Here is a 63,738-nt window from a genome sequence, read left to right on the forward strand (position 1 = left end):
AAGACGCAAGTTTGTGAGAGGTAGAGATGAGAGACCGGAGAGGCGAGTCTGTGGAGAATGGAGATTGAAGAGATTCGAGCTGAGAGAGCTGAGAGATCGAGAGTGAGAGTGTGAGACTTAATTTCAGCTTTCAGGCATATGTGTTTCAGCGTATCAAGATTCACCAATTTAGGCATTAGTTAAGCTAAGCTCTTACCTTTTTTTATTTTTTTTTTCTGACCCCCTAAAATGACATTGTTTTAGGGGTTAAAAATTTAAAAATATATCAACCCACCCAATCTGCCTGACTCATAGGGTTGGGCAGGTTGATCTAGGTTAACACTGGGTCGCTTGGGTTAACCTAGTTCAGATAGCTCCAATTCATCAGTAAAACCAGACTGGAAAGGCGGTTGGGTCACCAGTTCGATTCGATTTTCAATACCATGGTGTAAGGTGTATGTTTATTTTTTTTTTAAAAGGAAAAGGGTGTGATTTATGCTTAGGGCCCACACCATTTTAAATTCCCACACACTCCTTCTTTATTTCCTTCTCCTTTCTTCGGCTTTGATGTATTCAACAAAGGAGCAAAAAATAAAGAAAATAGAGTGTGAGCAAGATAGGAAGTGGTTTGATTGAATGCTTCATAATAGAATATTTTAGGTAAGGTTTGGAGCTTTTTAAAACTATATAAATATTCTAAAAAAAATTTCATCATCTATTCTCTCTAGCTTTTGATTTTGTGATGGTGAAAGAGGGATGAATTTATGATGAATAAATGTGATTGTTGAAGTTGTTAGAAATATAATAAATGTTCTAAAGTATAAATTTATTGATGAAATTTGAATTTGAGACTTATGAGTTAAACTCTAAATTCCTATGAATAGATTTTTGTTAAATCTAAAATATATATGATTTATAAAGTTTAGATAATTATTTAGGATGAGAAATAGATTATTATGGCTATAGAATGATGATTCTAAGCTTGAGACTAAATTTATAATTTTTGAGTATTTTTAGGTGTGAATTTATGAAATAAAATGAAAAATTTTGATGAAAGAAATTGGTTTAGAGGTTGATTTTAGCTTATTAGATGAAAGAAATTGGTTTAGAGGTTGATTTTAGCTTATTAGTATTTATTGATAATTAAAGAGAAATTAAAAATTTACTTGATAGTACTAACTCTATATTTGTATTAATAATGAGATTAAAAATTTGTTGTATTATCTAATTCTATTATTAGAGTTATTTTATTAGTTTCAATAATTGAAACTAATATTTATAAACAATATATCATTTGTAGATTGTGTTGTTGGTAAAAATTGTGGTGGAAGGGAAATTTTAAAAAAAATTTATTAAAAAACTATTAGGTAACCATGCTTTAATTTATGATTAGTGTTGCCTCCTATTATTTGTGTGATTATTGAGGAAATTTGTGAATTGTTGCTAGGAAATTATTTGTTTGTTTATGAAAAAATAGAATGGTAAATATATATTTTAAATATTTTTGCCGTGGGATGTTATGTTGTGATATCATTGAAAATGAGAAAATTTTGAAGATTATAATGTATAATAACAATGATGATATGTAATTATTTGATTATTGTGAGAGGTGTTAGGAGATTTATTGTATTTTTGTACCATGTGGTACGCCCTTATTAGAGGCCCAATAGGTTTACCTTTGGTTGTGTAATTTAGCATCAAGTGAGAGCTACAGCTGAGGTTAAGTAAGGAGATAAGGATAGATGTTTATCATACATTACAATATCTCTTTCAATTTGTTAGAATTAAAAATTGTACTTCCCTACTTAGTAAGCACACATTTAAATATTGTATACATTATCATAAATTGACATTGGTTTTTAAGACTTTGAGTCTCGTTACGTGATTAACAATTTTTAGGAGAAAAGCAAGTGTGTGGCATCTGGAGAAGCCCCTGAGACTTAGTAGTGTGGAACCACTTCCTCTTCTGGGTTTGGGTTTATGATTTTTATAAGTATTATTATTATGTTAGGGCTTTTGTTATTTATTGAACATATAGATTCATGGTTGTGATCATGTCTCTTTAAATAGTTTATGCATGTTATTTGTTTTGGAATGACTATAAATATTAATGTTGAGAAATATTTTTGTATTTATGAGATATTAATGATATTGATAATGTTGGATGTTTGAAAAAGACGTGATGATTAGGCCATGTATTTTGGCTTGTTTTGTTGAGTTTGACCAATTGGTCTATCCATGGTTGTTGGCTTTGGTTTGTAATTGTAGGAAGCATAAGGGTGAGAAAATGATATTTTGGCCTAAATGGCATGTGAAAGGATACTTTTATAATTGTGTTGTGTTGTATAAACCAAAGCCAGATGCTAGATGAATTTATGTTGATTTTCTCTATATAAATTGTGTTAAGTGCTGTAACCCAACTATGGTTGTAGATGATGTGTATGAGTAGTAACAAAACTTGTTTTATGTTATTTGAAAAGGTTATAAGATTTTGAAATGTGTAACTATTTTATTTTTCCTATTATATTTTGTGTATCATGTCTTCAATTTTAAATGGGATCATGTGGGCCTTTACACTTGTTTTTATTTTATAAAACTTGGGATTCCAAATTTGGAAATGATAATTTAAGGAGTTTAATTCATTTACCATGACAGTACTTATTTATCTAGCTTAATTATTTCTACCACGATAGAACCTTTTATACCATAGTAGTCATTTTAAAAGGTAGAATGTTTTATACTATCTTTTATCCTTTTCTACCATGGTAGTATTTCAAGTTAAAGAATTATTTCAAAATAATAATAAAAAAAGATTAGTTATCTTTTGTTTACCATGATATATTCTTTTCTACCATGGTTAAACTAATAAATTGAAATAAAATTTTGAAGGTGTTATACACATAAGTCTTTAAGGTTAAAAGTCTCATCCACACAAGGATAAGAAATGTCCATGCGTATTTGACACATGTTTGTATGCATTCATAATTCACATTGTTTCATCCATGCTTGGACTATAAATGTCCCGTGCATGTTTGATCATTTTATGTGCATATAGGACCTAAAGAATTTCATTCAAGCTTGAACCATAACTAGATCTTGCTTGAGTTAAAGCATTAGAAGTAAGACATAGCACTATAGTTTGTTCACACTTGGACATCTTTATGTTCACGCTTGATTGGTAGGTCAATGTTAGAGCTTAAGGTTTTTCGCACTCTATATAGTGTTTTATTATGTTCCAAATGTGTTTTTCTTGGTTATTGTACATTTTTATAATTTTTGAAACTCACCTTAATAAGTTACACACTTCTCGCACTAGTGAGTAGATTAACTCACCTAGGCGAGTTAGCTCATATGACTCCCATCTACCTAGATACTTCACCTCTTCAGCAAACCCAAGCCCAGGGTCATTATTATATTATAGGGAGACCTTAAATTGGTTTCTTTTCATCTAATTATAGGTTTATAGTCTAAGCTCCATTTATTGAGATGTTACAGCCTAATATATTATACCTTGGCTCTTGGCTTTGGTTGAGATTTGGGAGACTTAAAAAGAGTATGAAAGAGTGTTTTGGAAACTCAATAATTTATGGTGTCAATTGACTAGTGTAAGTTTGGAACTATACTCCAATATTTAAAATGCTTTATATTTTTATTATAAATTTCTAAATAGCTGGTAGATCTATTTGAATTCGTGTAGCTTTTATTACTATGGTAAATTCTTTTCTACCATGGTAGTTAATGTTTATAAAAGGTTTTATTATAGGAAAAGTTTCTTCCTACCATGTTATGTTTTTAAATAATAATGTCTTTTTAATTATCATGATAGACTATTTTCTATGATGGTAAAGGTTTCAATATTAGTTTTATTCTTTCTATTTGGTAATCCTTTTCTTTACCTGATAATGTTTGGAAAACTATCTTTCATTTTTATTACTGTAGTAGATATTTTTCTATCATGGTAAAGGTTTCAAAATTTGAGTTTTTAATAATAATATTGTTTTAAATAAAATAATTTAGTGTATAAAAAAGGGATGTTTCACAATCAAGGGTGATATTAAGGACTAAGGGTTTAGGTAACCTATACTTACACCCATACCTATATGAGATTTAGGAAAAGCCAACCCTAAATCAGTTATCGTGGCTACCCATGTGTGTTAGTAATATCCACGTGAAAAATAATATCTCTAACTCCTTTTAAGGCAACCTCCTGCCTAATATGTGATCATGCAACTATAGCCAATGCATTCACAAGGCATAATAATAACATAGCATAATCCAATTACCATAATCCATTCTTAATTATTATCACAGTATTCAAATCCTCATTCAATAAATAATTAACACATTAATTTATTTCTAATTCATATAAACAAACCATATTTGCATTTTAGTTTTTAAGCAATAAATGAAGTTAAAGCAATAGAACACTTTTATCAAGTTTACAAACAACCTAATTAACTTAACAAGCAATTAGCACAAGGTAGATCTTCTGATTACCTCAAACTTTTAAGAACTCAAAAGTTACCCTTATATCCACTTGCTTCTTGAGTTAGAGTGTGTGCTCAAACAATGCCTACAAAATTAATCTACAATTAACAACCATAATCAATATAAACACCGCTTCTAACTCCTAAATTCACATTATTAACTCCCGTTAGCTTAAATAACAGTTAATACATTACCCATACTCAAAATCTTGATTAACGTGGCTAAGGTTAGTCTAAAATTGTAGTATCTGCCTTGAGATTACTAAACTATACTCGCTTAGCACATATAAAAGTAATTAAGAATCCTGTAAACCCTTAAATTATCCATTTCATAAATACTAAGCACATATAAAAGTAATTAAGAATCCGTAAACCCTTAAATTATCTCAATTCATAATACTAAAAATGAAAAATAATTCTTCAGAAATAGTTGGGATCCCAAAAGTCTTAAAAAACATGTCAAATCCTAAAAATAATATTATGCATAAAGGAAGTGTTTAGGAATGCATAAACACTACACAAAAAAACAAAGGCAAAATAGTCATTTTCACCTAATTAAAGCTGTATATACTGAGGCTTTTGACATACCATGTCCGATGAGAGTGATTTAAGCACTTACATAAAGATTTTTATAAGGACAAAAGTTCACCCTAATTTTGACATTTCTTTTGAAAATTGGATATCTGAATGCAAATTGACCACTTTTTAATCACTTTTCCACATCCGCCAAATCACCACTTTGTGTCATTAGCTACCACTAAGGCCTTGTCATATTCAACGGGACATAATTCACACCTAATTGATAAATTGTAATAGCAATCAAGAAATCATAATACAATTTGGCCTTCCAACCACCCTGACTCACATTAAAATATGGCCATTTTGCACATATATATTATATATACATATCTACTTCTTAGCTAAAATTTTCACATCATAAGATTATCAAAACACATAATCTTGCACTTGTATTAGTATCTTAGCCCTTACTATCACATTTAACATATTTTCACATCTCAATACTAGATAACATACACAATCAATCATACCAGTGCAAACAAAAAATAACATGTATGCATTCTTAAGGAAACTAATAAAACATCAATATAAATAATAATAAATTCATCACACAATTAGATAGAGCAATATGGTAGTCCTACTACTCCTTCCCTAGTCTTTCCCTCTGCTACCACTAGTGTCTAAACCCATAAAATGGTAGCCATAGGGTGAGACAGGGTCTAATTAACTAAAATAATCTAAAGTTATTTACTAACCAGTAAAACCATAAATAAGTAGATAAAACATTACATATTTACAAGTAATATATAAACATATAATTATATCATAAATATCACATACATAATTATATAATCCAATCAAACCTCTGCATCTACCTCTAACTAAATTTATAGGCTATATACTGGACTATTCTATATAAATTAATCCGAGCTCACCTTTCATGGTAGAACTACCTAGTTAAAGGTGTTCTGTCCTACTTTTGGACTAAGGATTCCCTCTATCACATATGCAATTAGGGTGTAATTACTCCAATGATGCATTTCACATATGCTAAGAAGCATAATCTCTCTCCAACACTGTACCCTTTCAAGTGCAAAGGAGAGTATGTGCTGCACTTGGAGTCCCAAGATATCGACATTGTCATAAGGACTTTTACTACACTACTCCACCTAGGCCGAGCTCCCACCATTTATCATGATCATGACTTTTTACACACAATATAATATCATATATCCATATATGTATAAAATAGTTCACATTTAGCATATTAGCCTTTTTTAAAAAAAACTTTCTATAGTAAATTGAATTTATCAATCCAATCTTCTTCTTCAAATTCAAAATCACAATTTTCAAAAATCATGCCAATATACAATATCATGTTACAAATTTTTACTTATAAATAGTTAAACTAGATAATAAACAGTATGAATTATCTAGTTACCTCAACCTTTTTATTCTAAAAAGGGTTATTAGTGGTACTTTTGCTTTCTTCACTAACATTTCTCAAGATAAATACTTGAGCCACGTCAATCTACATAATTAAGCATATATGTTAATTTTAAATTAAACACAAAGTACTTATTAGCACAAATTGAACTAACTTAAGCTTCTAATTCTATCCATTAAGCAACTTAAGTCTCATTCACCTTTCATAAGCTTTTTATAAGCTTCTATTAGCTTTCCTATTACTCATTGGATTTCACACTTTTAGACCTCCCAATTAGAGTTAAATTGAGCCTATAACTTTAAAGTTCAATTATTAAACCACTAAACTAGTTACAAATCCTTAATTTAACTTTCAAGAGTCCTTTCATGACTATTGAATCAAACAACAACCCCCAAAGCTCCCTAATTCATTTCTCTATATCTTAAACTAAGAGAAATTAGGGTTGAATAAAAGAGTAAGAAGGTATAAAGTTTACCTACCTGCTAAGTAACAAGCCACAACTATCTCTCAGGTGGCCATAATTTCTTGCCCCTTGTGGAGATCTCTCTCTCTCCCTCTTCTCTCTCTCATGCTTTTTTCCCTTCTTTCCTCTCTATTTCATGAATTGATTGTGTGCTTAAAAGTCAAAATTGTGACCTATGTGCCGTGGTACATTGTGCTTATATATCACAACGTGTAGCTTAGGTGAGGTAATTCTTACTTTAGCTTACACACTTCACTCATGATCATAATTCTTATCTCCACTTAATTCTAATTATGATCATCCAACAACCCAAAAATGTCAATTCATTATCCAAAACTACTACTGTACAATTAATTTACTAATACACTAATTTACACTTAATTAGTATAAGTTTCTTGATTAAAGATTTTAGGATGTTACAAAAGCCCCTAAGCCCAGCTTACAGTGTTGGATCATGTATTTTGATGATTACAAAATTAAGAGAAGAGATATTGGGCTATGTATGCAGATATAAAGAATCATGAATGAAGACAAAACCTCGAGAGCATAAATAATCAAGAGAAGATGAAGAAGTTTTAAAATAAGTAATTTAAATTATCTTAGATTCAATGTGAAAACTTAGAGATCTTAATTACTTTTCTCAAATGAATGCATCATATGTCTCTTTTTAATATGCATTAAGATTTATCTAAGTGTATTAAAGCTTGCAAAAATTGTCCCTTTGCATATGGTTTTTCATAGAAAAAATTTACATTAGTTAAGAGGTAGAATCATGTGTGATTCTGCAAGTCATTCATGAGTTCTTGCATATTAGGCAAACTAACTGCTAAAACCACGCGAGTGTGAAGAAGTTCTTTACACGTGATTAAGCATTTGTGTTATATGTTACCTTATGCTTTATCTCTGCATGTAAAACCACGTGTGAAAGGTTTTAGTGTTTTATGCAAGTTTTAGTACCTGTGCTTTATTGCATTACAACTAAGTGCAAAAACCACACGTGAGACTGATCGTAGCCACATGTGATTTGGCACTTGTTGAACAATCATACTTTATGTGAAAGGTTTTAGTGTTTATGCAAGTTTTAGTACCTGTGCTTTATTGCATTACAACTAAGTGCAAAACCACACGTGAGACTGATCGTAGCCACATGTGATTGGCACTTGTTGAACAATCCATACTTTATTTTGTTGAGTCTTAAATCCTCTTAAGTCAAGCTAGAATTGTTACATGTATGATCATTAATTCAAAAATTCATATCTCTTGATCATGCAAATTTTGCTTGAGTTATGCTTTATTCCACACATGAATATGCATCAGACAAGTTTTGCTTTAGTGTTTGCAATATCACTTGATATGTTTCTTGTTCTACGTGTGAATTATACATTGACAAGTTCTTGCTTTAGTGCTTGCAAATCATGCGTGATATGTGTTTCTAGTCCCATGTGAGTTTTGATCATATTGAATGGCTTGGCATTTTATCAACCATTTCATGTGTGAGAGAGTAAGGGTTTCACACGTGATTTGTCACACAAAAATAAATGATAGTCTTGATGTGCAAAACCATGAGTGGTGCACTCTCAAGTTTTAGTACTTTATTATTTTAGTATATTTCATAAGTGCAAAATCACGCAAGGAAAGCAAATGATAGGTACTATGTATGATTAACCACACAAAATTGAATGATTATTCATGAGTAGTAAATCATACAAGAGAGCAATGAGGGTACCACATTGTGATTAAGCATACAGAAACTAAATGATCTTTTAGAAGTGCAAAACCAGTGTGTGAAAAGACAAGGTGTTCACGCGTGATCTGTCACATTTAGTTTTGTTGAAAACTTCCCTAGTGCAAAAAACATGTTGATTTACCAGTCACTCATAAGAAAATACACCAACGGATAGAACCGCTATTTCAATGGTCTGTCAACTTTTTAAAAACTATATAAGTAATTCATTTTAAACCAGAATAGAGACTAATGATCTTTGAGCAAACAAATTATCATTTGTGCATTTAAAGAATTTTCAAATTGTGATTTTTACTGATTGCATTCATTCATTATTCTTTTTGAAAAGAATTGTAAAAAGCTCTCAACGGTTTATAAGCTTTTATTTGTATTCTCATCTACTCTTTAAGAGAGTTTTCTAAAAAAAGCTTTTTTTTATCATCTCAAAAAATCTTGAAAAGGATTTTTCAAGTGTTGTAACATCTTGCCAGATTACAGCAAGATGTGATAAGTACTCAAGAGAAGATTAGTCTTGAGATTTATACTGTGGTGGCAAGCACTATTGAAGCTGTGATTTAGTTATTAAAAATCTCAAGTGTGATCTTGAAGACTGCAATAGGCTAAGTTTGGGCTAAACTAGTATAAATCTCTGTGTGTCATCTTCTTCCTTCACTCTTACCTCTTTACTCCTTCAAGTTTTAAAATATTTTAGTGTCACCTAATTCATCCCTTTTTAGGTGCCAAGCCTATCTAACATACAGCCCTATTACAATCTTCAAAACTAGAATTAGAATGTTAATATAACTCCTATTATTCCTATTAGGAGCAATTGGCTTGGACCCATAACTATATGGTCTAAAATCACCATAGAAGAGAGGGAAGATGATTACTTTACTTGTTGTGGAAACTTAAACCTATCTAGAATGGCTTAAATGCTTGCCTTAGTAGACTAAGACCTTCCCTTCGCCCTTCTCTCTTCCTCTTCTCTTCTGTAGTTTGTGAATTGCAAACTGATTCTTTTAAATTTTTGACCATTTAATGCGGCGTATGGTAGATCCATCATGGTTGATGGCATAGTCAGGCCTAGTCTAACATGCTCCCTCCATAGAAACAGGACTATGTCTCTATGGATTTCATTATAGGATTGCCATGTATTCAGGCAACCATGATGCTATCTAGGAATTATGGACAAATTAACCAAGTCTACTTATTTTCTAGCTGTCAAAGTTGATTATACTCTAGAAAAGCTTGTAGAAGGTTATATTCAAGAGATTGTAAGATTACCTGGGGTATAGAAAGAGATTGTGTCCAATCGCCATCTGAGGTTCACATCAAACTTTTAAAAAGCATTGCATAAGGCCATTGGTATGGAACTGAAGTTCAATGCAACTTATCACCCTTAAACCGATGGTCAAACAAAGAGGACTATTCAAACTCTAGAAGACATGCTACAAGCTGTGTGCCATCGAGTGGAGTGGTAGTTAGGATAAGTACTTGCCTTTGGAAAAATTCTCTTATAACAACCAATTTCCATATGAGCATTAAATGGCTCCGTATGAGGCCTTATACGACACGAAATATAGATCACCTCTTTATTAGACCAAGTTGAATGAGAGAAGCATAATGGTCCTGATTTGGCAGATCAAACCATTGAGAAGATTGAGACTATCTATTAGATGTTGTTGACTGGCCAGAGTTGATAGAAGAAGCGCTATGCAGATAAGAGAAGGAGACTATTAGAGTTCATAGTGGGTGACCACATGTTCCTAAAGGTCACACTTCTTATGACTGGAATTGGGATTCTATTCATGCAAAGAAGTTGACTCCTAGGTTATTGGGCCATTCGAAATTCTTTGAGAGAATTGGGCCTTTGACATACCAAATTGCTTTACCTCCTCACTTATTGGGTGTGCACGACGTATTCCATGTTGTGTTCTCAACTAAAGGAAATATCAATTTAACCCTTCACATATGATTGAGTTTAGGATGTAGAGTTACATAAGAATCTGACATATCAGGCCAAGCTAGAGAAAATTATTGATGTTAAGGAGAAATAACTGAGAAACAATACAATTCAGCTTGTGAAGGTCATATGGAAAAGGATGATTCCCGATAATGCTATGTGAGAAATTGAGGAGAAAATGAAGCATCAATACCCTCAATTGTTTTCTCGAGGTATGTTTTACTTTTTGTTAAGTTGATCAATTTTAGGGACAAATTCTTAAAAGGAGGGGAGAGTTGTAACATTCCAAAAATTTAACCTTTGACAATTAAGTAGTTAAGTGTCATTAATAGGATTTACATGGTGTGTAGTCAAAGGAGAATAATAAGTGTTTTTAGTTGAAATTTAGGTATATATTGGGGTCTAAAGTGAATTTGATCACTTGGGGATCAAAAAGTAGAGAAAAACAAGTAGAAAGCATATGTGCTATATGACACAGTGCTTGCGTAGTACGTCGTAACTCACAGGCCAAAAGGTGAGAGACTGTCTTCTTTGTACCATATGTTGTGGTATGTAGGGATAGGCGCCATGGCGTTATAGTACAAGTTTTATATAAATAAGTTGTGAACTGATGCAAAAAAAAACAGAAGGGAAAGAAAGGAAAAATGAAGGAACTCATTTTTGCTCTGCTAGGGCATGATCTAGGGGAGGATTTAAGAAGATTTGAAGCTTCAAAGGTAAGATTCCTAAACCCTTTTTCTCCTTTTTTCTTTCACTTTTCTCAAAGATTTGAGTTAAGGTTGAATGAGGATGATGATTTTTAGTCCTATAGATTATGGGTTGAACCTATTAACTCAATGAAGTTTATGGGAGTTGTTTAGAGTATTTAAACCTAATATTAATGATTTTAGTGCTTGTTGGATGAGTGAGTTTCAATAAATGTCCAACAATGGACATTGAATTTGTAGTTATAATGGTTGTTAAGGTATTAATAGCAATGTAAGTATTCAATAAGCATATAATGTTAAAGATAGTTAATAAAGCCAATGGGTAGGCCCAAACTTATACAAAGTGGGCATTGGACAAAAGCTAGAAGTGGAAGATGAGAGTTGATATGTGGGTGTTTTAGAAATGTTGATGAGTTAAAGAATTAATAATTGTAGACTGAGCTCTTTAGACACCAAGTTGGCCAAGGAAATTCAACTTGGAAGCTTAGAATATTGAAGGGTAAACTTTAACCTATTAAAGGTCTAAGGTAATCGAGAAAACCTTGCTATGGGTAGTTATTTGTTAATTGTAATATAAGGTGAATATGTGTTTAACATGCAAACTATGACTTATGAGTGGGTGTAACATGTAATGAAATTTGGTGTTTACATAATTGCTTTGATGTGTATTAAACATGTGAAAAATGATTGTGAAATAATTTGCATTTTTATAATGTGGTTTGGATGAGTGATTAATAATGAGATTGATAAGATGAATATATGAGTTTGAAAATGAAAATGCTAGGTTTTATGTGGTGTAAGTGAAAATAAGAATTGATGCTCACTTGGGTAACACATGGTCATAAGCCTATTGTGTTGATTTTGATATTGAATAATTGAAATTGTAGAAATTGAGGGAGCATCGTCTATGGCATGTTTCAATGAGCAGGAGTTCGCCTAGGGATTGGAAGTAGAGGAAAATCTATATGGTATTTAGGCTGCTCTCCGGTGCACAGAGGTATAGCCTTGTTCCACATTTTGTTAAGAAATTGTCCCATAGTTTGTCAAGAAACTAAAACTTAACTATCTCTACCAGTTTATTGAGGAAATTAGCTTAGGGCATACGACACGCTAGAGATCACACAATTGGTGAGCTTGGGTAGTCCAATTATCCACGGACGAAACCCTATTTAGTATTATAAACCCATAGTTTCAGTTGGAGGAAATAAGAAGGGTTTAAGGTTAGTTAATTATTGCCTATATAATTTATGACGTATCCCATGATTATGATGTGGCAAGTCACATGCATATCGGGTCATGGTCATAAGCCTAAGTGTTCTTGTGACAATACCTATTGTATGTGAGATAAAGTGATTTAAATCAGTAATAATAAGTTATGATGTGTGTGTAAGCATGTTTAAGAACTTGGTTTCTATGCATGTGTTTGATTTACAATTTATATATAACTACATAAGGTTGTTTTATCTTAGTTATTGTGTAGCCAGACTCACCTTTTTCATTTAACATTTTACAAGCTCTAGCTCTAGTGCACAGAGAGAGAGGGCTTAAGAGGCTAGGAATTAGTTTCATTCCTATTGTATGCCTTTAGATTATGTTTATTTTGTGTAATGAAATATTATTGCCAATTTTATGTTGCATTTGTTTACACTTGCACTAATTGGTTGTTTTAAGTATCTAGATTGTATTTTGGGCCCTCAGTGATTATGTATGTTAAGTTATATGTGTTAATAGGCGAAAATATTGGTGTAAGTGTAGGAATGTTGTTTTGTTCATGAATCAAATGATTTTTGAGGCAATGCAAATAGATTACCTCCCCCTTCTATTTTGGTAAGAAAGGGGTTGAGAAGTGATTTTGTGTTTATATTGTTAACTGAGTGTGAATGACACATTATGCTAACAATCTTAGGTCTAGTGGACGTAGTCCAGGTGTTAGGAAAGGCTTTTGGCACTTTTTTTGAGTTTTGAACACCCTTTATTATGAAAAGTTGTGAAAGTGATAAAAATGAGTTTGTGTGTCCCAATTCCTGGTGTCACTTGTTTTAAAAGTAAAACCCATGCTACCAACTAGTTTATGAAAAGAGCTTTTTATAGACATTTAGATCATGTCATTTGGAAGTTAGAAAGAGAATCAGAATGCATCGAAAGTTCCCTGATTCTGTTTGTTAAATGGCAGCAGAATTTGCTCTCATTTATACGCAACACGCCGCGACGTATAGGCACTTGAGCTGCAACTCATGGCACAATGAGTAAACACGCCGTAAAGCGACATGCACAAACTACGATGCACTACCCTGTTTTGCAGTAAGTAAGTTGTTCTCCAATTGTTTTCATTCTTTTTCACTCTTCTCAGTTATCCCATGCTTCTATAACTTGTTTTACTCTAATATAAGAGTTTATGATTGATTTAAAACTCATTTTGATTATGAAATCTTAGGATCCCTTATTTTGAAACTAAAAAATTGGTAATCTCCTAAATGGGTTAATCCTTTGATTACTATGAGTTTGTTTAGTCAATTTGTTTAGTAATGAGGGATTTTACACTACCCAAGCTCACTAATTGTGAGGTGTGACCCGGCCAAATATCACATGACTTACTCTCGAACTACAGCTTTGTCTACTCTCAAATCTCTAGGGTGTCGTATACCCTAAGCTATTCTCCTTAATAAACTGGTGGAGAAAGTTAGGTTCTAATCTCTTGAAAAACTATGGGACAATTCCTGGACAAACTATAGGATAAGGCTATACCCTCGTGCACCAAAGGGCAACTAAATACCATATGGATTTTCTATACTCCCAATCCCTAGACAAACTCCTACCCACTGATCATGCCATACACGATGCTCACTTATTTTCAGATTCTCATTTATTAATTATCATGATCCACACATTGGGCTCACAACCATGCACTATCTAAGTGAGTATCTAATTCAATTTCACAACAATCCATTTCACCCTCTTGCACTCATCTATATTCATATCCATTATCAACCACTCATTAAAACACATTGTAAAGAGAAATTCTTTTTAAACATCACCTTGCCACTTCAAAACTCATTTCATAATTACTTTTACATGTTTAACACACATCAAGCAAATTAAGTGGACACAAAGTTTCATTGCATGTTACCCACATTCACAAAACTATGATTTGCATGATAAACATATATTCACATTATATTAGCAATTAATATATAACTATCCAAAGTGGGGTTCCCTCGGTTATCTCAAACCTTTGAGAGATCAAAAAGTTTTCCCCCTTAATTTTTAAGCTCCAAACTTTATTTTCCAAGGTAAAACGGTGTCCCACAAATTTGTTGGATTCATCAACATGGTTAAACACATACTATTCAACTTTTTTCTCCCCTTTCTAAACTTTCAATACCCATATTGTATAAGTTTTGGCCTACTACCCATTTGAGTTCATTAACTTTCTTTAGTCTCCATTAACATTAATGAGTCATTAAACCTCCATTAAAGGCATCACACTCTTCCAACAAGCCCTCATTAATGTCATTTTCGCATAATAATGGACACAAACTACTAAAGGTGCCAAAACTCAATATATTTAGGGTTAGAACTCTAACATACTCCGATTAACTCTATTTGAGTCAATGGATTTGAATCTATAACTTATATTGATTGAAAATCATCTTTTACTATCAAACCTTAACCATAAATCCTCGTAAATGTGGAAGAGAAGGGATGAATGGGTTTAGGGTACTTACCTTAAGTAATTAGGAGTTTCAAAACTGTCTCCAATCCTCCCCTAATCATGCCCTAGCAAATAAAAAATGAGCTCCTCGTTTTCCTTTTCTTCTCTTTTACTTTTCACATTAGTTTGTGAGTTATAGTTTGTAGAAAATGGTCATGTGTCATGGCGGACGTTGAATGCACCACAACGCATTGGCATAGAGAGGTCCCTTCTTGCATCAATTGTGGATGTGCGTCATAACAGATGAACTCTATGCTACGGTATGTGGCCTACTAATACTTCCCTTTTATTTCTTCTCTTTCCAATGTCCAGTTGGCCTAACTTCACACTAGACCCATAATTAGGGTTGAAATACAAAAAATATGATCATTAGACCGCCTTAGCCACACACCACATCACTCACTAATTTACATAATTAAGCTTAGTTAATCCAAGGATTAAAATCTAGGACTTACAAAAACTATTGTTAATTCTCACGATTCTATTATTTCCTTAATATTTTGGAGAAACCATAACCACTCTTCAAGTGCCCATATGCCACAAGAAACATTTCATTATCTACATCGTATACACATATTGATAGTTTCTTTTATATGGTATACCCAAGTGACAATAATCTATATAAAGTATAATTAGAACCTTCCATGAAACATTTTATGCTATATCTATATACAACGAACAAACATTAAATCTAATGCATGGCCCAGCTATCCATTTTGCAATTATGGTTGGATTACTTTCAATAACTTTTGACACACACCAGGGAATTAACATATACTTCTCTAGTCCTCTTATAAGTTATCTGTACCAATCCTATCAATACTAATGCAAAAAGTAAAAGAATAAACATGTGTAAAAATTCAAATATACCCTTATATAACAAATTCAAAAGTTGAGTTATATTACTTTTTTCTCTCAAAAAGGGTAATTTTGAAAATACTTTTCAAATATTATCTAAAAAGCCACACCGTAACTTATAAATTGGATCAAATAGACCTTCTAGATGTACCTTACAAATGGGACCACAAGAGTGGGACTCATTTAGATGACTATGTATTTGAGCTAAAGCTTTCTCTTTTCCCTTATATACTTGTACTTCACAATAACTGCGTTTCAAACCATACTCTTTGTACATGTCTTGTCTAATATCATTAGGAGACTTGTCTATGGATGCCCTCAACTCATCAATTATTATGGATGATGTTAGTGTTGATTTGGTATTATGAGCAACATCAAGATTGTCTTGTGTAAAATGAATATGTTCATTCTTGAAAGTTCTTACACTTAAGAAACTATTAGCTTTTCCATCCAACTTGTATGCTCCAATGTACCATGAACATCCCTCAACTACACACTTCATAATAACTTTACTTGACTTGTTCTTTAGAAATTTTCATCCAAACTTGTGTATTAGGCATACTTGTAAAATGTATCCCTAAATGCCATAGCATGAGCAAAAGTCTATCCTATTCTAACAAAACAATTCCTTTCACTTACTAGCATTCGTCTTTGAAATAGGGGTAGGAATGCATTGGATGGCTAAATTATCTTATATAGTGGCCATTGGAATGCTTCCTCTAAAGTTGGGTAAGCTAAAGCCTTCCAAATCAATATCCTAATGCTATAAAGATAGCTAACTTCCATATGAAAATGGTAAAAATTGGTTTATCCTGCATTTACAAATATTTCCATATCGTTAAAGCTTTACATTAATAACTTCTATTTTACATGACTAAACATTCAATATAAAGAAGTAAATATTCACGTTTGCATAACACATAATCCAGCATTTTTGACAAGGCATTTTCATTATCTTGGACGAGTGAAGAATTACTCAATTGACATAATTGTCAACACTTACTTTACGGATCATCTACAAGTGCAACCCATCTACCAATATACACATGAGTAATTCTTTCATTATACTTAAACAATTGTTCTACTTTAACATCATCAATAAGATCTATCAACATAGTTGAATCAATCTCAACAATAAACTTTGTCACTTTCATTATTACCATGACAAACTTTTAATGATATAGATGATCTTTGCTCTGCATACTCAATCCTTCTATTATGGTTTTTGCAATTACATTTCCACCCTCATGCTTCATACTACTGTCAACATTGCTCACAAATTGACCATCATAATAGAAGAAAACAAAACATTTCTTTTTAGAACTACTTGCCATTTCTTGTATTAACCTATAATAAACAAATTAATTTAAGTAAATATTCACATACAGGAACTCAATTTTTATTTTACACAACTTAACATTTACTATAAACAACTTAAATTTATGTTTGCATAACACATACTCCAACATTTTTTTGCAATAGATTTTCTTCATATTGATCGTCATGTTTTATTCAATTCACATGTCAGAGTCTAATGTGAACACGTCAACTATCATTATTGTACAACAACTAATATATTTTAAAACTTCCACAACCAAGTTACACAGTTCCGCAACCCTAAACTTATATCTGCATAGAAAATTACGAATAAAATTTCAATTTTGACAAGACCACAGTGTAGTTTGTACATAAAAAGTTTGTCTCATGCGCACTCTAATATCCCATGTAAAACCCCATTAAATGCAACTACTACATATTAAATGAGTAAAGACTAAATCTTTATTGCTATTTCACCAGCAATTGACATGCAATATAATGATGCCATTTAAACTGATCATTTAGCTAAACAACTATTTACCTTATGCACACTATAGTTACTTAGCTTACCAAGCTTTGTCATCTAACTCTTAGCTTTTTCCTATTTTAGCACACAAATGGTAGATAACAACCTTAATCAAAACTTGAAAGAAAATTTTTGAATTGAAATGCTAGTTAAGATGGATACATTTTGAAATTTACCCACTTTGCAAGTTACTCCTCACCATCAAAGCAGAGAAACTTTTAAATCCTGGAGCCGGCAAGCTAAGATGCTCTTCTCACATTTGTCTTCACCCTTCTCCAACTTCAATTTGCTTCTATCTTTCTAATCAAGGGCAACAATGTTTTTTGTTTACAAGAAAATTTGCAAGAAGGGCCATTATGTAGAGCGTTTGCAAATTTCATTGAGTCTAAAATGCAAATTTTTGTATCTTAAGGCTCTAAGCAAGGTATGTAAAACCAGACCGGTCATGGCACTGGGTCACGGGTTAGTGCTTCAACTAGGATTGAATCGGGGGTTAAACCGGTGGCAAATCGGTCATGATTAAAATAATACAATTTAAATAAAAAGACATTAATTATAAAATCATTCAACCAAATACAACACTTCAAATATCTATCCTTATAATTACAACCTTTCTATCATATGATTAACATGTCCATGGTAACTAATATTCACCAACACCAAAGTCATCATTAACTTCATTCAAATCTCCGAGCATTGAGACATTAGGACTAGAATGAGAAAAACCAGAACCACTAGCAACATCAGGCAAAGATGGGGGCTCTAGAACATTCATATATTCATCACTTACAATAATAAAAAAATTAATACTAATGAATGGCATTTCAAGAAATTCATATACTTGTATTAGACATGATAGTAGATTTAATAAACCTTCATAATCCCTCTCAAGGGTTAATGGAGCAACTATGGTTTCATTGCGAATGGCACTTTCAAGATTTGCAATTTCTTGAGAATTAAACTCAGGAGCTGGCTCTTCCTCTTCTGCAGCCACCCAAATGTCAATTTTGTCAATTGATTGATAGTCAATGGGATCATAACTTTTATTTTTCCTCAATTGACTCCTTGAAAAAAAAATAAAGCAATCAAATATGATAAATGATAATAAAATTCATATTCAATTATAAACTACAAAAGCATTGCCATTTAAAACTCTAATTCTTACCTATGCTTCAATCGTAGATTATAATTTGTAAAAACCAAATCATTCAATCTTTGATGTTGTAATCTATTTCGTCTTTTGGTATGGATGCGTTCAAACAAACTCCAATTTCTTTCACAGCCAGAAGAAGAAGTTTGGCTAAGAATACGCATTGCAAGAGTTTGCAATTCTAGAACAGAACCTCCATAGAATGACCACCATTCATTTGCAAATAAAAGACATTTAGTTAGATGTTAATCATATGATAACTAGAATTACCATGGACATGTTAAATAATAAATATGAACACTCACAAGGATCTAATTTCTAGGTTGCTCTTTGACATGGAGTTTTGTCAAAAGATTCTTTACGATCACGATACAAGCTCAACTACTTCATCATCACAATATAATCAATTTCTTCACTTTGATTTGACTCAAACACATCAAGCATTGTATCCATTAATCTTCTCTTGTGAACAAAATTCTCATCATATAAGAATGCAGGATTCAACAAATATGTCACTGCATGAAGATTTGTCTTAAAGTGCTTATCCCATCGAGCTTGAATAATGCTTGTGTAAGGCTTGTAATAATCTTTCTTATTGTTGAATGTTGCCTTGATTGCTTTTTTTGCCTTTTGCATGCCTTCATAAACATAAGACAAAGAAGGCTTCTCATCTGAATTCACAATTCCCAACAACTTTATAAGAGGAGACACAACTTTCACAATTTCTAAGCAATCACCCCAAAAGCCATTATCTAATATGATGGCAGTAACAATTATTTCAGTTTGAGTCTTTGACAATTTGTGATCCACAGAGTGCTTATCAGTCACCAAAGCTTGCAAGTCATGCTTATGCATATATATGCTATGCAATGTGATAAATGTAGTAGCAAATCTTATTGCACTAGGACGTACAATTTCTTTCCAACCTAGTCTTTTCCTAAGCCATGACAAGAAAATCATATGATTATAAACAAAAACAGTTATATTTGATGCCTTAGTTGCAAGTGCTGACACATTATTTAAACTTGCTATATCTTTTTTTTATTCCATTTCAAATAAATATTTTTGATTTTGATTCTCCCTCTTTTTTATTTCATTTCAAATAAATATTTTTGATTTTGATTTTTCAAGCTTCAAAAAAATTTAAATAATTAACCAAATTTGCAACCGACGGGGCTGCTTCTTCCCATTGCCGTGGTTTGAGCTTACTCCCATTCGGCATGGCGCGTCTGCTTCGACTTCTATAACTCAGAGGAATCAAAACCCTCATTCTGCAGGGGCTGCGTTCTGTCAAGGTGTCTCGCTTTGTGGTTGTACAAGGTACAGTATACTATGCCACCTCATATTTCCTTTTGGATTTTTCTCTTCTATGTCCCTAGTCTTCAAAAATGTTAGATTGTTTTAGAGACGAGGGATTGCTGATTTCATACGTATCTTTTCATGCAGCCGTTTCAATTCCTCTAAAAATGGTTTGAGTGTAGGGATCGATGATTATCGGTTTCTGAATGTTTTTGGCTCCTCGGCCCTCATACCCTTTAACCTTCTTTTAGAAGTACAAACTTTTTCCTGCTTTAATAGTCCAATTTTAATTTTTATTTCCAATAGCGATGCCGTTGACTATTATTTTCAGTTATCGTTGTTTAACGCTCTTAATTTGCGTGGAAGTCTTCTATTTGATTATAGACTGCTATGGTTGTGGATCACATGCGTTCTTGTTGATCTCTTCTCAAAGGGAGATATTGGTGTTTACAAAGGGTTACTTGTTCAGTGTTTTGTTTGTGCGTGCAGAGAGATTTTGGGGTGAACTGGGATATGGCTTCTTCGGATGATGAGGCCGAAGTTCCTCCGCAAGCTGTGTCCAATTACCATTTTGAAGATGACGAGAAAGTGCCCGTTTCATTTTCTGTTTTGCCAATTCAATGGAGTGAATCTGAGTATACAGATGGCGAAAGTGGGCAAGTGTTCCTTGACGGTTTTGCAGATAATGGGCTGCAGAAAGTATTTATGCAAGTCGTTGCATGGAAGTTTGATATTTCCAGTATAAAACCTGAGATATCAGTGCTATCAAAGAATGGTAGACAATGGGTCAAACTTGAGAAGCCAAAGAAGTGGTTTGAGGATAACATAAGGACGATTTTAATTGCTATTCACTTCCTACATTATGTGCAGAAAAATCCTGAAACATCTGCGAAATCTGTGTGGGGCTACTTGTCTAAGGTTTTGAGGTATTTTTCAGATTTTGGACATTTTTGTTCCTTCGCTGATTGGTTTGTGCGATTAGACATTCACAGTTTATTATTTTTTTAATGAATTAATTGCAGTTGTTATGAAGTTAGGCCTTCACAAAACGATTTGGTGAACCACTTACAAGTAATTCGTGAAGCTGTTAAAAGGAATGCCATCTTGGCTAAGTCCAAGGTTTTACTTTTCCTTTTCCTATAAAATTTGGTGGTGAACTGCGAAATTAGAATGTGATATCCTCCTCCTCAAACTTTAAATTTGAAACACTAATGTAAATATGGTTGAAATTAGATTCACTTGCATTTCATTCTGGTAGAATCATTGCTGCTTGATGGAAGTATAACCTTATTTATTCTTGTTAAATTGTTGCCTTGGGATGCAAGAACAAGACTAAATATGCCTGGGTTGTGGCAGTGGATGCAAGACTCTGAAATTTCAAGAGGCTGTGTGTATGAACATATCATACATGTTAAAAGAAGGCATAAATGATTGCTTTTATGGTCAATCGAATTGAATCTTATTCAGAGATGAAAACCATACTTATAGAGTACAAATAGATATGATAATAATATCATACCAGAAAAAATAAAATAAGATAAAATCTAATCCCTAATATTCAGCTGAAAAGATAGTGGTAACAAAATAAGATTAAGTCTAGGGTTAGGTTAACTTAGCTAATGGGCCTATGTCCCATAAGCCTACTTTCCACACTCCCCCTCAAGTTGGCAAATAGAAATTGATCATTCCTAGCTTGCTTATCATCTTTGCAAATTTGGCTCTAACAAGAGGCTTGGTCATCTTGCAACTTGGCTTCCTGAGGGAATATATACTAGATTTATGATTTTAGCTTCAATTTTTTTTTTTGATGAAATGTCTATCAATCTCAACATGCTTAGTACAATCATGTTGAACAGGATTATTTGCAATCTTGAGACAATACTATCGCACCTCATTTTTATAGGAACCTTCATTTCTACACCAAGTTCCTTCAATAGTTGTACGACCCATATACCTTCATAAATTCCAAGAGCTAATGCTTTGTATTCAGCTTCTGTCGAGCTTCTAGAAATGTTTGGTTGTTTGTTGCTTCTCCAAATTACCAAGTTGGCCCACACAAATGTGTAATACCAGTGGTGGAATGCCTATCATAGATAGCTCTTGCCCAGTTTGCATTGTGTAAATTTCTATGTCTGTTACATTTTCTGATCCTAGAGTTCTCTTATTGCCATCTATATAGACTTCTATGCTTTTCTTATTCCCCTTTGAGAAGAATAAACCCTTTCCAGGTATGGTTCTTAAATGTCTAAGGATCCTGTATATTGCCTTCATATGCTCCTTTTGAGGATTGCTTGCAAACAGGTTCACAACTCCTACTGCAAAGGATATGTCAGGCCTTGTGTGAGATAAATATATGAGTTTCCCTCCAATTTTTGATGCCTTTCTTTATTCATTATCTTTCCATCAAGTTTCACTTCCAGATTACAATTTAGTTCCATTAGGATATCTACAGGTCTTGCTCCCAACGTTCTAGTTTCCTTAAGCAAATCCAGGGTGTATTTTCTTTGTGATACATTAATTCCTTGTGATGAGCAAGCAATTTCCGGACCCAAAAATGTCTTAGATTACTAAGGTCATTAATCTCAAATTCTTTAGCCAAATGTTGTTTTAGTTTCAAGATTTCTTCTACATCATTTCCTGTCGGTACTATATCATCCACATACACGATTAGGACAGTTGTTCTCTGACCAGAATTGTCTTACAAATAGTGTATGATCAGCTTGACATTGAACAGAGCCCAATCCCTTTATGGCACTGGTAAACCTCTCAAATCAAGCCTTGGGTGACTGCTTTAAGCCTTATAGTGACTTGTGCAATCTACATACTTTACCTGCATTAACTGGACCTCTTAGTCCTAATGGAATCTTCATGTACACTTCCTCTTCCAAGTCCCCATTTAAGAAGGCATTCCTAACATCTAATTGAAATAATGGCCAATCTAAATTAGTAACGAGAGAAAGTAGAATATTTATGGTATTGAATTTTGCCACTATTGCAAAGGTTTCCTAATAATTATTGCCATAGGTTTGGGTAAAGCCTTTGGCAACTAATCGTGCCTTATATTTATTGAGACTACTATTAGGATTATATTTCTTTGGAAGAACCCATTTACTCCTTACAACTGACTTTTCCTTAGGTAACTCCACGATCACCCATGTTTTGATTTTTATTAGAGCTTTCAACTCTTCATCAATAGCTGCCTTCCATTTAGGGTCAACTATGGCTTCCTCGAAAGTCTTAGGTATAGTCTTACTATCAATAGCAACAACAAAGTTTTTTGAGAATTGAGTTTATCATAGGAGACATACTTGTTGATAAAGTGTCTAGTACAACTTCTCTTGCCTTTTCTAAGAGTGATAGGCCATTGAAGATGTTTAGGATTACCCTCAGTTTGATAATCATGACTATGCCTTGGAGCAACAATGGGTTCTTCACTATTGGTGTGCTGTTTAGATTGATCTGTCGCTAATTCATCCAAGTGTGGCTGGAAATTGGGCTCACGATTTAGAATAGGTGGTTCAGGATCTGGGATAGGTGGTTTAAAGTTTGGGATAGGTATAGTGGAGAAAGGGTCTTGTGATGTATACAACCTCACACTAGGGCTACCGGTCTGTTTATTATTTGAATGACCATTATTAGTGGCACAAATTAGCCATTCACAATCATTCTCCCCTTGAATGGGTATTTTGGAAAAGAAAGTTAGTGATTTAACAAACGTGACATTCTTAGTGACATAGAATTTGTGAGTGTCAGGAGAAAAATTCTTATACCCATTTTTAGTAGATGAGTATCCTAAATAGATGCATTTGATAGACTGAGATTCGAGTTTGTTGCCTGCATCTTGAAAAACAAAGGCAGTGCATCCAAAGACCTTTTTCAGAAGAGAGTTAAGTAAATGAGAGTGAGGATAGGATTTCAAAAACAAGTCAAGAGGGGTTTGAAAGTTGAGAACCTTAGAGGGCATGTGGTTAATGAGGTATGCAGTCGTAAGGACTGCATCTCCCTAAAATTTGTGCGGAACATTATTACCAAGTAAGAGGTTCCTAGCGACTTCAAGTGGATGTCTATTTTTCCTTTTGGTTACCCAATTATGTTGAGATGAATGCACACAGGAAGTTTGGTGGTGAATCTCATTATTAGCAAGAAGGTTATGAAGAGCAAGCATTGAGATATTCAGTTCCATTGTCACTATAGAGAATTTTGATAGGAGTTTGAAATTGAGTTTGAACAAAAGTATGAAAGTTTTTAAAAATAGTGCAAACTTCAGATTTATCTTTCATGGGAAAAATCCATGTCACTTGAGTATAGTCATCAATAAAAGAAACAAACCACTTAGCCTTAGTGTGAGTTTCAATCTGTGAAGGGCCTTCCACATCACTATGTATGAGAGAAAAAGGTGTGGAGGGGATATAAGAGTTAGCCGGAAAAGGATGGCGAGTAATTGGCAAGTATAACAATAAAATTTAATTTTATTCATAGAATTGGAAAACAAAACTTTCATATAATAAAAAATGGGATGACCTAAATGAGAGTGCCATACCATAATGTCTTCTTGAGATATAATAGAAAACACAGAAACAGAATTGGAAATTGGATAAACTAAATGGTGTTTATTGGTGGATTTGCCTTTGAAATAGTGGATCCCATTGCGTTCCTTAGTATTGCCAATCATTTTCTCGAGGCTAAATCCTGAAAAATATGAGATTTGTCAAAGGTGGCAAGGCAAGATAAGTGGTGTGTGATACTTGTAATTGATAACAAGTTACATTGTATATTGGGAACATATAAGACATTCTTCAAAATAATAAAGTCAGAGATAACAATGGTGCTTGTTCCCATCACTCAAGCATATGTGTTATTGGCCACTTGTACATGAGTGTGCTCAGAATGTGGGCTAAACTCGGAAAATAATTCTTGAAGACCCAAAATGTGGTCTGTTGCCCCAAAATCAACCGCCTAGATGTTGTTACAGTGAGAAATAGCACCAAGTGCAGTTAGTAAAGTCTTACTAGTATGCGCCAAGGTAACCAAGGGAGTAGGTTTCTCACTTATCTCATCACGAGAGTATTTCTCCAAAATGCATCTCATCATAGTGATTTCCTCAGTATTAAGTGCATGATCATAAGTAGGATTGACAGTGAATTCTTTCCTATCACCTTTATGTTTGTCCTTGTTATCACCCTTGGAGTTGGACTTTAAATGAGATGGCTTGCCATGAATCTGTAATGGGTTTCTCCGGTATGACCATTTTTATTACAATGATCGCACTGGAGAGACTTTTTCCCTTTGTGATCCCCTTTTTGGTAACCATGAGCTACCCTGGCAGAGGATCCAGTGTTGAGAGAAGTAGAAGGGGTAGAAGAAGGAAACTGCACCAGGACCTTGTGGCTTTCTTCATATTTAATCATATTAAATATATCTTCAAGAGAAGGTAGAGGTTTCATACCCATAATTCTTCCTCAAAGATCCTCATAGGAGTTACTAAGACCAAGGAGAAATTCATAACACCACTCACGTTCGACCACAGTCTTTTAGTTGAGAGCATTGGCTTGACAATATCATTGGTGTACCTTGTATAGATCCATATGCTGCCAGAGGCGCATAAGAGCTATGTAATACAAAGTAACCGATTTCTCCCCCTGTGTAAGGGTTCAAAGAGTATGCTTTGCTTGATAAATTGCTGCTGTATTTTCCTTGACAAAGTAAGCATGTTGAGCAAGCTCCCAAATTTCTTGGGCTATATTGGCAAGTAGATAATTTTCACTTATCTCGAGGTTCATTGAATGAATTAACCAAGTCATCACCCTGTTGTTTTCTGCACACCAAGTTTCATACTTGGGGTCACCAACTTCTGGTGCTTTCAAGGAACCAGTCAGTTAACGCTCCTTATTCCGACCACGTACGAACATAAGGACACTCCTGGACCATTGCAAATAATTACTTCCATTCAACCGATGGGTGAGAAGTAGATGAGAAAGTGAATCACTATTGCTGCTGCCACCAAAGGAAAGAACACTATCACTGCCACGTTGGTCAGAGGGGTTGTTTGTGTGCTTCCCATCTATCTTGAAGATCTGTGGGGTACTATTCAAGGCTGCTTTATAGGTCATGATGGCAAAAAGAAAAAAAAAGTCACGTAAAAAAATAGAGCACCTTGCAATCGAAACAGAGAATGCAACTGGAAGAGAAGAACGCCCCACTACACAAAAGGAGACATGTTTTGCATTAGGGTGGAGAGTCGTAGGTTGCGAATAGAGCAATTAAGAGGGGAGATGCATGCGAACTTGCAAGTTATGACTGATCAAAGACTCGCTTGGTGGACTGAGATGCATGCTAAGAATAGAGACACACTTAGTGAATAGAGATGCGTGCTATATCACATGAGAGAATAGGGATGCATGCGACAGACTGAGTTGTGAGTAGGCATAGGCCGACGACTGCTCTAATACTGTGATTGCTTTTGTGGTCAATCGAATTGAATCTTATTCAGAGATGAAAACCATACTTATAGAGTACAAATAGATATGATAATAACATCATACCGGAAAAAATAAAATAAGATAAAATCTAATCCCTAATATTCAACTAAAAAGATAATGGTAACAAAAATAAGATTAAGTCTAGGGTTAGGTTAACTTAGCTAATGGGCCTATATCCCATCAGCCTACTTTCCACAATAAATAATAACAGCAATTAGGGTAGTTGCAAGGAGACATACAATTAAGGTTGATCAAGGGTATGGTTTGATTCAGTTTCAATTAACACATCAACCAAACCAACCCAAAACAAACCAATCGGTTTGTACAAAAAATGACACTTGAGCAGTTTTTTATTAAGGTCGGTTTGGTTCAGCTTTTAGGTGGTTTGGTTCAGCTTGGTTCATACATGGATCAGGTTTCAATATATATTTTTTTGACTTTTTCCTTTCATATTACAACATCAAGTCACATTCTCAACATGGAAATGAATATCATATCAAAAATAAATGTATTAAAATTTCATTACCAATAAACATTAGAATATATGCATATGAGTTAAATTTTGTTACAAATTTTCTTAATGTCTATAATAAAAAGAAACTTGTTTTAAATCAATACAAGGGAAATTATACATCTAAAATTATTTAAAAGATCATTCTTGAAGTAACAATTGCCAATGCCAATAGTTCTTGTTGAGTTCAACATCTAAAAAAAAAAGAGAGGAAAACATGTTAAAATATGAATTCAAAAATAATTGTTATAACAAATATGAGTCATAGTACTTAAATGTATAAAATAAAGATAATTAAAGACCCTTAATAGTCAAAAGTCGATGCTATAATGCAAAACTAGGGTTAGTTACCCTAGAAGTTACGATAGGGGGGTAGTGGGGTGGTTACATTAGACAATGTTGCAGTTGGGGAGTAATGGGGCAGTTACATCAAAAGTTATTGCCGTAGGAACTATGAAATTTCAACAATAGTTAAGCAAGGGGTTAGTTTGGGAAAATGTGTCCATAATTACCAATATAGCAAGAGTTGTATCAGTTCAGAGGTGTGTAACATCTCAAGAATAGGTGTTCTTACTTAAGGAGAAAAGGAGGTGATTTAGTGTGCACCAATGTTCCTTTATTGGGTTACAAGAAAGGTACATGAAAAACTAGGTGCACTTTAGAGGATGGAGGAACTTGGAGATCCATAATTACCCATCTACCAATGTTCCTTTATTAGTTTTCAAGTAGAGAATGGATATCAATCATTCCTTGCTTTCTTCATAGACCTTTAAACTAAAATCTGGCAAGAGGTTTAGTCATGATATCTGCTCGTACGTAGGATAAGTCAATGAGGCCTCTTTCTACTTTCTCCTTGATGAAGTAAGCGTCTATCAATTTCAACATGTTTTTGTTTTGCCATGGTACACTAGCTTTCTTGTCCTTGCAATGCTTGACCTTTTATCACACCATGGTTTCGTGGGGCCATCATATGGAACCTTGAATTCCCTTAGCAATCTAGTGACCCATATTCCTTCACAAATTCCAAGTCATAGCTCTAATTTCAGATTCAACACTGCTTCTTGATACTACAAATTGCTTTTCACTTCTCCAAGTGACTAAATTACCCACCACATACTTGCAATATCTAGTGGTAGACCTTTGATTTTCTAGAGACCTCCCATAGTTTGCACTTGTGTAGACTTTTATGGGCTTGTTTGGTATGCAGCACTGGCTAAGTGGGACTGGGTTTGGGATTGAGTAATACCAAGCTTGGTAATGACAAATTTATTCCCAAACCCAATCCCATCTTGGTGGGAATACCCAATACCACCTCCCCCTTGGCACTGCAATTTCAATCTTGGGATTGAAATTTTTATGACTAAAATGCCCTCATAAAAAACTTGCCCAGTCAGCTTACTCCTCCATCATCACACACGAATCTCCTCCATCATCCTTGACCTTGCACACTCCATTAAAGATAACTTCGGCAACGTAAGGATGACTGTCATCGCATGATAGGGATGGAACAGGAGCAAGAGAAGATAAAGACGAAGCCACTGTCTACCAACGATGTCGACACGAGTGCGAACAGGAGCAGAGACGATGGAAGTTGAGCGACTAATTGCATCCACCGTTTGCTTCTGGGTTCATCATCATTCCTCATCTGATTCTGGGTTTCTCATTCATGGGTTTTAGATTTGGGTTTCTGATTTATGGTTTGACAAGGATAGAACAGGAGTAAGCAGAGATAGAGACGAAGCTACCCTCCATCAATGATGTCGACACAAGTGCGAATAAGAGCAAAGATGGCAGAGGTTGAATGACTCCTTGCCATTCATCGGTGTCGATGAAGCTTGCAAGAGAGATGATGATGATGGAGAAGATGAGGGCAATATTGTCTTTTAGCTTAAACTTGAGTCTTTTTTTTTTTATTCCCATGTTATACCAAACATGATTTTAAAACTTATTCCTAATCCCAGTTCTAGTCCCAATCCCAGTTCCAATCCCAATCCTAATCCTATAAAATTCAACACCTTATACCAATATTTCTTGCTCTATCCTTCTCAAAGAAAAATACCTCTCCCAAGGTTAAGCTTTAAATACCTTAGTATTCTATAGATAGCTTCCATGTGCTTCTCATGTGGTTTATGCATGAGTTGGCTAATGACTCCAGCTAGATAACTAATATTTGGATGTGTGTGAGTCAAGTATATTAGTTTTCCCTCAAGTTTTCTTTACTTTTCAGAATCTATTGGTGCATCATCTGGTTTAATTTCTAGGTTGCATGAGGCCTCCATAAGTGTTTCATGAGGTCTTGCATGAAGCATCCCTATCTCTTGTAGCAGATCAAGAGTATACTTTTGAGAAATTTAGGGATGCTGTAAACTCTATATTATTCACAGGCTAGGATAGGGTTTATAAATACAAGCTCTCAATCATGTTGAGAGGATTTAGCTGAGATTCTAGGAAGAATCATAACTCAAAATAAAATCAGAGTCAAATCTGAACAGAAAAAGGAAATAACAATTGGGAATGAAAACATAAATAAAAACTTAAATGCAAAACTATGGTTTTGGTCCCAAGGCCCACTAAGGCGCACCACTAACACTCCCTCTCAAGTTGGCAGAGAGATATCCATCATGCCTAGCTTGCTTATGAAACGCTCGAAGTTGCCTTTGCCCAATGGTTTGTGAGAACATCAACAACTTGAGAGTTAGAGTATATGTAGGCCAAGTCTATTACCTATGGTTCCATTTTCTCCTTGATGAAATGCCTATCAATATCTACATTTTTTGTCCAATTATGATGATTGGGATTTTGGACCATTTGGAGTGTAGCCATACTATCACATTGCACTTTGATGAGTGAACTAACTTCAATTTTCAACTCTTTCGGCACTTGTATTAACCACATTTCCTCACATACTCCATGAGCCAAGGCTCTAAGCTTAGATTCTGCACTTCTTATAGATACAACTATTTGCTTCTTACTTCTCTGTCACTAATTTCCCAACATAAAGGTAAAGTAGCCAGAGGTTGATCTTCTATCAACAAGCGACCTTCCATGGTCTACATCTGTATGTGCTACCACTTCTCTGGAGTCTCCCTTTGCATAGTAGAGACCTCTACCAAGTATCATTTTTAAATAACTTAGAATTGTATGTACTACTTCCATGTGTTCCTCCTAGGATTGTGTTGCCAATAGACTAACAACACCCATTGCCTAGCTTGTATATGTTCTTGTGTGGGATAGATAGATAAGTTTTCCATCAAGCCTTTTGTATTTTCAGTGCTAGAAGAACCCCATCCTTCTTTTTTTTTTTCTAGATGAATGGAGGTATCCATGTTGATGGTCTAGCTCTTAACATTCCCGCTTCTTTCAACAAATCAAGTGTATACTTCCTTTGGGGAATTGGAATTCCCTTTTTTGATCTAGCGATTTCCATCCCAAGAAAGTATCTAGGATTGCCAAGGCCTTTTACCTCAAATGCATCTTTTAAAGTCTTTTTGAGTCTTTGTATTTCCACAATATCATCCCCAGTCAACACTATGTCATCAACATATACAATTAAGTTGGATACTTTACCACTTGTGTGCTTTACAAAGTTTGACATTGAATGCAACTTGAATTCCTCACAACGTTTGTAAATCGCTTGAACTAGGCTTTGGGAGATTGTTTCAACCTTATAGAGGGATTTGTATTGTTTGCATACCATACTTGGAGAATCATATTTCGCAAGTCCTTCAAGAATGGTCATGTATACTTTTTCTTTTAAGTCTCCATTGAGAAAAGTGTTCTTTACGTGTAGTTGATCTAGTGGCCAATCAAGGTTCACAGCAAGTGACAAGAGTACTCTAATAGTATTCAATTTAGCTATTAGGGTGAAGTTCTCTTGATAATTAATTCCATTTGTGTATATCCTTATGCCACCAAGCAAGCCTTGTACTTGTTCACAATTCCATTTGAATTATATTTGATGGTAAACACCCATTTACATCCAATCGGTTTCTTTTCCATTGGCAATTCATTATGTTCTAGGTTTGATTCTCAACAAGAGCCTTCAATTCCTCATTGATGGCTTCTCGGCATTTAGCATCTTAAACAGCCTATTCAAACTTTGCAAGTAACTTCTCATCTTCAAGCTTTGTCACAAAGCTTTTCATACAAGAAGACAGGTTATAAGCGACAAAATTACTTATAGGATATAGAGTACATTGTCTCACCCCCTCACGTAGTGCAATTGGCCACCCAAGATCATCAGGTTCTGAGGTTGGAGCTGACTCTTGGTCCTGCCCCGAACTAGAAATACCCCCACTTTTTGGTAAGTTGTTGGTGTCTCCCCCTTAGTCTGTATCTGCTTCCTCAAGGGCATTGGAAGCATTTATCACCTCTATTTCGGCTGAACCAGCATCAGTTTCAGCATGAATTTCATTGCTTCCTCCGTTCAGTGTTATTGGGCATTGTTTCAGGTCTGTTTTAGGTAGATTTAGGGCTCTGGTTGGAGTGAGATCAGGTCTGTTGTGGTGGTCCAGAAGTTTGGTTGTGCTGTGCAGGGCAGGTTAAAAGGTTCAAATGAGTTGAGGGCTCCCATTCTCTCTTACTGTCCCTTAAATGGGAGGCTTGGTTTAATATCCTTGATTTTCCACAAAACTAATATCCATAGTGGCAAAAAAAATTCGTAAAGTAGGGGAGTAACATTTATAACCCTTTTAAGAAGAGGAATATCCCAAGAAAATACACTTAAGTACTCTTGGCTCAAGCTTTGCTTCACTAACATTTAAGTGCTCCTGGCTTAAGCTTTGCTTCATGAACGTTGTGAACATAGGCAATGCAACTGAATACTTTATGAGGAATAGAATTGGCGAGTTGGATGTTAGGATAGGATTTGGAGAGAACTTGCATGGGAGTGTTGAAATTTAAAGTTTTGGAAGGCATTTGATTGATTAAATGGGCTGTAGTAAGGACAGCTTCACTCAATAATACTTAGGAACATTATGAATGAACATTAGGGCACTGGTTACCTCAAGAAGGTGTCTATTGTTGCATTCAGCAGTTTCATTTAGTTGTGGGGTATGAGCGCAGCTAGCTTGATGTAGAATCCCATTTTTCTGAAGGTATTGCTGTAAGGTAGAGCTCATGTATTCTCTCCCATTGTCACTTCAGAGTTAAAATAGAGGTTTGAAACTAAGTTTTGATCATATGATGAAAATGGAGAAAAATGGGTATCAGACCAGATTTTTTTTCCACAAGGAAAACCTAAGTTAACTGAGTGTGATCATCAATATAGGTTACAAACCATTTGGCATTGGAGAGAGATGCAACATGAGAGGGTCCCTAAATGCCCCTATGAGCAATGTTAAAGGGTTTAGAGAATTGATGAGAATGATTTTTACATATAGCTTTGTGTGGTTTGATAGTTGGAAAACAAGAAAATGGAAGGGAGAATTTTTATTCATAAGATGAGGAAACAATTTGGACATGTAATGAAAGTTGGGTTGGCCTAACCCCTAACCTAATGGTCTTCATAGGTTCGTTTTGGGAAAAAACCAAGCTAAACCAAACCATTCGGTTTACAAAGCTTGGAACCTATTCTATTTTTTTTCTTCTTCTAGTCAGTTTGGTTTGGTTTGGTTTTTGGGCGGTTTGATTTGGTTTAATTTGGTTTATGTTTGAATTTTATTTTTTAGATATGTTTCATAATCAATATATGTAGATGTTTACTAGTAATTTTTAACCATTTTTAGTTACTATTTTCAACAAGAAAAAAAATTCTTGAGGACAAAAGAATCTTTTTTGATAATTAATTATTACATTTAACTATTAAAAACTAATGTATTATCTTTAAAATACTTGATTATAAATTTTAAAAATTATCATACATAGTTATAGATAGCATTTAGTTAATTGTAATAAATTTTTTATTAGTGATTTACAGTGTTGTTAAAGGCGAAAGGCACACTCAAGGCGCAAAGCTGGTAAAACACCTTAGGCGCAAGGCGCTACAAAGGCGCACGCCTGAGTGAAGCAAGGCACTACTGTAGATAAAATGCATAATACATAGATTATAGACAACAAACCATAGATAAAGTGATAAATATAAATCTACTTCAATCATAAACTTCTACAAAACTACAACAAAATAATATACACTATTCCAATAATCAATCAAGTGCATAAAATGTCTTTAAAATATGAAAAAACAATATTGAGGCCTATAAAAAAATCAAACTAGAAATCTGAATCAGATTCAGATGCGGCAAGGTCAGGACTTTCTCCTCCTTCATTGTTGGATTTATATCCTTCATCGTCTTCCTCTAACTCATCTGAATCAAAATTTGCAAGTTCCTCAATGTTGGTAATCGGTTGTTTTCCTTTAGCGGTTGATGAAGTTGGCAATTCCACCTTTCATCAATAATATGAAAAATCTCTCTATACTTATCTTCATTATTATCAAATGCCTTTTGAATTGCCTCCTTGGCTCTATCCATTGCTTCATATATATAACCCATGGCTGGTTTTTTTTTCATTATCTACAAGTCTTAGCACTCAAATAAGAGGTCCCATAATTTTTAATATATAAGAAACAGTATTCCAAAAAGAAGGCATAAGCATACTTTCAACCACACGCTTTCCTTTAGGTTCTCTTGACCACTTACTTGATTCCCACTTCTCTGAAGTAAACATAGTCCTCAATGCAGTTTTCTATTGATGAATGCTTTTAAGAGTAAGACATGAAGTGCAGAATCTAGTTTTGCCAGGCCTCACCAACTCCTTTTGCTTGGTGAACTCTCTCATCATATTTAGAAGTCCTACGTGGTTATATATATACCCTGTCAAATTGATTGCTCTTGCCAAAAGTCTTTGATACCCTAGAAATTTTTCCAATGTCTTCTAATATAAGATCTACACAATGTGTTGCACATGGTGTCCAAAAAAGATTCAACCTTTTCATTTCTAATAATTTACCAGCAGCTTTAAAGTTAGACCCATTATCCGTCAGTATTTGAACAATATTTTCTTCCCCAACATGGTCAACAAAATCATCAATCAAATTGAACAATCTTTCTGCTGTTTTAAAATATGAGGATGCATCAATAGATTTTATAAACATTGTGCCAACTGGGCAATTCACTAAAAAATTTATCAAGCTTCTATTTGTTTGGCTAGTCCACCCATCAAGCATAATGGAACAGCCTTTTCTTTTCCACATATCTCTATGATTTTTCATCATATCATTTGTAAGTTCAACTTCTTTCTTCAAAATTGGCACCCTCAACTCATAGTAACTTGGGTGTTTTAGATTTGGACCATATTGTCCAATAGCTTCAATCATAATTTTAAAGGAATCCATGTTAGCAACATTAAATGGAATGCCAGCTTGGTAGAAAAATCGACTAATGTATTGACAAACCATAGCTCCTCTCCTTATCAAATTTATCAGTTATATTTCCATCTCGCAACTTTCCTTGTTTTCGTAATTGAATAACTTGCTCTGGTTTCCTCATAAAAGAATCCATGGGACCTTTTTGTCTAGGCTTCTTTGATGTAAGCATAACATTTTTTCCTTTCTTTCCATACAACTCCTCCTCCTCCTCCTCTTCTTCACCATGCATACTCATATCCACAACATTTATAATTGGATTATCATATGTCTCTTTTTCTACCTTTTTTTTGTCCATGTAATCTTGCAATTCCTTCCTCACATTATCAGGACACTTCAAACATTTAGCAGCATTCCTATTACCTCCAACTTGATGCAACTTAGCTCTATGAATCCCTCCTTTTGTAGATTTGTTACAAAAGGAACAAGTTACAGTATTGGTGTCATTTGGGTCACTCAAGAAATTATATTTCCATCCAGGGTCTTTTCTCTTATTCTGTTCTTGTTGCTTGTTTTGACCTTGACCACTACTTTCAGCCATGGAAGCACTAAAAACTGGGGAAAAATACCAGGAAAAACCAAAAAAGAGAATGAAAAATTAAAGGTTTGTTTTTTGAATAATTGTTCTGTGTGTTGTAGTGCTAAAGGCCTAAAATCAAACAAATCAAATAAGAAAACCAGAAAATAATATGATGTTTGAAACTTAGAAGTTAGAACCTGATTGTTAGAGTGCAAGACGTGCAAGACGTGATCCTTGGAGATATTGCTCACTTGCTCTAAGCCTCGAGACACACTGATGCCAATACCAAATAACAGTAATAGGTTTTCTTTTTATATCTTAAAAACTATACATTGGGAGGGATTTTAAAGTCTTAAACTTTCCTAAAAATTTTCCTTCCGATAGCAAAATTTTCTCAATCATATTTAAAATTTAAATCAAAGATAATTTCTTATAATTAATTAAAATCTTTTTCTATATATAATATTTTTCATTATCTTTTATTTAGAATTCAAATCTTCCCTAATTTATTATATGTTATACGTTTCTCCCACAAGATAGGATAGGATTTGTTAAATCTTTTATAATTGTCTCAATCATATTTAAAATTTAAATCAAAGATAATTTCTTATAATTAATTAAAATCTTTTTCTATATATAATATTTTTCATTATCTTTTATTTAAAATTCAAATCTTCCCTAATTTATTATATGTTATACGTTTCTCTCACAAGGTAGGATAGGATTTGTTAAATTTTTTATAATTATTTACTATATTTTTTTATCATATTTTAATGGATGATATTCAATCCACGATGCTGAACTTATGGCTAGCTAGCATACTCGCACGATACGGTCGTACCCAGTTGGTGGAGTGCAGACGAGTTCTCGTCTCTGATTCTTGCATACCCAGTCGACACCAGCAGTCGAACAAGAACTAACTTCTACTCTTCTTTTCGGTTCTTTCACACCCAATCAGCATTCTTCACTCCTTCATCTTCCTTTATCGTCTTCTCTTCTAAAATCTTCCGTCTTTGTCTTCTCTTCTGATCTTCTCATCTTCACTGCTTCCAGGCGCTATCAGTCGCGTGCCTTTAGGATATGCGAGGCGCACAAGGTGCTCAAAGGCGAGCGCCTGATGAAACCCATCGCCTCTCTTCACTTGAGAGGCGATGGCCAAGTTCAGCGCCTCGCCCAGGCTCCTTAGGCACTGAGGCGAGCGCCTTTTACAACACATCACTGATTTACAAATAACTAGACTTAGGAAAGAGAAAAAATTTAGGGAAATTTATATTGGTTTGGTTCAAGTTTTAAGAGACAAAAGCCTTAACTAGACCAAACCAATCGGTTTTGCAAAAAGAAAAGTCAAACCAAATCTTATTTATAATTGGTTTTGATCATTTCATATCAGTTTTTCTAGTTCAGTTTGGTATAATCAGTATGGATTGGTTTTGAATACTCTTAAACCTATAGTGCCATAATAACACATCTTTATTCATTGTACTGGTGGAGAAAGTAGGAGAGATTGGATAGGATGCTTCTATATTGGTCTTGTGACTTGAGTTGCCAAACGATAGAGTCCCTCTAGTATCTTAGCAGTGCCAATCGTCCTTTTCAACTCCAGATCTTGGAAAATACATTCAACAGAAGAGAAGTGAATATCACAATCTTGGCATTGAGTAATTGTTCGCACATATGAGAGACTACATTTCAATTCAGGTGCATAAAGAACGTTTTTTAGAATTGACTCCTCAAAAATATAGGATGTACCAATTCCATGAACTTTGGTAAAGTTACATCAGCTGCTTTAATGAATATATTTTTAGCACATGGTCGCACATCAGTAAGTAAACTTAGATTACCAGTCACATGATCAGTGGCCCCTAAGTCAACAGTCTATATTCTCTGATTCTTTGGTCTTCTTTTACCCCCTTCATAGGACTTATAATTGCATATAATGTTGCCTGAAACTCAGAAACCTGCATTCAAAAAAAAAAAAAAACCTCAAAAACTTATGAAGGTATGCCAAATCTGTTATAAAGACAGTTGATAAATACTTCAATTTAAAATGTGTTGTTGCGTTATTGTTGTTAAATAAGCAGAGCATTATCAGCCTGGATGATAATTTTGTTAGCTGGAAGCATATTAATTTTCAAGCAATGTAAACACAAATAATGATCTAATGACAATTACATGCTTTGGACAGCTTTTACTCATGGTTCTTGAGAAGCCAGGGAATGTCAAAGTGCTTGATGAGGTCTGTTTTAATGTTAATTATTTATTTCTCTCTGTTGCATTTGTTCCTTGAGCACTTTTTATATATTCCATTTATGCCATTTTTAAGTAATCTTACAGATTTTTTACTCGAATTGATTTCAGGAAGCTAATAATTTAGCAAGGCCTGCATTTATAGTGGATGATGACATAATTGATGAGGCCGCAGAAGAGTCGGATGAGGATGATGATTTGTTTGATTCTGTTTGTGTATTTTGTGACAATGGTGGTGAATTGCTGTGGTATGAATTTCTGTCTTGTAAACTAATTGGTTTCTAGGCTCAATATACAATATCGTTTACCTCCTTTTTTATGGAATTCCATTTGAGTTTCTTTTCTCATACTGTAAGGTTTCCAATGATAAATATAGTTGTGACGGAATATGCATGAGGTTATTCCATGCGACAGAGGAGGATGGTGCAGAATCCTTTTGTGACTCTCTTGGTCTTACTCAGAAGGAAGTTGATGTATGTGTCTGTTATCCTATTTATATATGTTTATTACTTATCTTTTCCTATTTCCTTATTCTTTCTATGTTATGTTTGTTTGGGATGGAATTTGGCAGGAGATCCAGAGTTTTAAATGCAAAAATTGTGAATATAACCAGCACCAGTGCTTTGTATGTGGCAAGTTAGGTTACTATGATAAATCCTCGCGTGCTGAGGTAATGCTATGCAAGATTTTGAACTGCTCCTTAATTGATAGTTCATTATATGTGTTGTCCTTAAGTGTCATTTGGCATTTGGTTCTTGATATTCACACATATTCTATTACACATATGTTGCCTTTTGATCTGCTTTCTGTTTGATTGAAGAATGACTTTGTTGATTTTATTGTGACCCCTTGTGCTAATGATTCCCAATTCAAGGATTACATGACATAGTCAGAGTTTGTTAGGCGGTGAAAGCTTGAAGTCTATTAGAATAAAGGTAAAAGGGAAGGTAAATTATACTGTGTTAAATTAGAGTTGACTAAGACTAGTAGTGTTGACTTCGACCTTCTGGAATTAATTTAATCCATTTAGAATTGACAATAACATGAGATTATGGGAATAAGGTGTTCACTTTTCACAATTTGAATTGTAAGAGTTACAGACATTACTTTTATGGGAATAAAGTGTCAGCTTAAACATTGGATTTTCATGGGAAGCTTTACCCATTTCAACTTTAACAGCTCAAAACCTAAAGTTGACGAAGAACCAAAGGAACGCTTTGACTCTTTTGGAGGTGATTTACTACTCCAGAAATGATCATCACCTGGGAGCCGAGGACAATTTTTCTAATTGATGCCTAAAAGGCTAAAACGCATATGATTGTCTATACCATTTAACTGACTCAGTTGCAGTGAATGATCCGTTACAATAGGTAACACAACAATTCATAGTGTCAAAAGTTAAGAATTACTTTCATTACCAAAAAAGAAGTTGAGAGTTTCATGCATTAATATTCAGCTAAAGGCTGTGCCGAAGATTACAAAACAGAATCCTAATACTTGGCATTTTACGAGCATGCCTAGCAACTAGCAAATTAGGTGAAGTATTCTAATCTTCAAACTTTTAGTAACAATTTAAAACATACGGATTCAGAGAATTCCCAGCCGTTGTCATAATGTCCACACTTTTACAAAACTGCAATTTTAGTTTTTGCCTGGTTCTTTTTTTTTTTTTTAAATTTTTATGTTCTTTAAGAGTTATTTCTGCCACATCGCTGCTTAAGTTCTACAATTAAGAGTTGATGCAGCAAAAATCAGAAGTTGTTGGGGATGTGACCAACGTGGCTATATTTATTGTGTTTGACTCCTTTGAATTATATTGACTTACCCTATCCAAAGTCTTGAGTGAACTGGATTGTTTGCTAAAAAATTGCCCCAGACCCAAATAGATGCATGGAATTCTTGCATAGGAATTTTTTTTCTTTTGGGGGGGGGTCAAATTTTACTTGCCATGTTCTCATTCTGATTCTGATGAATAAATTTAATTCAAGGAAGAATGTAAATGTGTCATTATCTCTGTTGTCTTTGATGCCTTGTTCAGAAAGAGGCTTTCCTGGCTTAATTACTTTCCTGCTGAGTTAGCTTATTCTTGCAGCCAGAGTTCTGCTCAATATTTATTTTTCTAAGCTTTTGTTTCAATTTGTTAAAAATTGGAGGTTTCATGGGGAGCCTATTTATTTCTGTGGAGCTAAAAGTTTTCTTGAAATTTCTGTGTTAGGTTTTTAAATGTGATGTTGCAACTTGTGGCCGCTTTTACCATCTGCACTGTGTTGCTAAAGAACTTGGGAAAAATATTGCCGATGGAGAAAGTTTTATTTGTCCTATTCATTCATGCTGTGTCTGTAAGGAAAGAGAAAATAAGAAGAAACATGAATTGCAATTTGCTGTTTGTAGGCGTTGTCCTAAAGCATATCATCGCAAATGTTTGCCAAGGTTATTTTTCTTTTTCACTTTTCCATATATGTTTTTAATCTGCATTTTTGTGGTTCTGATTTCCAAATGGGATTGATGCTGAAGTTGCTTTTATCAGGGAGATTGCTCTTGAAGACAATGAAGAAGATGATATTCTGACAAGGGCTTGGGAAGGTCTATTACCAAATAACCGCATACTTATATATTGTTTGTAAGTGTCAAAAAAGGCTGCCTTATTGTTATTTATCTACGTTGAGCTCCTTGTTTATTTTATTTATTTTTTTCATTAATTGGACCAGAAAACATGAGATTGATGAGGAACTTGGAACACCAATGAGAGATCATATCAAATTTCCTGAGATTAAATGTCCTGTTGAGGAAATTGATTCTTCCTTAGAGGCAAAGACAAAGCTTTCAACACGAGATAGAGTTCTGTCAGACAAAAATAATGTTGATCGAGATGATTCTAATTGCAAACGTACTAATCGTAAAGTCTCTAAACTGACTGAGAAATCATCTTCTGGGAAAGCTAGTTTAAAGAAAGAGTCCAAACAGATCATTTCTGGATCAAATGTCTCAAGGAAACGAAAAGCAAATGATGCACCAAAGAGGCACCTGAATGAAAAAAAGAAGTCAATCCCAAAGGAAAGCAAAAACCTTGATGGCAAGGAGAGTCAATCTTCATTTGGCCTAAGATTGTTTGATGCTTACATGACCGAGAGTTCCAAGAAAATTGAACCTAGGGAGCATGAGGCTAATGGAGCTAATAAGTCCCTTCCTGTGAAGTGTACTAAGAAGGAGCTGAGCAATACATTGACTCAACTAGACTCTGATTCAGAGAGGAGGTAACTGTTTAGTTCAATTATGAATTGGCTGACCTTCTTGATGTTGTTGCTGGCTACTTCATCTTCTTCTAATTTATTTAACAATTGAAGTTGGACATATGGTGGAATTCTCTTGGACCTTAGGTTGAAACTTGAGGTGTCATGCAATGTCGTGTTTATGATGATGATACCTGTGCGTTTTCCTGTTCATGTAGATTGTTGGATTTGTTCAAAGAAGCAACATCATCAATCTCCTTGGATGATGTGTTAAGAAAGCACAAATTTGCATCTAGTCAAACTCATCCCTTACGAACTTATGTGGAGAAGACCATTACTGCTGGGAAGTTGGAGGGCTCAGTTGATGTACTTAACTATTTTTATGCTTACAGCATGGTGGCCTTTTTTTTTTTTTAATTTCTTATTTAGCTCGCATCTATTGTATTGCAGGCTGTTCGAACAGCTCTAAAGAGGCTAGATGAAGGGAAAAGTATTGAGGATTCAAAATCTGTTTGTGATCCTGATATATTGACCCAGATATTTAAATGGAGGGTACTCAGCTATTTTCATATAATTTTCCTGGATGTTTTTCGTTCTGAAGCTCTTTATGATCAATCTTCTTTTACCAGTTTTATAGTAAGATAATCTGTACTTCCACTTTTACCTTTGATGGAACCTGATAAGATATTATGATAATAAATAAAGGTTGGTTAAGGTTTAGTTAGTGTAATTAGAAGGGACTATAAATTGATGGGTTAAGGACTAATTTTTGCAGGCTTTTTGGTTGTTGAAAATGTGATCTCTCTCTCTCTCTCTCTCTCTCTCTCTCTCTCTCGTATCTCTTCCTCTGTATCTTTCTACTTCGCTTCTCTTTCTCCCTTTCCCTCTCTTTCTCTCCCTTTCATTCTTTGTTAGAACTATAGAGATGTATCAGTGGTATCAGAGTGCGCTATCCTTTGCCATGAAACATACTTCATTCCAGTATTTGAACAACAACTAGCTGTGTGTGGCTTTGTTAGTAAGGGAGTGTGAAAGAATTTAATGAATTCTTTGATAGCCCCACTAGCAGTGGGAATGATGAGCTTTGCAACTTGGAAGCAACGAAGCAACGGCTAACGGCAGAGATTGAAGTAGGCAATGAGATCTAGAGCAATGGCCTTGATCTGGTGTGTGAGATGCAATGTAGAACAAAGGCTAGTGGGATGGCATCTTGTTCATCGGTTTTGGTGAAAATTTCCACTGTCCTTCTACTTCTCTCATCGTCGTTCCAAGACTAATTGTTGCGATTATGGGCTGGTGCTCTTCTTATGGCTTGATAGACTTGTGTAATTATTCCGTCAGAGGAGAGTCAGCCATTTGATGTTGCTTTTGTCGTACTCATCGTGTCACTTAGGTTGTTTGAGAAGAAGCTCAATAGAGTGAGATATAAGAGAGGGATGGGGTGAAGGGAAAAGGGAAAGATGAGAGAGAGGATAGGTGGAGGGCAATTCAGTCTAAAAATAAAGGATTGATTTTCTAGTACTAGGGGGTGGTGGTGGTGGTATTGAGTAATCCTATTTAGATGGAATTGGGATTAAATTTCTTATTACCCCATATCAAACATGAAAATTTGGCATTACCCAATCTCAATGCCAATCCCGCCCCTCCAATCCTTCATACGAAATAGGGCCTTAGAGGATATCTTCCCTCCTACATCATTGTTGGCATCTCTCACCCAATTACAAAACATACAGCACCATCCTGCACCTAACTCTATTGTCTTCATTCCCTTCTCACATTTATGGGTACATCACCTCTGTGGCTTTTATTCCCAACATATATTGTGATTTGAAAGAAGAGAAATTCATGTGGGGTCACATTAATAATTTTAAATTGAAGTGCAATGATTGTGGAGTGGAATAGCCCATTTGGTTCAATTCCCTACAAGGGGATTGCCTGTAATCCTAATGCATCCTAACATTCCCATTATTTGGTTGGACCACCATAATGTAAGGGGATCACATTACGTAAAGCAAATTACTTCATATGGTGCGACGGGGATCACATCATTAGACCTATGCAATCCCTATTCACACCCTTTTTATCTAATAGTACCCCTCCCTATTCAAGCATTCACCTCCTCCTTCCTCCCTCTTCTTTGTCTCCCCCTATTATTGTCGAGCTATTGCACCATCAAAATTGCTGGCGTTGAACTTGCAACCTTCCTTCACCTTCAACTTCACTGCTGTGATGAACTCCTTCATCATAGCGCTTCTTTCTTTGCCTTTGTGTTTCCCTTTTCATCTCCATCAATCTTTGCCGCCCTCCTCCCTCCCTTAGCCTTCACTGCCACCTGACACTCAAGATCTGAAACGCAACTCGTTACCCTTGAAACTCACCAGATCTAAAAGGTCATGGAATTGGATTTGGATCTTCTTGAGTACTTGCTTTTTCAGTTGTTTTGTTTTCAATTTTTAAGGAAATATCCATTTGATTTTGTTGTTTCTTTGTTTTTGCCTTTGGATTTTTCTTTCCTCTGCATCTAAAGGGGAGGAAGAAGATATTTTTGCTGTATGGCGCAGTCAGGGGATGACTGACTAGAGTAGAGGCAGATTTTTTTTTTGGTTTAGGGCATTTTGGTCCTTTTTGCTTTTGTGTATATTAAATTGGATATAAAAAATTAATTTATATTCAAGATCCTCAAAAATATAGCAAGCAGACTCAATGTAGTCAACATTACATTACATTCCCTGTCATTACATTCCAATCATTTCCATCAACCAAACAGGCCTGAAGTTGTTTGCTATGATGGTGCTCCATTTGACCCTTAACTAAGCATAAGGGCTCTGAAGAAGTAAGTAGAGTTGTACTGGGTGTTCCTGCTATAGGTTTGTGATTAAAACTATTGGAAGTGATTACACTCAAATTCTGTGAAGATATGGATAGAAGTTATGCACTTTTGCAACATAAGCATGGACTATTTGGCTAAATTTTCTCCTCTTGGGGACATTAAAGTTTGGCCAAGATTTACTTGGTCATTAATCTTTTGATGCATTTATTTACTAAATTATCCGTCTTCAAATGTAAGCAAATTGTCTATTTCACACATTTTAAGATAGTTAATTTTAATAATTATGTCTCAAATTGAATATTTTGGACTAAAGTCTTGTTATTAATGCTTAACTTTGTAGTTGAGAAGAAGAAAAGCGTGCCTTGTAAAAACATGGTATTCGATGAGGGGCATATTTGGAAACATGTGATTGCATGTATAATGATCTGCTATTAGTCCATTTTATATGTTTGGTTATTATTTTACTGAGGTAGTGTTATATCATTGTTCTTATTGCGGATGGTTGTTTAAGGGGTCAATAATAATTGCAATAGATACTTTTTTCCCTCCTTTTCCCTTGCACGTTTTCCCTTTACAAGTTGCTTTCTGGCATTGGCTCTAACGATATGTCATAACTTTTTCAATTGACCTTTCTGTAGGACAAGTTGAGAGTTTATCTTGCACCTGTTTTGAATGGTAATCGGTACACATCTCATGGCCGCCATTTTACGAAAGTAGAAAAACTTGAAGGGGTACTTACTTATGATTCTACTCAACTTAATCTCCTTAGTTTTGCAACATCACAATGTTATGTACCTTAAATATTCTTTCATATTTATTGTGTCTGTGCTTTCATATTTCTATTCTTTTTCTCATTTACACACTTTCTCTTCTTTGTGAGTGGTGTAAGGTTGGGTTTGGCACAACATGCAGAATTGCATGTATATCTTCTCTTTTCATCGTGTTGTTGTTTACGACCTGTAGCCCATGAACATGTATTGTAAATTTTACGTGAAATAGGTATTTTGATTTGTATAGTTAATGTTAATAAATCAGACTGTAGAGCATATTGTAAAGTTAGAGAAAGATTTGAGGTTTGAAAAACCCTGATCAAGAGATGCTTTTGTTACGTCTATATATTAAGGTTGTTTAGCTCATGGTGTGTTTGATGTGAGATTTCCATGGTGTGCCTAGATAAAGAAAACAGAAACAATAAATGCTAATCTATCAAACCCTCAAGCTGGAGCATGTAAGCCTTACAACACCAATCTTGTTACCAGTGTATGTAATTACTTCTCGTTGAACATGGACAATAGACATTATAATGTTAATGTTAGGTCGTTGCCCATAAGTAACGCGTTGCATGGCTCGAGTGCAGTGATAAGTGAGTTAGAGCCGCTGCATCGGCACCCGGATGTAGTGTTAAATGAGCAAGGGCTACCGCGTCATTCTGGACGCACGCGGCTAAAGAAGTTAGTCCATGAGAGCAAAATTAGATTTGGTACTTGGAACGTTGGGACATTGAATTGTAAATTTGTAGAGGTTGTAGGGGTTATGATTCAAAGGAAAATCAATATCCTTTGCCTGCAAGAAACAAAATGGCGTGGAAAAGAAGCTAAGGATATTCAAGGTTTCAAACTTTGGTATACAGGAAAAGTAAGTGCACGCAATGGAGTAGGCATCATTATAGATAAGGAGTGGAAGAAGAACGTTGTAGAAGTTAGTAGAATTGGAGACAGAATTATTTCCTTAAAAATGATAATTGGACGTGAGACTGTTAATATTGTTAGTGCTTATGCGCCGCAAGTCTGGACAGAAGCCAGTCTTAAGGAATTATTTTAGGAGGATCTGGAGGGGTTGATTTGACACATACCACAGAGTGAAAAGATTTTTATTAGAGGAGACTTTAATGGGCATGTCGGAGGGAAGCTGGTCAGTATGCGAGAGTGCATGGTGGTTTTGGTTTTGGAGAGCTAAACAATGAAGGACAAACTCTTCTTGATTTCTCATTGGCGTATGATTTTAAGATTGCCAACACTTGTTTCAAGAAGAGAGATGAGCATCTCATCACTTACAAAAGTGGAGCCTCAAGGTCACAAATTGATTTTCTTTTGGTTAGGAACACAGATAGAAGACTTTGTAAAAATTGCAAGGTGATCCCCAGAGATGCTGTAACGACACAACATAGGGTCCTAATCCTTGATGTGTGTATTATGAGTAAAATTCAAACAAGTCGACAAGTAGTAACACCAAGGATTAGGTGGTGGCAATTAAAAGGTGAGAAGCAAGATATTTTCAAGCGAAATCTTTTGGATAAAGGAATTTGGGAATCTCAGGGAAGTGCTAACATCATATGGGAGGATATGGCTAAAAAGATACAAGAGGTTGCAAAAGTAGTTTTGGGAGAATCAAAAGGTTCTGGTCCAAGAGATAAGGAGTCTTGGTGGTGGAATAATAGTGTATAGGACAAAATCAAGTATAAGAAGAACTGTTTTAAAGCCATACATTTGTGTAACAATGAGAAAAATTGGGAGACATACCGTATGGCTAAGAAGGAAACTAAGAAAGCTGTGGGTGAAGCTCATTCTAAAGCTTTTGTAGAATTTTATAAGAGCCTTGAGACGAAGGAAGGAGAGCGAAATATTTATAAGATTGCCAAGAGTAGGGAAAGAAAATCAAGAGATCTAGAACAGGTAAGGTGTATTAAGGATGAAGAGGGAAGAATTTTAGTTACAGATGATGAAATTAAAAATAGATGGGAGATTTACTTTTCTAAACTTTTTAATGATGGAGAGGGTTCATCTAGTAACTTGGAGGATTTAGTAACTGGTGAAGGAGAACAAAATTTGTCATTCTATCGAATAATACGTGATAAGGAGGTAAAGGAAGCTCTTAAGAAAATGGCAAATGGTAGAGCCAACGGACCTGATTGTATATCTATTGAAGGGTGAAAATGTTTAGGTGAAGAAGGGGTGAGATGGTTAACTAAGTTATTTAATGTGATTTTACGGTCCAAGAAAATGCCTGATGAGTGGAGGAAAAGTACATTAATTCCTATTTATAAAAATAAAGGAGATATTCAGAATTGTACTAACTATAGAGAGATTAAACTCATGAGCCACACAATGAAATTGTGGGAGAAAGTAATTGAGCACAGGTTGAGATTGGAGACAAGTATTTCTGAGAATCAATTTGGTTTTATGCCAGATAAATCAACTACAGAGGCGATTTATCTACTAAGGGAATTAATGGAAAAGTATCGTTGTAAAGATAAAGATCTACACATGATTTTTATTGATTTGGAAAAAGCTTATGACCGTATACCAAGAGAAGTGCTTTGGAAAGCGTTGGAAAAAAAGGGAGTACGGATTGCTTATATTAAAGTCATACAAGATATGTATGAGGGGTAAAAACTAGTATAAGAACGCCTAGTGGTCAAACAAAGGATTTTCCTATAAAGATTGGACTACATCAGGGATCATCTCTGAGTTCTTATTTGTTCAACTTGATCTTAAATGTTTTGATGGAACATATTCAAGGGGAAATTCCGAAATGTATGCTCTTCGCGGATGATATAGTTCTTATAGCAGAGACAAGAGAAGAGGTTAATTGCAAACTTGAGTTATGGAGGAGGACATTGGAGTCGAAAGGTTTTCGTCTGAGTAGAAGTAAGACGGAATATTTATATTGTAAATTTGGTAAAGGACTATTCGACAATAATTTGGAAGTGAAATTGGGAGATCAAATTATACCTCAAGTGGAAAAGTTTAGATATTTGGGAGCCATTATTCAAAATGATGGTGAAATCAGTGGAGATATTTCACATAGAATTCAAGCTGGGTGGTTTAATTGGAAAAAAGCTAAAGGAGTTATTTGCGACCGTAAGGTGTCTAATAAACTTAAAGGAAAATTTTATCGCATTGTTATCAGACTGGCAATATTATATAGTAGTAAATGTTGGGCTCTAACGGGACAGCAAGAACATAAAATTAGAGTAGCAGAAATGAGAATGTTACGATGGATGTGCGGACGTACACATAAAGATAAAATTCGAAATGAGCACGTACGCGAAAAAGTAAGAGTGGCACCTATTGAGGAAAACATGGTAGAAAATCGGTTGAGATGGTTTGGGGATGTACAAAGAAGACCAAGGGAGGCACCAGTGAGAAGAGTGGAATATATAACTTTGAGTCCGATTAAGAAAGGTAGAGAAAGGCCTAAGAGAATACTCTTGGAAGTTGTTGAACGCGATCTCTTAATTAATAATATTCCTAAAAGCTTAATAAATGATAGAGCATAATGGCGTCTTGCAATCCATGTAGCCAACCCCACCTAGCGGGATAAAGGCTTGTTGTTGTTGTTGTTGTTGTATTAGTTTTATAGTGATTTTGCTTTATATATTGATGTCATTCTGCTTGTATTTGTTGGTAAATGTTAGATGCTTGGAGCTTTTTTCTTTCACCATGGAGCTACTAGCAAGAAAATGCCTTGGTTTTTTATATGGAAGAAAAACTAAAGGAGAACATTGATAGGAACCTTGCTATGAAGACTAAAACAACACAGGAAATGCACCATAACACTAGTATTGATGATTACTGAACGAAACATGAATTGTGTGTGTATTATTCACAGAGGAGAATGAATATAATGGAAGATGAGCAACTCATGCTATTCAATCCCCATCATTCAGCTGAGAAATAAATGGGAAATCAAGTAGATTGAGATCCTGAGAAATCAAGGATAATTGCAAACTTTATTAAATACAAAATAAAAATGGAAATATTTGCAAAATATTATTACTAATTCTTCCCCTTAAATGGATAATTTTGGGTAATAAGCTTCCTCCTCTAAGAAAGTTGCATCTCTAGTGACAGACCATTAATTACAATTAGGACCCTAAATTATTGGAATCTCAATAATGGACCATTGTCCTTACTTAAAATTAAAAACATGAGTTTAAAATTAAAGAAAAGTGACTAATAAATTACTATCATGGGTTGGGACTATTTTTAAATCTTAGCGTGGAAAACTAGGATTGACACTTGGGAATGGGTTGTTTCCCATTATAGAATTAAAATTCAATTGTGAGACTTTTGAAAGGCACTTGTGAATATATGATAGTAACTTATAAATTTCCTAAAATCATTCCTGAATATGAAGCCAATCACTTATCAATTTTTGTGCTCGTTAGTATATAGGTAAAATACTTGGAAAATCAAGAAAAAATACTATTGAAATTACTATCATAGGTGGGGACTAGTGCTAATATCAGTTGTGAAAACTAGGATCCCATGTGTTATGGGTTTAGACTTCTGAAATTATTATTATAGGTTGGAATTATTATTAATCCCATTTTCAAGTGTGGATTTTAGTTTTTCCAACTGAAATTAACAATAGTCCTAACCATAATAGTAAATTTAGTAGTGCTTTTTCTTGATTTTAAACTCATGTTTTTAATTCCAGGTAAGGGTCATGGTCCATTATTGGGATTTCAATCATTCAGGGCCCCTAATTGTAATTAATAGTCTTATGGGGTCTTTAATTGTCATTTTCCCTAGCACTTATATCCCTATTGTGTTGGGGAGTATCCAAGGAAGATAGTCAGATACACTTTGTTGCTCTTGAATAAAATTTTCCTCCATTATTGTTTTGTATATATACCACACATCCAAGTACTTTTAAGGGTATACTCAAGACCAAAGGAGAATTTGGGAATGTTTATGTTTCAGGTTGTTTTTGGATAGGTTTTGAAAATTTAAAACTTCAGAGGGCATTGATGAGGTTGGTTGATGTGAGTACAACATCTCCTTGAAACAGATTTGGGACATTTCTCGCTATCATAATGGTTCTTGTGATTTCTAAGATGTGTCTAGTTTTCCATTCTGTTTTGTTGAGGAGAGTGAACACATGAAGTTTGATGATGAATCCCTAGCTGTTCAAGGAATTCCTTGAGTGGTGCACTTAGCTACTTTCCACCTTGAGGCCCTTGTGACAATATGGGAGATTTAAACAGAGCTCTACTAGAGGTCATATGATCCAAGTGTTATCACATATCAGCATAGCTTAGCATTAGGGCGGTATATTGTGGAGCTTCCAACATATATCTCTTGTATGCCCATCTTTATTACAATGGTCATAGATTGGTCTACCACCCTTTTTAAGTCTTTCTATCTGTACCGGAAGTATTTCTAGCTACCATGGCTAAAGCATCATTGTTGAATGAAGGCAATCTTGTATAACTTAAAATCCTGCTTCTTGTTTCTTCAAATTTTTAGTTTAAATCCATCTTGTTCTGTTTCAATAAATTTTTGGTATTACCTTGCATCTTTAGTACAAAATCACACATGAGCTGCATACAGGTCTATTTGTTGCCGCAGTTGGATGAGGGCATTGTAATAGATTGTAACAGTCGAATGTCCTTGCTTAATTTTGTGAAGCCTCCCTTTTATCTCAAACAAAACAACATTGTTGGATGTGGAAGAATACAACTCTCGTGCAGCCCCCATATATCTTGAGCTTAAAGTGTAGAGCTTGAAATTCCTCCCTATGTTGATAGTCATTGAGTTTATGTACCACAACATAACCTGGTTGTTCTCTACTCTCCCTGCTGCATGCTTGGTATCATTGGGATTAGGGGCTGAAGACCTTCCATCAATATATTCTTCCTTCCCCTTGCCTCTAATGAACATCAAGAGGGACCAAGTCTAAGACCATTGAAGGTAGTTCTCACTATGAAGTTTATAGCATGTGGTTAGACTTGATTGGTCTGGTAAGCTTTGGGGTTTGCATCGTATTGGATCCAAAAGTCTTCATTTTGCTCGACTTGTTCTGGTTCTCCTCTGGAATATGCATCTCTGGTTAATGCTCTAAAGCGTCCAAATTGGAAATTTATGTCACCCATGGTCCTCTAATTGTGTGATGCCTTGGGTGGTGAGGTTTTGTTGAGCAACTCGCTGCTGTCGTTCACTCATTCTGTGTTGCTGGATATCATACACTCCAATACCATGATGAAATCATTAAATTAATTCATATATTCCAGCCAGTGTATATGCTTAGCCTAGTAGGGTAAATCTAGGGCAAATTTAACTAATAAAAATAAACACTGATCTGGCCAAAAAATAAATGAATACTGATAAAATAGGTGAATAAGGTAAACGATAAAAATTAAGTGGAATTTAGTGTTTTGGGCTTTGGGCTTCAGACTTCCAACAATTCTCATTCTAATCAGGTTTGGTTTCAGGTCTGGAAGCTTCAAATATAGGTGTTTCTGATCTTTGATGTTTAACAGGGGTAGGAGGTATGCTGTGCTGATATGTTAGGCTTGGTGTGATATTTTCCCCCAAAATGAACTATTCTCTCTCTACTCTCGCCTTGAAGGCTTATTTTTGGATAATAAGGCTGACTTTCAAAGATCTCAACATCCATAGTGACAAATGATTTATTACGGATAGGAGAACAGCATTTATAACGTTTTTTAGTGGAAGAATTCTCCAAGATATTCTTACACCCCCTTGCTCTAATTTTCCCATATTTTATCTATGCACATAAGCAAAACACCCAAACACTTTTTGAGGTAGTGTTGTGGCAAAGGGAACAGAAGGATATGGTGTAAGGAATCCCAATGTTTTTGAAGGCTTTCTTTTGATCAAGAAAGCAGAATAGCATCCCCTCATAAGTGACTAGGAGTATTGCTTGTAAGAATAAAAGATCTAGCAGCCTTAAGCAAATGACTATTCTTATGCTTAGAGACCTCATTTTGTTATGGTGTGTTGACGCAAGAGTTTTGGTGGATAATCCCGTGGCTATTTAAGAACTAATCAAAGGCATGACTGAGGTACTCTTTGGTAACTGGTATTGTCACTCTAAAGAATTTGGATTTCAGCATGAAATTGATTTTTTATGAATGAATGGAAATGCTAGAAATTTGGAGTACTTCTCATTTTTCTTTCATTAGATATACTTAGTTACTGCTTGAAATTTGAAGATTTATAATTACTTTCATTAAAGTTTTGAAAATTCATACTTACACCCATTGAATGCTGCTTGAAGCTTCATTTTGTGTTTGCAGGTTATCGATAGGCTCCATTGGTATGTCCAAAATGGTGATACGGTAAATATTTGTAGTTGCTACTGACTTTTAACTATCCTATGCTTCTTTGGCTGTTGGCATGATTTTTGTTCTTAATTTAAATAGTCTAGTGGATATTCTTTTTAACTATTGTAAATTTTTGGAAGATTACTCAAAAACTTTATTCTATTTTATATTTTATTTTTGTACATTTGTTATATAGTTTATGGCCATTTCCTTTTATATCATTTTGCATGAATTTTATTTACACTGTGAATTATAAAAATAGATCTTTATTTAAAAAAAAATATATCCATAATGTTGGTTTTGTTTAGCTGTTGTCTTTTATTTGCCTCTTTTTATTCTTTAAATATATTTATTGTTTTCCTTTCGTTTACTCTAAAAATGCAGATGACCATTAACTAAAATTCAATGTTCAATGTCTCATTGACATTTATTAATGTTCAGATCGTGGACTTCTGTTGTGGTGCTAATGATTTTAGCATCCTGATGAAGAAAAAACTTGAAGAGACTGGGAAGAAATGCTTTTACAAAAACTATGATTTACTTCCAACAAAGGTGAATATACATTTGGGAGTTTCTTATGGCATAATTATTATAATTCAGTATAAATTGCATTGCCATTATATAATTGCATTTTCTATTTGCATTTGTTTTGTTGTTCGGCTAGTGGGATAAAGCACAATAGCATTTTACAATCTATGTAGCCGACCCCACCTAGTGGGATAAAGGCTTCTTCTTGTTGTTGGGCTAGTGGATGCTGATACTATGCTAACAAGTCAGAGGACCTTGTCTGATTTTCGTACATTAACTAGGAAACAGGTGACAATAGAAAAAAAGTACCTTAGCAATGAGTTTGTCACTAGAATCCCGAACTAAGGTACTGAAAGTAGATAAAAAATATGGAGAAATGACACCATAAATAGAATTTATTAAAAGCTAATAAAAGGATATCAAAATGAGGTCTGACTAGGGTCAACAACTAAATTTCTGAAGTTCAGGGCAAACGTGGTCAGTTTACCAACAGATACTGATACCACTGTAAGTTTCGCCGCGTTAGTTTTTTGGTGGAGTAGTATTCTGATGGAAACTGCTAGGCTATGGGCGGTTGGCAATTTCTATCCATAATGAATGGAAGAAGAAAATGCTTACAGGAAAGAGAAAAGGGTTCTCTAGTGTTTGAGACACTTTATGTGGAATTTAAGAGAAAATAATATTTCTCATTGATTTGAATATCGAGTACAAGTTGACTATATACACAAGGGGAAATAATTACTAATAATGTCTAATAAAACCTAATAAAGACTATACAATATTTACGTTAAATAGCAAATATTTTCACACTCCCCCTCAAGTTGGATCATAAATGCTAATCATGTCCAACTTGCTTATACGATTCTTAAATGCAGGGCCAAGCAACCCTTTAGTCAAAATATCAGTTGCTTGCAATTTTGTTGGCAAATATGTCAAACATATATTTCCTTCTTCCACAGTTTCTCTTATGAAGTGTCAGTCTGTCTCCACATGTTTTGACCTATCATGTTGTACTGGATTTAAAGCCTGGCTTATGGCAGCTTTGTTGTATCAATAGAGCTTCAACGGTGAAATTGCTTCAATATGTGTTTCATTCAAGACTCATACCAGCTATAACTCCTTTGTTATTCCTTGAGCTAAAGCTTTCAACTCAGATTCAGCATTGCTTCTTGAAACAACTCTTTGCTTCTGGCTTCTCCATGTGACTAGATTACCCCACACAAATGAACAATAGGTTGACCTTTGATCTCTATAAGTTCCACCCCAACTTGCATCAATATAAACTTCTATAGATCTTTGCTCGTGTTTTCTAAAGAACAGCCCCTTACCAGGAGTTCCTTTCAGATATCTCAAAATCCTATAAATTGCTTCCATATGACTCTTTATTAGGAAACTCATATATTGACTAGCTACATTGATAGTGAATGCTATATTCGGCCTTGTATGGGAAAGATATATTAGCTTTCCAGCAAGTTTTTGATATCTCTCCTTATTAGTAGCTTCTTCCTTTTCTTCTTCATACTCCCCATTTGAGCTTTCTTCCTCCTTGGAGTCTCTCTTTTCCATTCTTGTCCTTAGGTTTCTTCTTCAGTTTTTTGATCTCAATAAGAGTTTCAACAGGCCTAAAACCCAATGTACTTGTCTCAGTGAGAAGATCAAGTATATATTTTCTCTAAAAAGCATAGATTCCTCTCCTTGACCTAGAAACTTCTATCCCAAGAAAGTATTTTAGTTTCTTGAGATCTTTGACTTCAAATTCCTTGCCAAGGGTAGCCTTTGCTCTTTCTATCTCCTCAAAGTGATCTCCGGTGAGTATTATGTCATCAATATAGACAATAAAGATACATTTCTTGCTTCCCTCAATCTTAACAAACATTGTATGATCCGACAAGGCCTACTTATAATCTTTAGACTTTAAGACTCTTGAGAGCCAATCAAACCAAGTTCTTGGTGACTATTTCAATCCATATATACACTTTTTCAGTTTACAAACTTGATTTTCCTTGCCTTTATCAAACCCAAGAGGTAGAGTCATAGATTTCTTCCTTCAACTCTTCATTCAAAAAAGCATTTTTGATGTCAATTTGGTGAAGAGGCCACTCTAGATTAGCTGCTACAAATAATAATACTCTACTAGTGTTCAATTTTGGCGTGGGAGCAAATGTTTCTTCATAGTCCAAACCATATGTTTGGGTAAATCCCCTTGCAATCAAGCGTGGTTTTAGTGGTTTTAGCTTGTCAAGAGTTCCATCAGCCTAGTATTTTGGGGTGAACATCCACTTACAACTCACCATTTTCTTTCTTTTAGATAGCTGAACAAGTTCTCATGTCCCATTCTTTTTGAAAGTCCTCATTTCTTCAATGATAGCACTTTGCTGTTTAGGGATATTAGAGCTTCCTGTAGAGTCTTAGGCACCTTCACCTTATCAAGATTAGTAGATTGCTACCTCAAAGCAATGCGAAGATCAAGATCAGTAGATTCACTTGTTCTGTATCATCTAGCTTTGGGTTTTCAAAAGTTACCTCAAATTCTAAGTCTCCATGAGTTTCTGCTTCAAGAGCTACATCTAGTTCCGACTTTCTTGTTGCTTCAAGTATAAGTTGCTCATTGTCTTTCAATTTCTCTTTCCAAGTGTAAACTAACAATTCTCCCTTTTGTGGTCTTTTTGCATCTCCTTCTCTCTCCCTATGTTCCTTAGGTTATGGCATAAAAGGAGATGGGGGTGTTGGTAGCATAGGTGAAGGTAATGGCTTAAGAGGTAGTGGTAGTACTCGATGTAAACCATGGCTTAGGAAGCACCAGTTCTCAGTTAGGTTCTTGTTCCCAAGTCTAAGACTGACCTATGCTCTTCCCCTGAATCGAAGAATTGAAATAGAATAGAGTATCTTCATGAAAGGTGATAGCAAGATAGACAAATGTGTGTTCTGAGTTAGGGCTAAAGCATTTGTATGCATTTGATAGCTTAAGGTTCTAGGTTAGTGCTATAATGGTTATGGATAAAGGTTGTGCACCCAAACACACAAAATGGATGATTGGTTTCAATATGGGATGTGGAGAAAACACTTTGCAATTTGTGGAAAGGAGTTTCCAAGGATAGAATTCAACTACGCATACGGTTGACTAGGCAGGTTGTGATCAAAATAGCATTCTTCGGTAAAACTTGGGTGCATTGCAAGGAAATATAAGTGCTCTAGCAACATCAAGTATATGATGCTTTTTTCTTTCATCAGCCCCCTTTTGTTGGGGTGTATGGGCACAAGAATTGGTATGGATAATACTATGCATTTGGAGGAAAGCACTCAATATTGGTTACTTAGTGCCATTATCGGTGTGTAAGATATGAATGGTGGTATTGAATTGGGTGTTGATCATGCTGAAGAAATTTATGAACATGAGTGTAGCCTTGGACTTGTTTCTCAAAAGATAAAACCAACAAACACAAGTATGGTTATCAACAAAGGAAATAAACCATGTTTTATTATGATTAGGTGTACAAGATGGTCCTCCCAAGTCACTATAAATGATTGTGAAAGGTTTGGTAGGTGTGTTTGTGGCTCTAGGAAAGAAAGTTTTATGATGTTTGGCAAGTTCACATACTTCACAATGAATGTAATTAATATTCAGGTTTAGGCATAGAGTTGGGAACAATCATTTAAGGTAATGAAAATTAGGGTGACCTATCCTCTTATGTTACAACATAAAATCATTAACTTTAGAGGTAGATGTAGAGTTACCAACAACTAGTGAGTTACCTACGTGAGCGGAGACTTCGAAGTAGCAAAGCTCCTCATGCTTCTTAGCACTTCTGATTATCGCTCTAGATAATAGGTCCTAAAACACACAATAGGGTGGGAGAAATTTAGCATAACAACTTGGCTGCTTGGTCAACTGATTGATCAAATGTAAATTGTAATCAAGTTTAGGCACATGAAGTACAGATTCCAACACTTTAGAATCTGAAATTCAAATACTCCTTTTCCCATTACAAGTACTAAGGAGCTATCTGCAATCTTTACTTTAATATTCATAGCACAAAGGGTGTACATGGTAAACAACTCATGACAATTAGTCATATGATTGGAGGCGTCAGAGTCAACAATCCACAAAGATTTGGGGCATGAGGTTTTTAGGGCTTGAAGGAAATTACCCTTTTTAACCACTTATACCAAAGACATTGACTTTGATATGTATCCCACAACTCAATCCTCAATTGGGGTGGCCAAATCACTCTCTGTATTACGAATGGTAGATAAGCAGAGAGCACAATGGTTAGAAAAACCAAAAGCAGTACTTTGGAATCATCAAGAAAGTACCAACTTTCAGAATAAGAGCTCAAGAGTAGGCACAGGGACGAAATACAACAATGGACGAGACACCCAAGACCCAAAAAAAAAAAAAATTCTGAGCAAGGCTCCCTAGACTCTGGGAACCCATGGATTGGACCGGAAACTTAACATCGTTGCTGGAAACAAGCATCGTCGTCTGCCCAGGCTTCACACTTGCCCCCACGTGCCACCTGGTACTCCCTGACTTTGAAACTTCAGGCAGCGCATGTGACCTCCATGCATCACTGTTCGCCATCATTTTCTGGGGTTGTGCTGTTCAGACCCTTGCACATCTCCCTAGGCCATCAATGAGAGTAGAGTGCCCTCGATCATCGTGAATGTCAACAGCTAGAGACACTAAGAGCCTCATTCTTCAAAGCATCACCTAGATCAGCCCTAGACAGCCAACAAGAAACCCTAGATGCACAAGCTCTAATACCATGTGGAATTTGGGAGAAAATAATATTTCTTATTGATCAGTACTGAGATACTAACTGACTTTATATACAACAGAGGGAATAAATACTAATTACTAATAAAGGCTATACATTAAAAGACAATATTTACAATAAATATTAAATATTCTCACACCAAATGATTTTCCGCCAGGGTCTTCTCACAAACTCCCAGTGCATATAATTGCCTCCCTGATGGAATTCTGTCATAGTCATGTACCTTTTGATATGGTAGCTATGTGCTGGACACATCATTGTTCTTACTGGCCCCTCATCCTCTCCAGTCTTATTCTTGTTCTTTATGCAGACATATTAATGATATCAATAATATCCTCACTCTTTCAACGTAGCTAAATTTTTGTTGAAGCTAACTGTACTAGTTTCTACCTTGAACGTCCTTATTGACACTCAACTTTCTGTGGGAGTTTCTAGGCTTGGGAGTAATTAGGTACAGTATCTTCCCCACAAGAAGACATTTATGGATTTGTCCTTTTCTTGTGTTGAGGGAGAGTGATGTTGGAAATTCTTATCCTGTTAAGTGTCAGTGCTTCAGAATTCAAGGGATTTACCCCCCCTTTTTTTTTTGAACGTGCAAATTGATTCATTTCAATGTGAACCTTCAGCATTTAATTAGGTGGATGCATGAGTTAGACACCATAAGTGGGGCTTCATTTGTGTGTTTAGTATGGATACTACCTCACTTTTCCCGTTGATATCTACTATCTAGTGCTGCAAGTACATGATATCATGCCTTTCAGCCAAAAATAATAATAATAATAATAAATAAATAAATGTTGATCACATATCTTATAATCTATGTTTCTATTCTTGAAGACTGAAAGATAGTTGATATCAAAGTGAAATCCATTTTCCCTGTGGCGAACAAATATGAAAGTTGTTTAGTAGTTTGATTTGATGTTTGTGGCCATAATGCTTTTAAATAGTTTATGGGGATGATGTTTGGAAAAAATACTATAGCTTGTATGAAATATCTCACTGTGCCTCAATAACTCGTTTGTGGTAGTTTAACCAAATTTTGATGAATGCTGACGTAATCCAGTTTGTCCCTGGGTTTTGCTTAAGATTTTGTGCGTTTGTTTGTTTTGTTTACAGAATGATTTTAATTTTGAAATGAGGAACTGGATGTCTGTCAAAGTGAAGGAGCTGCCTAAGGGTTCACAATTGGTGAGAATTGTTGCATCACGTGGTTCTATGTGTAAATTCTCAAGGGTCATTTACAAATTCTTTTGCATATTTTCCATTTATGCTTGAACAGATTATGGGCCTCAATCCCCCCTTTGGTGTTAATGCGAATTTGGCTAACAAGTTTATCGATAAGGCTCTTGAGTTTCAGCCAAAGCTGCTTATTCTTATTGTTCCACCGGAGACAGAGAGGTATTTGTCCACCCCCCCCCCCCCAAAAAAAAAAAAGTGTTTTCTTTTTTCTCTTTCCCTTTGTCAATAAACATGGGAGACAAATAACGCTTGTTTCCGTGCTGAACGAAACAAGCCTTTTTGTTCTGCTTGTCACATTCATCCTCTTTCTGCAGGTTAGATAATAAGCGAACCCCTTATGATCTTGTTTGGGAGGATGCTGACTTTCTGTCAGGCAAGGTAACTTAATAATTTCTTTTAGTAATTCTTGTGGTGAATTCTAATTAATTTTTCACGAATAATTGTGCTGTTGTGGCCTGATGGCAGTCTGTGATTCCCTTTCCAGTCATTTTATCTGCCTGGATCACTTGATGTTAATGACAGACAAATGGATCAATGGAACGTGAAGGCACCTGTACTGTATCTTTGGAGTCGTCATGACTGGATTGATAAACACAAGGCGATAGCCCAGGAGCATGGTCATGTGCCCAGCCAACGTGATGTACTGATAGAAAAGAGGTTTGATGGAATTTCACCTGCAGATCGTACTGTGGATGGTAATCATGGCAACAATCTCACGTTGGATCTTGACCTTCCAAAGCTAGACAATGATCCTGATGGTGGTCGGGCTTCAAGGAACGGGGGTCTAGAAGAAAATTCATCTCATGGTAATCTTGCCAATGGGAATCATGTGGTACAAGAGCATAGCATAAGCAAAAGCAATTCCGGGAAGAGCATAATCAATTCTGACAAGACATCACAGAAGAATCGTGCTGATGAGAATGCTGGTAGAGGATGTGATGTAGCTTCACCAGCCAACAAACAGCCGGTAAATGATACTTATGACAAAGTGATGCAACACAGGGTATTCAATGGCAGACCAGCAGAGGAAGATTTTCGATCTACTTCAGTGTCTCCACATGAGTTCAATAGTAATGCATACGAGAATTACGAGTCCACCTCTCGCTCACATGTGACGTATGGTAGAGCCGATCATGGGACTGAAAATCAAAATCGGCCGAGTTCTGCTCGTTCTCGTTCTAATTATGGAGCTAGAAATTTTGAGGAACATCATAATAGCCCTCTGGTAGACAGCCCCAGTAGCTTCGAATATAGACCCCATCTCAGGGATGAACAGCATTGGAGGCAAGCAGATATTAGGCAACAAATTCGCGTGTATGGGATTCAGGAACCAGATTATTTGAGAAGTAGGTATCAATCTGGTGATGATCATGCTTTTGGCCCCTTGGGGACTAGCTATAGTCAACTTAGTTCCGATCATAGGTCATCCTACATGAGTACATCAGCAATGCAACGATATGCACCTCGCCTGGATGAATCAAACCATGTCAGGACAAGGACTTTAGGGTTAGAACAATCAATAATTGGTAGAAATAGCAACTTTGATCCTCGTGTGCTGCCACCACATGGATATGGAGGGCCACCACCACAACCTGGATATGGAAGCCCGCTGCTGCCACATGGATATGGAGGCCCACCACCACAGCCTGGATATGGAAGCCCACCGCGACAACCTGGATATGGAGTTCCACCACCACAACCTGGATATGGAGGTACTCCGATGGGTTTTGTGCCTCCTCGCAATGCATATTCCCACTATCACTCGGCTGGGTGGCTCAATGAGTAGTTACAATTGTCACAATCTGTTAAGGTTTCCCAGTTAACTTCTACATACTCTGTAAACGAGATATTATGTTCTTAGACACTGTTGATGGTCTTTTAATTTTTTCGTACAACAATTCGGGGCTGATCTTAAATTTGTTGTGTTCCTCTGTAATCTTTATGTTGATCTCATGGCTTTATCTGCTATCGTTTCACATAATTGGGCTGTCACTACAATATGAATGAGTACCATATATAGTTGGGAGATATTGGTTAAAGGACTAATTAATGTAGTTGGATCTTCCAACTTCAGATGATCCTCATTTGAATTGAACAAGAGTGGTGGGAGAATGATTCATACTACTATGATTTTGAATATAAGAGAAATTATCATGTGTTTTTTTTTTTTACTTATTTCTAAGTAAAATTATAAATTTCAAGAAGCATTTATCACATTTTTTTCTAAACTATCTCTCAATGTTTATTTTTACTAGATAAATTTATTTAATTAATTATAATGATAATTTAATCCAAATTTTTAATTTTAGATATAATTATTATATTTAACTAATTTTTTGTTTTTTTTATTTGAAAAAGGAAGGATTGTGTATTATTCACAAAAAATGTGGTATAATATGTACAGAGTATAAGTGGAGAGAAGTGCAGAGATCAACCCACAAACAGGGTAATAAATCAAATACCTAATAAAGAAAAGGAAATACATATGATACTTTGAATAAAATGGGGGGAAAACCCCTAATGAAAGAAAATAAATGAGGGATTTTTCCAACTCTAACCCTCAAGCTAAATTAGACATCTATCATTCCCATTTTGCTTGTCGGCTCATCAAACTTAGGTTAGGTCTTGTAAGAATTTTAGATTTGCCACTTGTTTTTTGGCACATGCTTCAAATTAATCATGCCAAAATCAGTTCTCTCTTTAATAAAGTGCGGGCCAATTTATACATGCCTTGTTTTGTCATGTATAGAATTACTGACAATATCATATGTAACAATGATGTCACGCTTTCATCTTACCACCCATGGGAAACCTTAAGGGAGAATTTCAGTAAAGACCCTTATTCAAATTTAAAGTTTTTAAACTTTTAAAATTTCACTGTAGTTTAAAAATACTAATTCGATATTAAATTTTTGAAAAAAATAACAAAATTGTCCATTAAATTAATATTAGGACTGTCCTACTTTACTTATTTATTGTCCCACTTCACTTGTTCATTTATTTATAAAATGTTGTTAAATAAAAGCCTAGCAATAAACAAGTGACAGTCCATTACCGTAAGTAAATGAACAACATATGATGTAGGAACTAATAAGTTGCCCAAAGATAATTTAAACATTTAAAATAAAGATAACTTAAGTAGGGCAATGAACAATATTTCATAAGTAAATTAATAAAAAAAATAGGACAATGAACAAATGAAGTAGAGAAGTTTTGATATTAATTTGAATAAAGAGTGATTTCATTATTTCTCTTAAAAATTTAATATCAAATTAGTGCCCTTGAACTATAGTAAAATTTTAAAAATTTAGGATTTTAAATTTAAATAAATACAATCTAAGGATCTTTATTAAAATTCTCCCAAACTTTAGTTCCTCGAATGCTTGTTTTATCCTTAGGCCTTCATATGTTCCAAGCACACGAGCTTTATCAAGGTTTAAAAAAATCAAATCGGTCATTGAACCGAGCAAAGCATTAATTCACAATTCATTGATCAAACCGTGATCTAACTAGGGTCAAACCAATTGACATTAAATTAATATATTTTTAATTTATGTATCATAATTAAATAAGAAATATATTAAATATGTAACTTTTTTCAAAAATATTATAGATGCTTGGTAATATAATTTATTATTGATAAATATATAATTAATATTAATTATAAGTAAAGCTTTTCATTTAAATATCAAGAAAGATGTTGATAGAATGATAAAATATTAGACATTTTTTAAAGGCATGTTTAAGCTAAATTAAAAAGATCATATTTAAAAAAAATATGCATAAATAATAGAAAGTATAAAGATTAAAATGACGTGCCTACATTAAAAAAAATCAAGATATATGCAAAAAAAAAAATTCAACCAAAATCAAAAGAAAAAAGAGGGAAAACAAAAAAGGGAGCATAATGTATGTGCACACTAGTCATTTAAACCCCACATCGATTGTGTGCAAAGGAGAAAGAAGCGCGCATATCTAAGAAGTAGAAAACGCTGATTGCCATGGGAGAGGCCGAATTTATGTTTGCAAAATTATAGCTCACGGCCCAAAGCTTTCAGTATTTTAATTTTAATTCTGATTTATTTTTAAAAATTTTGTCTGGTTCTCTTATGAGAACTGGTCTAATTTTCCTAATTGTTGATCAGTTTTTTAATGATCGATTCTTGGGGGACAACTAAATTGGAGTAAGAGTTAGTGTTTAGTTCAATCAGTTAAACCCGGTCAATTTAATTAGGTTTTAAAATCATGACTTTTATATTCAGCCTCAACATTGCTTGCAACAACTAGATGCTCCTTGCTTCTCCAACTAACTACGGACTTGTTTAACTCTATTAATGACTTATATTCTTAAAATAATTCTGTAGAGTAAGTCTTTAGGACAAATTTTGGAAACAAAATTAAAAGAAAATTGTTTGAATCAATATTCTAAAAGCATATCTATAGTAGTGAAATAAAAGGTGAAAGAATTATTTATTTTATTAATATAAATGTCATTAAAAAAACATGATTAACGACACATTAAAAGATGTTATGATTGAAAAAAAAAACATTTCCAAATAGATTTTTTTTAATTGTTTTGCTTTCCAAAAATAAAAACTGTTCTGAAAATAGATAATAAACTAGGCCCTAAATTTTCCTGGACAAATGTGAAATAGCTAGTGATAAACCTTTACTGTCATGGAACTTGCCCAATCAATATATAAGCATGGATCTACATTCCTCTCGATTCTCCATTTTTCAAAGAACAAGCCCTTTCGTAGTGTCATCTTGAGGTATTGAAAAATTTTTAGGGAGAATGGCAAGTAAAGACCTTGTGAAAATATTAATACTGAATTAGAAACTCTAATAGTGAACATGATAGAAGAAGTACTAAACTTTTGAAATGTTAGTATTAAAAACTCTTGATTAGATATTAATATTCTTACAACATCTTTATTTGTCATTCTCCCAAAATTCTATAGTCAACTTTCGTGTGCACCTCCTAGGGTTTGCTCATAAACTGGCATACAATACCCACTAAAAAACTTATGCCACACTATGTATGAGTCTGATCTATAAGGTTATGTTTGGTTTCTATAAAGAATGAAAATAGAATAAATTGAAAAAAAAAATAAGAATGAATTAAATTATTCTTCTCCTTGATGGTAAGTACGATAAGACTCAATACTATATATTACTGTGTGTGTCAAAAGTATGCATGTCAAAAGTCCCACATTACCTAAATGAAGAACTCTCTTAATATATAAATACTAAGGAATGAAGTGGGCCAGTAAAATGGGCTTAGAGGAGAAGTGGGCTTGCTCGCATCAGACAAGCCAACTCAAGGCAATTGTAGTTGAAATCAGCCGATTCATCCCCCCTGCATATAAATTGGGTTCCTTTTAGTGGATTATTTTTACAAAATAAATAAATAAATAATTATTCTTTAGCTTACCTAGAAAACCTTAAATTTTCATTGTTTAAGTTTGAATTTGAAGCCTTGGCCGTTTCTGAGTATTAAACCACTTCTGAAAACTGATTTTGTGAGTTAATTTCTTAAACACCCTTGTCTGCCAATGGCTCCAGATTAATGGTGTTTTATGTGTGTGTAACCAAAGCCTTAATCCGGTGATTATAAGCTAACATTCATGTCTCTATCTTCGACCTATATATAGCCATAGATGCAGATAGATCAATTGGCCAACCTCTTGAGCTTTTGGGCATTTCTCTCCTCTCTCCAACTTCTGTTGTGTTGTTCATTTGAGTTTATTTTAGTTTTATTGTTCTGGCTCCTTGTTCCTACAAGAAAT

The 63,738-nt window shown here is 34.7% G+C and overlaps 1 protein-coding gene across 2 annotated transcripts; it reads left to right on the forward strand.

The window, feature by feature from the left end:
- Positions 1 to 20,029: 20,029 nt before the first annotated feature.
- LOC129304193 (protein ENHANCED DOWNY MILDEW 2-like) lies at positions 20,030 to 59,885 on the forward strand. 2 transcript variants are annotated; one of them, XM_054943879.1, is made up of 19 exons: positions 20,030 to 20,171; positions 20,640 to 21,076; positions 21,173 to 21,269; positions 37,209 to 37,259; positions 37,382 to 37,518; positions 37,647 to 37,743; positions 37,842 to 37,940; positions 39,486 to 39,700; positions 39,798 to 39,890; positions 39,979 to 40,524; positions 40,719 to 40,866; positions 40,951 to 41,052; positions 43,969 to 44,061; positions 51,378 to 51,419; positions 51,846 to 51,956; positions 57,827 to 57,898; positions 57,990 to 58,108; positions 58,264 to 58,327; positions 58,434 to 59,885. In XM_054943879.1, exons 2-19 carry the CDS (start codon positions 20,664 to 20,666, stop codon positions 59,733 to 59,735), a joined length of 3,801 nt encoding a protein of 1,266 aa, XP_054799854.1. In that variant the 5' UTR covers positions 20,030 to 20,171; positions 20,640 to 20,663; the 3' UTR covers positions 59,736 to 59,885. The 2 variants fall into 2 exon arrangements, with proteins under 2 accessions (XP_054799854.1, XP_054799855.1); XM_054943880.1 differs by having other exon boundaries at positions 20,052 to 20,171; positions 20,620 to 21,076.
- Positions 59,886 to 63,738: the final 3,853 nt, after the last annotated feature.

Source organism: Prosopis cineraria, unplaced genomic scaffold, assembly GCF_029017545.1.
Source record: "Prosopis cineraria cultivar Desert tree isolate PC_DT_omini unplaced genomic scaffold, ASM2901754v1 PC2, whole genome shotgun sequence".
In the NCBI taxonomy this organism is placed as follows: domain Eukaryota; kingdom Viridiplantae; phylum Streptophyta; class Magnoliopsida; order Fabales; family Fabaceae; genus Prosopis; species Prosopis cineraria.

Coding starts and splice junctions, on each gene's coding strand:
- LOC129304193 (XM_054943879.1), top strand. CDS start 20,664: ATGGCTTCTTCGGATGATGAGGCCGAAGTTCCTCCGCAAGCTGTGTCC. Junction 37,260..37,381: donor ATGTCAAAGTGCTTGATGAG/GTCTGTTTTAAT, acceptor AATTGATTTCAG/GAAGCTAATAATTTAGCAAG. Junction 37,744..37,841: donor TTACTCAGAAGGAAGTTGAT/GTATGTGTCTGT, acceptor GGAATTTGGCAG/GAGATCCAGAGTTTTAAATG.